This window comes from Lutra lutra, chromosome 3, assembly GCF_902655055.1.
Source record: "Lutra lutra chromosome 3, mLutLut1.2, whole genome shotgun sequence".
Lineage (NCBI taxonomy): Eukaryota > Metazoa > Chordata > Mammalia > Carnivora > Mustelidae > Lutra > Lutra lutra.
In genome coordinates, this window is record NC_062280.1 from 73,790,321 (window position 1) to 73,861,844 (window position 71,524).

At 41.6% G+C, this 71,524-nt stretch overlaps 2 protein-coding genes across 8 annotated transcripts; one reads left to right on the plus strand and one right to left on the minus strand.

Annotated features, from left to right (window-relative positions):
* The first annotated feature begins 5,217 nt into the window (after positions 1–5,217).
* On the plus strand, positions 5,218–15,175 carry HNRNPA3 (heterogeneous nuclear ribonucleoprotein A3). Of its 5 annotated transcripts, none has more exons than XM_047722272.1 (11): positions 5,218–5,316; positions 7,308–7,430; positions 7,518–7,664; positions 7,743–7,953; positions 8,216–8,305; positions 8,389–8,481; positions 8,569–8,649; positions 9,238–9,378; positions 10,507–10,629; positions 10,742–10,814; positions 10,907–12,865. In XM_047722272.1, the coding sequence occupies exons 1-10, from the start codon at positions 5,311–5,313 to the stop codon at positions 10,792–10,794; spliced, it is 1,068 nt and encodes a 355-aa protein (XP_047578228.1). In that variant the 5' UTR covers positions 5,218–5,310; the 3' UTR covers positions 10,795–10,814; positions 10,907–12,865. The 5 variants fall into 5 exon arrangements, with proteins under 5 accessions (XP_047578228.1, XP_047578225.1, XP_047578226.1 ...); XM_047722269.1 differs by having other exon boundaries at positions 5,227–5,382; XM_047722270.1 differs by lacking the exon at positions 10,907–12,865 and adding an exon at positions 13,597–15,175 and having other exon boundaries at positions 5,233–5,382.
* A 5,418-nt stretch (positions 15,176–20,593) lies between these two features.
* Positions 20,594–54,083, minus strand: NFE2L2 (NFE2 like bZIP transcription factor 2). Of its 3 annotated transcripts, XM_047722267.1 has the most exons (6): positions 53,984–54,083; positions 53,817–53,953; positions 24,421–24,687; positions 23,836–23,925; positions 22,989–23,180; positions 20,594–22,324 (listed from the first exon to the last, which is right to left on the minus strand). In XM_047722267.1, exons 2-6 carry the CDS (start codon positions 53,859–53,861, stop codon positions 21,098–21,100), a joined length of 1,821 nt encoding a protein of 606 aa, XP_047578223.1. In that variant the 5' UTR covers positions 53,862–53,953; positions 53,984–54,083; the 3' UTR covers positions 20,594–21,097. The 3 variants fall into 3 exon arrangements, with proteins under 3 accessions (XP_047578223.1, XP_047578222.1, XP_047578224.1); XM_047722266.1 differs by lacking the exon at positions 53,984–54,083 and having other exon boundaries at positions 53,817–53,974; XM_047722268.1 differs by lacking the exons at positions 53,817–53,953; positions 53,984–54,083 and adding an exon at positions 52,664–52,805.
* Between the last annotated feature and the right edge of the window lie 17,441 nt (positions 54,084–71,524).

The window sequence follows — 71,524 nt, forward strand, 5'->3', positions numbered from 1 at the left end:
TTTTTTTTTTATTCTCCCAGTCTGTGGTATTTTGTTAAAGCAGCCTAAACTAAGTAAAAAGGATTAACACCGAGACTAGAAAAATTAATTCAATGGTTAGATAATCATTTATGACTTTGAAGAAAGAATTTTCATAGCCTGAGGCACGAACTAGATTATGACCACTTAAGAACCGAGGGGCTGATGAGGAAGTGTAGATACATCACAAAATGAAAAGTGAACAAATTGCTTAAGAGACCAAGAAGCCTACTCTAGACAGAGCACTACACTAGGCACCAGGGACAGCCTCATGGGTGTATGACAAGACATTCTACACGGGGTGCACACGAGCAAGGGGAGTAGTAGAGGAAGAAGGAGAAACAGACTCCTGCTGAGCAGGGAGCCCCGAGTGGGGCCTTATCCCCCGGACCCCGGGACTATAACCTGAGTGAGCTGAAGGCAGGCATTTAACTGACTGAGCCACCTGGATGCCCCATACACATTCGTATATTTTTAATGCACTCATTAGGTCTAGAGAAATAAAAATGGAATTTTGTTTTATGTTTTACTTTATATACTCCTTATTTAAAAACCAAGATTTTAGGAAAATAAAGCTATTATTACATTTGGAATATAGTGGTGGATAACAAATCTTACAGTAGACCCACAATTCCTCCTAAGAATTACCTTCCTCCTTCCAAAATATTTTCAATTTCCTTCCTCCCCTCTCTCTGCCTGCCTCTCCGCCTGCTTGTGATCTCTCTCTCTCTGTCAAATAAATAAATAAAATCTTTAAAAAAAAAAAAGGGGGGGGCGCCTGGGTGGCTCAGTGGTTAAGCCGCTGCCTTCAGCTCAGGTCATGATCTCAAGGTCCTGGGATCGAGCCCCGCGTCGGGCTCTCTGCTCTGCGGGGAGCCTGCTTCCTCCCCTCTCTCTGCCTGCCTCTCTGCCTGCTTGTGATCTCTCTCTCTCTGTCAAATAAATAAATAAAATCTTAAAAAAAAAAACACAAAATATTTTCAATTTCCATTCTCTTTTAGTTCTGACTCTGGCATAATTTGCTATTAATCTCAGAAAAAATCAACTCCTTGGTCTGTGGAACAGCTTCCTCATTCATAAAACGAGGCACACAATCTAGGTAGTGCTTTACAACTACTGAAATTTGGCATGTTGGTGTCCTGAATGTGGATTAAGGAACTGACCTCTCCTGCAATGGGGCAGTTGAGAGGGGTCAGGGAGAGCCAGAGCTCCCTGGGTCCCTACCTCAGGCCATGAGCCACCTTGTTTAGGTCTCCTTAGAGCAGCCTATGCAGAGCAGTCTGGGACATATGCCAAACCAGCAGCAAGCACTGTGGACAACAACCAGCACTTATAGTCCTGCTGAATGTGCATGGCCAAGGAGATGTCTGTCACATGGGCATCCATATGCAAAGCACTTCACAGCCCATCATGGATCAGAGAGATGTTGGAGCCAATTCTTGAGTGTGTGATCCAGATATCCAAGGGGCAGAGCACACAGTCTCAAGGGCAGTCTGTTTGAGGGTAAAAGAGGACCCTGGGCAGAGTGGGGTTTCCAGTGGGCTCAACTCTAGGCAATGCCCTTAATATTTTTCTTAACATAGTGTGGCTATTTCTACCATTTGTAGCAATGCACTCTTTTTTTGGCTAACTGTTGACAATGCATGCATGTTCTGAAGGCTAGTTTCAATGTGGAAATCCAGATATAAAAAAATACTATTGGGTTCCAAATCTTTTTGCATTATCTTATGAAATTGCAATATTACATGTGTCAGTAAAAGAAAAGGAAGAGTTGTTATTCTTTAAATATAATTGTAAATTCTGAATGTTTATATAAAATAGTTTGAAATATTTTATCACCCACTTATGTGATCAGAGTCCCTCACTGATAATTACGATTTGGAATATGATAAATTTATCATTAAGAAGTTTAGATCAGGGGCACCTGGCTGGCTCAGTTGATTGAGTGTCTGCCTCTGGCTTGGGTCGTGATTCCAGGTCCCTGGGGTCCAGCTCCACATGGGGCTCCCTGCACAACCTGGCACCTGTTTCTCCCTCTGCCTGTTCCCCTCACTTGTGCTCTTTCTCTCTCTCTCTAATAGATAAATAAAATCTTAAAAAAAAAAAAAAGTTAGGGCACCTGGGTGGCTCAGTTGGTTAAGCAACTGTCTTCAGCTCAGGTCAGGATCCTGGAGTCCCAGGATTGAGTCCCACATCCGCCTCCCTGCACAGCAGGGAGTGTGCTTCTCCCTCTGACCCTCCCCCTCCCAACCAACCCCCACCCCTGCCCCGTCATACTCTCTCTTTCTCAAATAAATAAATAAAATCTTAAAAAAAAAAAGTTTAGATCAGAAACTGCGTAAAGTCACTTCAACCATAGAACCTAGTATGAAAATATATTCACAGAAACAAGTTCAAGTTGATCATTAAAAAATGTGGAAAAATTTGATTTATTCAAATGTAATTTTTAATATCTTCTCTAACACACTGTAATTTATTTTATAACTATGTAATTTAAAGATAATGCTATGAATTTTTTTTTAACCATTGTTTAGATGCTTCCAAATCTTGTTTATGTAACCTAGGGTGCTATGCAAAAATTATCATTTTCTGTATGTGTTGTGATATGGAAGAAGCTGAGAGGCTCTGATATAATTTATTTATGAAGAGTGTCTGCCACCTCATCTCACCCTAGGGCCCTTGTCCCCTGCCTTCCCCTCATATATTACAGGGATAGACAGCAGCCAAGGTTCAAGTCTGTATCCAACAAGGTCAAGAACTCCAGCATGGCTATTTGTATGAGATACCATGTGGCTGCAGGGTTGGAGGGCAAGTTTAGACAAAAGCATAAAAAATAGCTAATGTCTAAAAATCACAAAGTCTGGATGAACAACAAACCTGGACAAATCCAGAGAGGAATCTATATTTACTGAAGGACAAAAGAGGAGAATAAATGGACTGACATACCATGTTCCTGGATGAAGTACTTATTATCACATCTCCCATCATTTCTCATATGAATATAAGAATTTAATACAGTTCAGGGATGTCTCAGTGGCTCAGTCGGTAAAGCATCTGCCTTCTGCTCAGGTCATGATCCCAGGGTCCTGGGATGAAACCCCCCATCAGGCTCCCTGCTCAGCGGGGAGTCTGCTTCTCCCTCTCCTCCTTCTCTCTCTAATAAATAAAATCTTAAAAAAAAAAGAATTTAATACAATTCAAAAAAGAAAGAATTATAGCAAATTATGATTGTTATTATTGATTAGGAATAACTTGGTTAGGAAACATCTAGACAAACATTCCCTATAGTGAAGCCAAGTGATCAGACTGTTTGATCACCTCTGAAGCACCTCTTAGGTACCTTGGTGTGGATACCATCTTCCTAAGGTCTTTAACTTTGTGTTTTCTTTTTTTTTTTTTAAGATTTTATTTATTTATTTGACAGAGAGAGATCACAAGCAGGCAGAGAGGCAGGCAGAGAGACAGGAGGAAGCAGGCTCCCTGCTGAGCAGAGAGCCCGATGCGGGACTCGATCCCAGGACTCTGAGATCATGACCTGAGCCGAAGGCAGAGGCTTAACCCACTGAGCCACCCAGGCGCCCCTAACTTTGTGTTTTCCTAAGTACTCAGTATTGATTAAGTTATGCATGATTAAGTTATGATGACTATGCATCACAATAATCAAAGTCAAAAAGCCTTGATGTATAAACAAATCACTAAGGGTATACTTTTTTCTGAACGTCTTAACTACTGTTTGTGGCTATCAGGAGTACCAGATAAGAATACTTAATGGTTCGCTTTTGATTTGGAATCATAGTAACAAGTGGAGTCTGGTTTGGAGGGTTATTTCATTCAAGTTATATTAAGGCCTGGTGACTGGTTTCTGCCGCAGAACAGAGTACTTTTTGTTCATGTCTCCCAAAGAAAACACCTGTTCCGTTTGGCAGTGATAGATGAATATCAACAAATTCTTACTCTTTGTTTTCCCTTTTCCAAACTCCAAACCGATCGTTCCCCATTTGGTTTTTTGTTTGTTTTTTTTTTCCATTCTCCATTTAACACAAACTCTTTTTTCAAGCAATTTATAATATTTATGATTTTATTTCTAATCTTTCCAAGGGAGGGCTTGATCAAATCTAAAAAAGCTGCTCTTACAAACTGCTACATTAAAACACAGGGCATTTCTAAGCACGGCAGAGAAGACTTGCAAATTGTGGTCACTTTAATCAGTACCTTTGTTTAAACATGAATCCCTGGATTATTAATTTACAGTTCTCACAGGTGTCGGCGATCACCTAATTTCACTCCCATTTTCATTAAAAAAAAAACGCAAAGTAAAGCTCAGCAAGATCGAATAATTTAAAATTACTTGGTTAGATCAAGGATTATTATATCTCTGGTTTTTAACCCTATATCTCGTTCCTTATACTTCGAGACCGAGTTGGAAACATTAAAGTAAAAACCACTCGCGCATAGGGAGCCTATCTGTCCATCCTTTTAGAAATCTTGTGAATCATTCCTTATATTAAATCCGCGAGAACTGCTGCTTCAGCTCTTGCCACAGTAACCGTGAGTTTACAGTAAACAGCGGCGACAGATTTCTTGAGTTCGGTGAGTACTTGAACTGACCTCGACCAGTTCTGCCTCAGCTCATTAAGGGTGAAATTTCAGTCAGCCGCGTTTCTGAGGCCTTTCCAAGGTGCCCATTGATTCATTTAAGTCGGGGTCGCAAGAACGTTCAGTGCAGCCCTCACAGTGGGCGTCGCAAAGAAAATGGTCTCTGGCATCCGGAAACGTGTGAGATGCCGAGAAGCCTAGAGGGCTTTTCTGCACCTTTAAGTACAAGAGAGAAAAATGGGGTTTTATTCAGGCACGGGAAAGAAATGAATTCGTAAATGAATACCGAGAGGTCTACGTGGGGGAGGGGAAAAAAAACGCCAGAAGAAAGAGAAAGGCCTTTTTCTCCGGTGACGAGCGGTCACGAGGCGTTCTCCAGACGTGGGCGCTCACCATTCGCTGAGTCCGACCTGACGTCACCGCAGCCGCCCGGGCGCGAACGGCGGAAAGGGCGGCACCGCACTGGAAGTTGGCGAGGCGCGCGCGCTCCCGCGTTCCGGCCCGCCCCCGCTCCCTGCCGGCCAACCCGCTCGTCCATTCTCTTTTCGCGCCCAGTTGGCCACGCCCCCTTCCCAACTCGCCCCTCCCCCACCAGCACGGCGGCGCGCGGAAAGCGCGTCACGTGATGACTAGCCCCGCCTCTTCCTCTCGGTCCCATATTGAACTCGAGTTGGAAGAGGCGAGTCCGGTCTCAAAATGGAGGTAAAACCGCCGCCCGGTCGCCCCCAGCCCGACTCCGGCCGTCGCCGCCGCCGCCGGGGGGAGGAGGTATTAGGGGGAGAGTGGGGGGTTGATGGGTAGTGGCCGGCATGGGGGACCTAGCTCGGTGGGAGTGGGGAGGCCGGGTGGACCGGATCGGCCGTCCCGCGCTCTGCGTTGAGACAGGCGGTGGGGGGGGAGGGGAGCGGGCCTCAGAGGCCGCCTTGGGGCCCCTCGCCTTCCTCGCCTTCTCCTTCGGCTGCACAAGTGGCCCTTCGGAGGCGCTGCGTGGTTGGGGAGACCTGCGGAGGGTACTGGGCCCGCCGGCCGCGCGGCCTCGGATTCGAGGCCGAGGGCGGCATGGCGGGCCCCGGCGGGAGCGGTTGGGAGGAGGCGGTGGGGGAGGGGAGGGGACGAGCAGTCACATCCGGGCGAGCGAGCAGGCGGGCGGCGGCCACATTGACATTGATCCGCTGCCGCGTTACGAAATGGCGCATTGGGCCGCAATGGCCGCCGCCTCGCTCCGCCGCCCGGAAAGAGAGCGCGGGATTGGAAGGAAGCGGGAGGAGGCGGCCCGGCAGAAAATGCCACAAATGGCTTCGGATCTTGCGGCCTACTGCTTTCGCTGAAGTTAATGCCGGCGCGTTTCTAGTCCTTGTAGATCTCTAAGGCGACGAGAATTTTAATTATCCTGTTTTTTTCTTCTCAGTACCCAGTTGACAGTACGAGATTTTTTTAAAAGTTTGGTGCCTTAAAATACTTCTGATTTGCCATTCTTGCTAAACTATTTAGAATTACACGTATCTTCGCGTCGTGTGGGTCGGCTCTGGTTGTAGTTTTCTTGGATTTTTGTTTGAGAGGACTGCAACCACAGTTGAATTTTTCATGTTAGAGATAATTTTATGTGGGTTATAATTGTATTCTGTCATCTCTGTGTTCTATCGATTAATTACAACTAACCAAGATTTGAAAAGATGAGACCAAGTGAATTGATGCTTTAGGCTATTAATCATTTAACATTTTTTTCTAGCATGTGGGTGTTTTCATATTAAATGCCTTAACATCTCTACTTTGGAAGACACACGAAGACATTAGAATGTAAATGTGAGCCCCTTTATTTAAGGACTTTGGATGAACTATACTTAATGCATGCATTAAATGGCAGTTAATTTACTGAGGAGCTAATTCAGTTGCAAAACAATTCAGGCCATATCTTAATTTTTAAAAATCTGTTTCTCTTGTGCTCCATTATTGTCAAAAAACATATACTATATTTAATATAAGTGCAGCTTGCCCTTTTTGTGATCGTATATTTTTGAAATTTTTGCCGTGTGATACAAGTGCAAATAGGTAACTTTACAGTATATACCCTAAAACAGATTGGTTACAGAAAGCTATCAAGATACTGGTCGGTGTCTTTTTGTAATTTTGGGGGGTGGGGGAAGAGTGCTGGTTTAGCCTTGAATTGAGGAATACCTGTTTTAACCTTGATATGCTTGAAAGTGATGGATTTTTAAAAAATTGGCTGCTCAGAATCTTTAAGTTACATACTTCAGTTTTGTGGTTTAACATTAAATGTTTGAAGTGTAGACTGATGAGGGAAGACATGAAAAATGGTATGGATAGAACACTACTTTTACAGCAGCTTGTTTTCTTACTTAAAGAGTAGTTTGTCAGTAGCAACTTCTAAAATAATTTGCCCCCAGACACTTTAGTTGTAGTCCAAAGTTAAGGGACTTTTGATTGTGGAATTTTCTTGGACTTAAATGTAGTTGGAGTGATATTGGCATTTGTAAGGCTATGTAGATTTTTTTGGGTATTTGGGTACCTTTCATCAGTTGGTGTGTGGTCTTACTCCAGTTTTTAATTGGACAGTGTTAATGGTGCAGGAATCTGATACTGAGTTTATTAAATATTTGTAGCAGATTAAAGACTTGTGCATCTCTGCAATTCACCTGGTAAAAGAAATAATTAAAATGTATTTGTTTCCTCAGGGCCATGATCCAAAGGAACCAGAGCAGTTGAGAAAACTGTTTATTGGTGGTTTGAGCTTTGAAACTACAGATGATAGTTTAAGAGAACATTTTGAAAAATGGGGTACACTTACAGATTGTGTGGTGAGTTACTAAAGGAACAAAAAAGGTTGTTAAGGGGTGTAGGGCCTGTACAGATGTATTTCAGTACTTTAAAATTTTGTTTTATAGGTGATGAGAGACCCCCAAACAAAACGTTCCAGGGGTTTTGGTTTTGTGACTTACTCTTGTGTTGAAGAGGTGGATGCAGCAATGTGTGCCCGACCACACAAGGTTGATGGGCGTGTAGTGGAACCAAAGAGAGCTGTTTCTAGAGAGGTATTTTCATAATATTATGCTGTGTAATATGTGAGATAGTTGGAGAATTTGGTTTTTGACTAATTTTTTAATCTGTAGGATTCTGTAAAGCCTGGTGCCCATCTAACAGTGAAGAAAATTTTTGTTGGTGGTATTAAAGAAGATACAGAAGAGTATAATTTGAGAGACTACTTTGAAAAGTATGGCAAGATTGAAACCATAGAAGTTATGGAAGACAGGCAGAGTGGAAAAAAGAGAGGATTTGCTTTTGTAACTTTTGATGATCATGATACAGTTGATAAAATTGTTGGTAAGTAGAAACTTCCTGGAACTTGAATGAGAATACAGAAAGGTCCCTTTGTGCTATGTTAGATTTGCCAAATTGCGTTATCATTTTGTATTGCATTTAATAGCCTATAAAGCATATGGTTTAGTTTTCATAAATGACATTCTGGAACACTCCCTCATCCTTGAAGTGACTACTTTCTTGATATTTAATAAGTTATGTAATGATGTGTTTTTCCAAACATCAAATAACTTCTGTTTGTTTGTTTGATTAAAAAAATTTTTAGTTCAGAAATACCACACTATTAATGGGCATAATTGTGAAGTGAAAAAGGCCCTTTCTAAACAAGAAATGCAGTCTGCTGGATCACAAAGAGGTGAGTAGACAATATATACACATAGAATAGGTATGAGTGGCATTTGTGAGGTTTTTAAAGCTCTCCCTTTCCCTTGTTTAAAGGTCGTGGAGGTGGATCTGGCAACTTCATGGGTCGTGGAGGAAACTTTGGAGGTGGTGGTAACTTTGGCCGTGGTGGAAACTTTGGTGGAAGAGGTAAGAGGGTGATCTAAGCTTGTGTCTACCTGAAGTTTATTGGTAAGTTGTATGTTTGTTTTTAATTCATACCTTGTTTTTCCTCAGGAGGCTATGGTGGTGGTGGTGGTGGCAGCAGAGGTAGTTACGGAGGAGGTGATGGTGGATATAATGGATTTGGAGGTGATGGTAAGTTTTTAATGGGTATTTGATATTTTGATTTTGTTTCTATACTTCATGGAAAGTTACATACTTGTTTATATTTTTAACTTCAGTTATAATTTGCATGGCTTGACTACATTAAAGTAGACTTTTCCCCTTAAACTTGTAACATTAAATTTCAAAAAACTAGAACGATTTTTTTTTTTTTTTTTTTTTTTTTTTTTTGGATACTTAAGCATTCGTCTTAAACTCCGTCCTATCTAGGCCTTGCTGCTGCTGCTGTTGCTGCTGCTTGGGACTGCACAGGCAGGGGAGGTGGGGAAAGGGAGAGGGAGGAGGAGAAGCAGTTCCCCACTGAGCAGTGAGCCTGATGTAAGGCTCAGTCCCAGGACCCTGGGATCATGACCTGACTGGAAGGCAGCCACTTAACGGAGTTAGTCACCCAGGTGCCCCTAGCCCAGGTTTTTGATGCTCTGTTAATGAGGTGTTAACTAGTCTTGAGTGTTAAATTAAGTCATTGGTTTATTTCCAAGTTGATCAATTGTAATATAAATTAGAGTTCAGTAACTTGACTTCACACATTGATGTTTTTGTGTGACTTCCATTTTTCTTAAGGTGGCAACTATGGTGGTGGTCCTGGTTACAGTAGTAGAGGAGGCTATGGTGGTGGACCAGGATATGGAAACCAAGGAGGTGGATATGGAGGTGGTGGTGGAGGATACGATGGTTACAATGAAGGAGGAAATTTTGGAGGTGGTAAGCTTTCACTTGTTTTAAATGTTCAAGATGTTTATAGTTTATGACATATTTCAAAATGTGTTAAAATGCAACATTTGGTCAAATAGTAATACTAGAAAATACTAAAAAGATGAATGATAAAACTGAATTTTTTTGTTTTGCTGTCTGTTTAGCAAATTGGTAAAATATGAACGTACTTTTATGGTCATACATTTCTTATGTAATTTTTAAACATCTTTCTAATTTTTCAACATTTTTATGTAATTGAAATGGATGTTTTTCAGTAATGTATTTATTGCTAGAATTTTGATTCTGTGCACTTTTAAATTGGACAAATGGGAACATCAAATTGAATGTGCAGACACATTGAAATGAATAGAGTGTGGTCTGGAGTTCAGGGAACAGAAGTACTTGGAATTTTAATGTCCTAGGTACATTTTATTTAAAAAAATTTTTTTTAAAGTTTTTATTTATGTATTTGACAGACAGATCACAAGTAGGCAGAGAGGCAGGCAGAGAGAGGAAGGGAAGCAGGCTCCTTGCCGAGCAGAGAGCCCGATGTAGGGCTCGATCCCAGGACCCCGAGATCATGAGCTGAGCTGAAGGCAGAGGCTTTAACTCGCTGAGCCACCCAGGTGTCCCCCCCCCCCCCAGGTACATTTATCTTTAAGCTATATGCCCAACATGGGGATTGAACTCATGACCCCCAAATGAAGAGTTGCATGCTCTACCCACTGAGTCAGCCAGGCACCCCTAGAAAAATTTTTTTTAACAGCCAATTTAGAATACCTTCTTTGTCACTGACTGAAAAGTTGTGCTAGTACAAATTAGGGCAGGTCAAGTATAGTTGTTGATAGTGGTAGGAAGGCAAGGATGTGTGCTAGGGTGTCGGCATCTGATGTGGACGAAAGATGGCACCTATCTGTATATATGCTTTTCCTGGACCATCTTCACTTTCTATATCCTCTCTTCCTACTTAATGCCTGAGGTCTGCTAGTGGTCCTCTTGTGGAGTCAGTACCTCTGTATATGGTTTTCAAAGGGTCGACTTGTAATAGAGTGATGTCATGATTGTGGAAAGATAATCAGTATATTGAAAAGAAAATAATTGTGCAAGTTAACCACAATAAAACTTTTGTAATTTCAGGTAACTATGGTGGTGGTGGGAACTATAATGATTTTGGAAATTATAGTGGACAACAGCAATCAAATTATGGACCCATGAAGGGGGGCAGTTTTGGTGGAAGAAGCTCGGGCAGTCCCTATGGTGGTAAGTACTTTTCTTCCACTCCCCACCCCCTACCCCTTTTGGTTAAAAATTTTTATAGATTTCTTAATTAAAGACTTCAAATACATTTTTTTAAAAACCTGTGTATTTCTAGGTGGTTATGGCTCTGGTGGTGGAAGTGGTGGATATGGTAGCAGAAGGTTCTAAAAAATTTTCAGAAGAAAAGGGTAGGTATCTTTAAAATTTTATCATGATGATAAAGAATATGTGGAACTGTTCACTGAGTGTAATAATTTTTTTATCCTGTATTATTCAACAGGCTACAGTTCTTAGCAGGAGAGAGAGCGAGGATTTGTCAGGAAAGCTGCAGGTTACTTTGAGACAGTCGTCCCAAATGCATTAGAGGAACTGTAAAAATCTGCCACAGAAGGAACGATGATCCATAGTCAGAAAAGTTACTGCAGCTTAAACAGGAAACCCTTCTTGTTCAGGACTGTCATAGCCACAGTTTGCAAAAAGTGCAGCTATTGATTAATGCAATGTAGTGTCAATTAGATGTACATTCCTGAGGTCTTTTATCTGTTGTAGCTTTGTCTTTTTCTTTTTCTTTTCATTACATCAGGTATATTGCCCTGTAAATTGTGGTAGTGGTACCAGGAATAAAAAATTAAGGAATTTTTAACTTTTCAATATTTGTGTAGTTCAGTTTTTCTACATTTTAGTACAGAAACTTTAACAAAATGCAGTTTTGAAGGTGTTTCCTTGTGAGTTAACAAGTAAAGAAGATCATTGTTAATTACTATTTTGTATGAATTTTGCTAAAGTTAACTGTAAAGAAACACCTGCTGACTTGCAGTTTAAGGGGAATCTATTCTCCGCATTTCCAAACCATGAAATGAATGGGCTCTGACATGTGGAGAGAATAGATAATTTGTATGTTTGCAATGTGTGTTTTAGATAAATAGAATTGGGTATTTAAATTAGCATACTTGTGAATTTAATAGCATTAAGATTTACCTTCAAATGAAAAAAATCTCAAAATTCCTATTTGGTTTTTGTGCATTTTCTTTCAAAATGTAATTATATGATTTTAGTGTGTTAGTTTTGCTAAGAGTCCTAGCCATGTTTAGTACATCTCCATTCTACATTTCACCTTGGTCACATGTGAACTGCCATAGTTTTATTTGGATGTAAAGAATGTCTACTGCCCTTTGTTTAAATTCTGGAAAGGGGCAGTGGATGTTTTCCCTTTCACTTAAAAACCATTCTTAAAAATTTAAAAATACAGGACCACTAAGCGTGCTGTGTCTGAGCAAATTAGTGGCTACCATTTTTTTTTTTCTTCCCGTTTTCAAAGCACAAGAGGCCCATAAATCTTCAGTTATTTTCCTTGGTTTGATATATATATTTTTTTGATACAAGCTTTCAGAAGCAAGAGAATAAAAATCATGCATTGTTGAACCCTTAACTGGCTGGCATGCTTTCCTGTTTGTACCCTCTCTATTGGATAAAACCAAGGACAGTCTAGATAAAATCCTAAATGATTTCACTGCAGTAGAAGTGTAGCACAGTTGCTTAGTACAAGCTTCTCACTTTCCCACAGAACTGAATTCAAAGTTGAATAGTCTGAGTTCTTGCTCACTTAAAATCCAAAAGAACACACTGTTAATCCATGTGTATGCTTGAACCTGAATCGTGTTGGTATGAGTTAACAGTTTGGTTTGGAAGACCTTGGTTGAGAAGAGTTTCAGATAAGGTCATATATAAACACCAATGTCTACTGTTTTGCGCCAGCTAGTGCTTACAATTTCATTCGAGCCCTAAGTTATGTGCTCTGCTGTTCTCTTTCTTTGGCAGTTGAACGTTGAATTCAAGATTATTTTTGTTTTCAGAAGTACTAAGCAAAACAAGCAATAAAAAGGGGAATGGGGCGTGCTAGTGTTTGAATATGCTCTCTTGTTGCTCTAATTCTGTGCCTCTGTGCATTATTAATATTTGGATGCATGCAATGCCAGCATGGAAATCGGTCTTCACAGATACTGCAGTTTTCCAGAAAACACTCACAAACCAATAAATGTAACAGACAACATTCCATTTGTTAATGGACATATGTGAATAAGCAGCGTAGAAAATAGGCTAATATTAGAAAATGGTTAAGTCTTTAACAACTTCAAATGTGGTTATATAAATGGACACTGTCAATGTTCATAACTTAAACCTGGGTACCTGGTCAAAGTACTGCTTGGGAAACATTTTATTAAAATTGAGCTAAATTGTCTCAAGTTCTTTTATTCATATAATAAAGGTTGAAGGAATGGGGGAGATTAACATTTCCTGTTTTTATGTTTGTGAAATTGTTTGACACAACCTTGACAGTATCCTTTAATGGCATATGAGGTTAATTGTACTGTTTAACAACCTTTTTATGTTCTGGAACTAGTTTAATAGTGAAAATATTTTCAGTAAGTTGATGTTTGCAACCTATAAGCAGGTGAAATCTGTGTATGTGACCTGTTTATAAGTTGTATTAGCTTAGTTCTTGTGAACAGTGTGGAAAAGTAAGCCATGAGGAGAGCGATTTAACCAGCTTTAAAGGACCTAAGGTGTGCATTTTAAGCACAGTCTGGATCAAAGGAGACTCACTAAGACAGGACTTCAGCAGCCTTTTGAGTATGGACAAGTCAGCATAAATAAAGAATGACAAGGCAGCAGCAAGAGCTTCAACTACAGAGAAGTGAAGGCATAAGATACTATGGTGATAGTGAGCAACTTTCCAAAAGCTAGTTAAATCTGCTTATTACAACTGAAATATCGAAGAAAGTCTAGCAGGAAGGAGCTCTTCGCCTATTGGAACATCAATGAGAGATAGTTGCCACAGTCACTAGGTCTAGCATTTAGACCTGCAAGGAAGGGCAATAAGCATTAGGTAAGGCTTGAATTTGAATTTTTTCACTAATTAAAGAGTAATTTTTTGTAAAGCAAGGTAAGAGTAATCTTTTTGATTTGCAGGTTGAATGAGAACCCTTCTTGCCTAAATGAGGAATGTCTTTCCTACCATCTTAAATACGAAGGTTTCTGGCTGGGTAAGGTTTGTAGCTCACAGTAAAAGCTGATGACACCATTTGTTTCCCTACAAATACATATTACATATTTTCAAACCATTAGGTACACTGGCAAAATTATTCAGCTGATAACTTCGAGAACCACATCCAACACATTTTAAAACAATTTTAGGCCCTGGCAACAACCATGGGTATCTTGAGTCAGATACGGCTCCATGTATACGATTTATTCTTGGTGTCTTTAGGATAAAGTTAGTTTTTGATAAGAGGAGTAAGGTAATAAGCAGGACACTTGTAACAGAAGCATTAAGCTGCCGATCCTCATTCTTTGAAAAACACCTTAGAATGAACTTCCAAAACTGCCAGGTGATACAGATTGAAAAATGGTCTTCATTATAGTGGCTTCAAATTCTCTTGCATGTAAATTCAGGGAGTTACTTGAATAGGGTACATTTTTGGTTCTTTTTAACCAGTTAGCCAGAAGTAGTAGGGGCCTAATTACGCTATTCCCTTTTTAAAAGATTTCCCAAAGAACAGTTAAAATATTCCTGAGTTCGTATTCGTATCAGTTGGTGATTATTCATAAGGGCTATTGCTGCCCCAAAAGGGCTTATTAAAAGTTGAGATTTTAGGGGTACCTGGCTGGCTCAGTTGGTAGAGTTGAGCATGCAGCTCTTGCTTGGGTTTATGAGTTCAAGCCCTGTTTGGGGCAGGTTTAAAGCAGTTTCTAAATTATAAAGTTCATACGTAGTAGATTTAGTTCGTCAGTTTATTCTCGGAAAATGACTGGTTGGCTCTGTTTCTGTACCTAAATCAGGATTGAATTTCTACACAGAAGTGTTGAAGAAGGTAATAGCATTTTGATAATAAATTTTCTTTACTAAGTGGTTGTAGTGTTACATTAAGATAGGAAACATTTTTTTAAAAAGGCATTGTTCTTTCTTCACAGTCCATCTCATTTCTTACAAAATAAATTGATTTTATTTAAATGTAGTTCCATTGTCATTCCTGAAAATGTGCTCTTCAGTCATAGTACCAGTAAAAAAAAAAAAAAAAGTTCTAAGGAGGGGGAAATGGTTGAGAAAAACATTTCAATCGATCTTGTCAAGCCATCTCACATGTTAACTGCTTCCCACGCTACATTTAAAAAAAAAATAACCTGATACACAGTGAAATCTTGAAGAAAATTGGGTAATACAGATCATTTAAAGATCTGAACAACTGAAATAAGCTTGTTTAAGAGTTCCACTATGTAAGTTACAACTTGAAACATTTCTAGTTATGGACAGTCTCTCGAAGTTCCAGTAATTGATGTCTCAAGTAGTTGAATGATTCGCAAGTTAATGCAGGGGTGATGTAAGGATTGTTAGCCTATATAATATTCAAGATTACTTTTAAATTCAATGTTTTATCCTGATTTTTAAGACTTAAGAGGTGGTCTGTAATGGATTCAAATGTTTCATTTGTAGTATAATGAGATGTTTACAGAAAGATAACTTTTTCATTAAAATATTTTTAGAAATGTGTGTGTTGTTTTGTTGCTTCACAGTGTTGTGATTTAAACACTTAGGTGAATATTACATTAGTAAAATAACAGGAAACTTGGAATGATCCTTTATATAGTGGTTAAAGATAATGGATTCTATTCAGTGGAAAATAAATACATGACACTAGAAATACATGTTAGAAGAATAAACCAAAAGCCTATTACTTAAGGATGTAAGTCTTGAATACCAATAGGTGAGATGTTGGGGTGATGAGGAATCTGAGCTTTTGGGGAAAAAATACAAAGTTATGGATACTCAGGAAGAGAGATGGGGACAGGGTTTCAGATGTTGGATGAATTCCCCTCCCCACCCCTATCCAAGGCAGTGGATTGCTTGAGTCTACTGTGGTGTGATGGGCTGGGAGGAAAAAGCATGAGATTTTGTCAGACCTCAGTGGTGCATTGTTAAGAGCAAAGTAATCAATTGTAAGGTAGGGCTTTGAGAATTGTGACTTTTAGGAAAACTTCATAGCACAAGTATTTAGATTCTTAGTGTTAATAACAGCATAGTAAATGCAGTTGAAGCTGTGAGGAATTTGAGCTGTTAGGATAGCAACACATTTTGATTACAACGCAATATATGCAGTGGTTTCGAATCTTGCAGCTTTAAGTACCTTATAATCCTGTTTTAATATTTGACTTCCAAAGTAACTCAGCAAGGGTGAATTTAATTTCTACCAAAATAAGTAAATTTGTTTTTCAGAATGGAAATGATACTCAGGCAACAAAACACTGGAATCTTCCGTATCTTCATAGACTAAATCTTGGAGATGAGTGTTTTGCAAAAACTGGACCTATGTTATAGTTGATTTAAATTTAGGATTGTATAGAAGGTACCAAGGATTGGGAAGGGGTTAAGATTAATAGGTAAGATGTGCCATTTTTGCTTAGATTTTTTTCAAAGACCAGTAATGGCAGGTTGCATTGAACTGCCTTTCAAGCAATAAAGGTTAAGTGAACACCATACTGAAAGCTAGTTAGGAAATAGGAATTTGCCCAAGATACTCAACTTGAACAATTTATTGATAAATTTAGATAAAGTTAAGTACAAGGGTGTTGGCAGCCTTAAGATATGAAATGGTAAAGTGTCACCTAATCCATGTATATAGCCATTATAATTGTTACAAGGGCCTATAATCACAAGGGCGTTACACTTGACGGTAAAATACATCGTTAGTCTGTGCATTGTTGACAGAAATGTTGAATAAGTTTTTCTTCAAAATACCTAGGAAAAGAACTGATAGGTGCTCTATTTGGATTTAATCTCATTTGTCTCCTCTTACATTCTTAATAGGTTGGAAAATTCAGTTAGGTTTTAGTTTCTTAGAATCAAGTTTAACAGTAAAATACTTAAATACAGAAGTTGTGAGCTTTGGCAAGTTTACTTGGGGTTTCTTTTTTATGCATGCTACACTTAGGCAGTTAGGTGATGCCAACAGACCCCTAGGAATGGTGGTTTTATATACATTAAATATATAGAATTAAGCATTACATTGAAAATAGTAATCAAGGGACACCCGGGTAGCTCAGTTGGTTGGGCATCAAACTGATTGCAGCTCAGGTTGAGAGAAGCCCCATCATTGGGCTCTGTACTGGGCTCTGTGCTCGGCATGGAGCTTGTGTAAGATGCCTCCCCTCCTCCACAATAGTAATCAAAATATACTAAGTTTAATTTAGTAGCATATGCTTCAAGTATTAAATGAGGCTAGTGGGTCTGACTTTGGACTTTGAGGTTGTGATACATAAATGTTGTCTCTAATATTGAAGGAAATGTTAAATTTCATTAAATGTCAGTAACTCGGTTCAAAATTCTCTGACATCCTATCCAGATAGTAGCTGTTTTGACCTAATTTTTTTTTTTTCGTTTGTGAAATGGAGATTATACCTACCCTCGTTAAGCCTGAAGGTTAAATCTGATAATGGGTTTAAAGAACTTAATCTGTTACCTGGCCCATGGTCCCTAAAGATACTTTCGGTAATAATTACAGGTACTGTCTTAATATCTATAAGCATAGTTAAAATTCTAATGGACGACAAGGTTAACTATGCCATTCTTTTTTTTTTTTTTTTTAAAGATTTGAGAGCAACAGAAGTAGGGGGCACGAGTGGGGAGGAGAGAGAGAATCAGACTCCCCACTGAGCAAGGAGCAGAACTCCGCTCTGTCCCAGCACACTGGGATCATGACCCTAGTGGAAGACAAATGCTTGACCTTGACTGAGCCACCCAGGGGGGGTCCCTGTTATGCCAATGTCTTAAAGAGGTTTTTTCCCTCCACATACAGTGAAAGTTTTTGAGATCTTTGAATTTTTCTCCAGCTCTCAAAAAGTATAAAATGCACCTGAAAACTGAACCTGTCCTGGTAAGTATTTTTAAAATAGGAATGAGAATTATTTTGCGTATGTTTTGAGGCTGAAAAACAAGTATGGTATGAGAAGTACAAGTTGAGCCAGCCACCCCTTCCCTAAAAATCCTGGCCTTAAAGAAATCTCAGCAAGAAGATGTTTCTTGGCATAACAAATGCAGTATCTTTCAGCTAAGGTTTCTAAGAACGCTTGATGTATGTCAGTGTAAAAGGCATAGGTACAGATTTTAAAACGAGTCTAATATTTCAACAATTGGATTGCCAAACAATCTGCGGACACTAAAAAGTCCAGGTGGACTCAAGTCCAGGTGAGGAGATGAACACTTGGCTTCATTTTGTCATGAGGTTAGGATTTGGTGTATTTAAAATTGGGGTTTCGAACTCTGCATAGTAGTTTAGTAGTTCAAAGTCAGTTTTTCAGGTACCGTAAAGAACTATGGTTACAGAATGAACTGCTCTCCGGCTAGAAGTCTGTGGCAGTCTCCCTGGCAGTGCTTTTCACTCCTGTTAAGTGCCAGCCCGTTCCAGGTGTTCCAGGTGGGGCTGCTGGTTTTGGACTCCTGCCATGTCCCCAACATGCTCACACACCTATAATTTTGTCTGAGGGTGGGGCACTTTTGTCAAGATCCCAAGATTTATTTTTTTGAGTTTGGAAAAAAACGAGGTCTCCAGGATCTCAACACCACCACTTACAGGAGATACTTGACTGCAGGAGGAGGACCGGGGCAGAATCTGAATATTAAGATACACCCATTAGTTCTTAAATTCACTTTCAACCCTGAGCTTTGCCCTTTGAGTCAGATTCTCTAATTTGCTAATCTGACTTAAGTTTCTTTGACTAGCAGCTAAAAGGCATCCTAGTAAGGCTAATAAGGAAAATGAGAAAACACCCATTTGCAGAGTGCTTAATGAGCTGGGCACAGTACTTTCTGTGTAGTAACTCAATACTTGCCCTACAGATAAGGAAGTGAGCCTATGTGCTTTGAGTTACTGGAGGTCATTCCAGGAAGATGGTGGCAGCAAGCTCAGCCAATCTGGTTTTAGGGCCTGTGGACCTCTAAACTGTATCACTCCTAACGGATTAATAGGACTCAGTGAATAATCCACATGTACTTAATTCTAAATGTACATAACTCTCAAGATGAATCTTGAGATTGAATTTCCCCACTCTAAAAACATAAGACCAATTAGATGAAGAAACAGTGAATCAATGCTGAGTGGTCTACTGGACAGACTGCAGATAGTTTTGTGGGGCCTTAACTTTGTCTTATTTTTATGTTTAATCTCTCAGTATGTCCTCATGGTTTTTTTTTTTTTTAAGATTTTATTTATTTGACAGAGATCACAAGTAGGCAGAAAGGCAGGCAGAGAGGAAGGGAAGCAGGCTCCCTGCTGAGCAGAGAGCCCAATGTGGGGCTCGATCCCAGGACCCCAAGATCATGACCTGAGCTGAAGGCAGAGGCTTAACCCACTGAGCCACCCAGGCACCCCAATCTCTCAGTATGTCCTAAAGTGAATGGACTTTCCCACCTAGACTTCCCTTCTAACCAATCTTCATCTCAGGGCAACTCCGTTCTTAAAGATGTTCAGGTCCTTGGGTGCACCTTCACTCAACATCCATTCTGTCAGAAAATTCTTTACCTTTGAAACCTACCGAATCCAGTGCCTTCTCATTCCAGCTATCACCACCCTAGATCAAGACAAAACTATCCCTCCCATGTGAGTTATTTCAGAGCTTCCCCACATTCATCTAACTGCTCCCATCTTAACCCTCTAGACTATTTTAAACGCATTAAGGCTAAGGAAACTTACACATAACACCCATAGCTCCCCATTTTGTAAAAGCCAAAGCCTTCATGAAGGTGTTAGGGGTTCTGTGTCACATTACACTATACCTGCCGTCTTTTTCCCCCCCTCCACTTTCAGCCATGTAGTCCTTTTTCTGTCTCAAATAGGCTTCAGAGCCTTTGGACTTTGGTGTCTTGTTTGCAGTCCTCTTTTTAGCTAATAGAATGGGTCTCCCTCACCTTCAGATGTTGCCATCTCAGTAAGGCTTTTCTTTGCAACCCTATTTATTCTAGCATGGGGGCAGAGGGAGAGGGAGGGAGAATCATAGGCAGGCTCCATGCCCTAGTGCAGAGCGTGACACAGGGCTTGATCTCATGACCATGACCTGAGTTGAAATGCTATCAGACACCAATTGAGCCATCCTGATGCCCTTCCAACCCTATTTTAAATTGCAATGCTTCCTTTCTACTGGCCTTCCCAATCCTGGCATGTGTAAAGTTTGCTGTCTTCAAAAACAGATTTTGGGGCACCTGGGTGGTTCAGTCATTAAGTGTCTGCCTTCGGCTCAAGTCATGATCTCAGGGTCCTGGGATCGAGCCCCACATCAGGATTCTTGCTCAGCAGGGAGCCTGCTTCTCTCTCTCCCACTCCCTCAGCTTGTGTTCCCTCTCTTACTGTGTCTCTATCAAATAAATAAAAATAAAATCTTAACCCCCCCCCCAGGGATTTCCACTGTGTCCTCTGTATTTTAAAAAATATCTAGCACATGGGGGGGCGCCTGGGTGGCTCAGTGGGTTAAGGCCTCTGCCTTCGGCTCAGGTCATGATCTCGGGGTCCTGGGATCGAGCCCCGCATTGGGCTCTCTGCTCTAGTGGGCAGAGAGCCTGCTTCCCTCCCTCTCTCTCTCTCTGCCTGCCTCTCTGCCTACTTGTGATCTCTGTCAAATAAATAAATGGAATCTTTAAAAAAAAAAAAATAGCACATACATGGTAGGCAAACATGCACTAGTGTGAATAAACACAATGTTTTCATGTCAACATACAGTATTTTCCTTGCTTGAGAGGTACTTGCTATTGAAAGAAAATATCTTCTTGATATACTTTATAATCTCTGGAACCAGAAGTTTAGTATAAAATACTTGTCATATTTTCAGTGACTGGAAACATTTTGAAAATGCAAAATGCCTAAATATGTTAAGTGTGTTACTGTTATGGAAAATAAGTAAATGCAAATGAATTCCAAAGAACTTAACAGTAATACTCCTTTATTAGTACCAGCTTTTCAACTAAATTGGTTTTTGCCAGAGCTAAACAATTTAATATAAAAAAATGCTTTTGTTCATACAATATTTATAAAAAAAAAAGTACATAGTGGTTAGTTTTACAACAATTTGCTTTTAGCCAGATATCATATAAATCTATGAATGTAACAAATTAGGTAAGAACAGTATAAATAAGTTTTTGTAGTATTTACACTTATACAGAAACTAGCCCAAATGGTGTTCTAAGAAATTAAGTTTGCAGTTAAAGTGAAACTACTGATTCAGCATACTGATGAATTATTTTAATGCTTTTTAAAGTCTGAATTATTTTCTATACTAGTTTTGACTACAATTTTGCGTAGAATTACTTATAAAGTATATTTTGCATTTCACATCACAGTAGGAGCTTTTAGTATAACAGTACAAAAACAAAACCAAAAAAACCCCCAAAACAACCCACTAGCTCAGAAAAGGTCAGATCTTCCCAAATCTAGTTTTTCTTCATATCTGGCTTCTTACTTTTGGGCACAAGGAATACATTGCCGTCTCTTGTCTGCTGCAGGGAGTACTCACTAGGAGAGTAAGGTTTTCCATCTTCATCACGGAGCATGCTGAACACTTCGAGATACAAGGTGCTGAGTTGTTTTTTCAGTAGATGGAGGCTTTTGTCATTCTCCCCTTTTTCTTTGAGCAATTTTTCTTTTTCATCTTTTAAATGATCCAAATCTTGTTCCAGTTCCACTATATTTTCCAGTTTTCTTTTTCTGCAATTCTGAGCAGCCACTTTATTCTTACCCCTCCTGCGTATATCTCGAATTAATGCCAACTGAGCCTCATTGAACTGCTCCTTGGACATCATTTCATTGAAGTCATCAACAGGGAGGTTAATGATCTTTTCAACAGGGAATGGGATATGTAGAGCTTTTGCCCTTAGCTCATCTCTTGTGAGATGAGCCTCTAAGCGGCTCGAATGTTTGTCTTTTGTGAATGGGGTTTTCCGATGACCAGGGCTTACAGGCAATTCCTTCTTTGGTGTGTTTTCGCCCTGGGTATCACGTGCAGGAGCGCTGTGCCCTGGAGATGGCGACAGGGGTTGGGCTGTATCTCCAGCAGACTGTACTGGCTGTGTTTTAGGACCCTTCTGTTTAACACTTCCAGGAGCACTATCTATCTCTTCCATTTCCGAATCACTGAAGCCAAGTGGTGTGTCTCCATAGACTGAAGATTCCACCGAGTGTTCTGGTGATGCCATGCCAGGACTTGTGTTGAGTGAAATGCCAGAGTCAGAATCATTGAATTCTGTGCTTTCAGGCTGGTTCTGATTGAAGGCTTTACAGAGTGATAGATCAGAAACATCAATTGGCCCATTAAGAAGTTCAGAGAGTGACTGGCTTAACGTAGCAGAGGAAGGCACGCTGTTGCTACTACTGGGTTCTGCTATGAAAGCAGAATAAAATTCATCACCAAAATCTGTGTTTATTGTGGCATCTGAATTTAATGAGTTCACGGTCAACTGGCTGGAATCTTCTGTGGAGAGGATGCTGCTGAAAGAATCCTCGAAAGCATTGAGAAAATGCGGACTACAGTTACCTACTTCTTTTTCCAGCGAGGGCACTGATGAGTAGAAATGGTAACTGTTGTCGATTTCTGTCATTTTGGTTTCTGGACTTGGAACTGTGTTAGTCTCAACCAGTTTGTCATTTTGAATATTAAGACACTGTGTGGAAAAGAAATTTTTACTAAATGTAAATCAGGTTAAATATTTTAATAGAATAGCTGATAATCTATATCTCACGGCAAATATTATTATTTATTTATTTTTAAAGGATTTTATTCTTAAGTAATCTCTACCCCCAATATGGGGCTTGAATGCACAACCCCATGATCCAAGGTTCACACGTTCCGGTGATGAGCCATCTAGGTGCCCCTAATGGCAAATATTTTTAATAGCGGATAATCTGCATCTGATGGTATACTCTCCCCACCCCCATTCTTTCCAGGCTCTTCTGTAATTCAGATAATTCCCATTTCTGACAGATACTTATGTCTAAGCATTCGTATTATTTTCAAAGTTCCTAGATCAGACTTCTGGCCTACAAAGACCAGATCTTTCCTCAAGATATCCAGTCTATGGAAGTGAACACGGACAGCCCTCATGACTAAATTTATTTAAGTAACCTCTACACCCAGCATGGGGCTCAGACTCCCAACCCCGAAAGAGTCACATGCTCTACCAACTGGGAGGCCCTCTCACGACAGATTTAAAAGCCCCCTCCAATCCTTGCACTAAGTCAGTGACATGTAAATAACTGCAGTAATTAGTTTAAAGGCACTGAATATGACAGTGTCTTTGGCGTTTACTGATAGTAGATCTTAGTTACCTGCAATTCTGGAATGGATAATAGCTCCTCCCAAACTTGCTCAATGTCCTGCTGCATATTGTCTAGATCAGCAATGACTGACTGAACGAGGAGAGTCTGGGATGACTGAGCCTGATTAGGAGCAACGAAGACTGGAGTCTCCATTTGGCTGGGAATATCAGGAACAAGTGACTGAAACGCAGCTGAAGAAACCTAAAATTGACCAAGCATGTATCTACGTGAGTCTGTGGGCAACACTGAAGAAGAACACTCTCAGGCCCCATCACAACACCTTACACTGGACCTGGCTAACAGTTCTGTGCTTCTCTAGTTAGAACCACTTATGACCCCTATTTCTACATAACGAAAACACATCTTTTCTCCCCTGCCCAACTGACTCCAGATGGACTCATTTACTAGTTTAACTGTTTTATGCTATGCATTTGAAGGTAAATTTCAAAATAAGTAAAAATCTTGAAGTTTTAACTTGTATCTCTTGGTAAAAATAACCTAGTATAGGGCTTCAATCACACATACACTATTTAAACTGTTAACTGAGCAAGTCTTGGTTTATTACCCGGTTTGCTTTTTACTCACCAAAATTTATTTCTAAGTACCTATAACCAATGGATTATTTGTTTCCATGGTTATGCAGATCCACGCTTCTGGGTATGCAGGGGTAAGTGGTTTTGGTTTGGTATTGTGTAGGGTTTTGGTTTTTTTGCTTTTTTTTTTTAATTGTGAAGTTAACTGTACGCTAAGGTTTCTTCGACAAAATTTCCTCCTAAAATATTTTTTTTAATGGAGACACACTTATAGGACATATTAAATGTAGTTGGGGAGCTTCAGTGTTAGTCAAATGCTATACCTCATTGTCATCGACAAACGGGAATGTCTCTGCCAAAAGCTGCATGCAGTCATCAAAGTACAAAGCGTCTGGTTTGGGAATGTCGGCAACCTTGATAAAAGGGAAGGACATCAAAGAAGAAAAAGATTGCTCAGTGTCAGACAATGTTTATAATATAGTTAACCAAACACTTATCTTCTTTCAGAAATCAGTTTAGTATAGAGCACAGAATCAAACCAACAAGACCATCTGGGTTCCAATCTTGGCTTCCCCAATTTCTTGAGTGCTCTGAGCTTCAACTGCTCATCTATAAACAAAACACTAGCAATCTATACTACTAGTTATACTGCTGCTAGATCCTCACGTTCTGTTCCCACAGCTTACAAAGCGCAATGTAACATACACCCTTGCACTCCTTACAACTCTGTGAGGGCAGTCAGTCAGGTGTTGAACTTGTCAGGAGGCTGAGGTTGGGAAGCTGACTTGATTTGGTCATGAAGACAGTAAAAAAGGCAAAGCTGGAATGCAAATCCAGATGTTTTAACTCTTGGGCCAGTGTCTCTTCCTTAAACCGTGACACCTTCCCAAGAACTGAGTTTTTTGTACCTGGGAGTAGTTGGCAGAGCTGCTGGTTTCTGATGGGATGTGTTGGGCTGGCTGAATTGGGAGGAATTCACCTGTTTCTTCATCTAGTTGTAACTGAGCAAAAAAAGCTTTCTCTTGCTCCTTTTGGAGTTGTTCTTGTCTTTCCTTTTCAAGTTTCTTCTGTTTTTCCAGCTCATGCTCCTTCCGTCGTTGACTAAAGTCAAATACTTCTCGACTTACCCCAAGATCTATATCTTGCCTCCAAAGTATGTCAATCAAATCCATGTCCTGTGTTTAAAAAAAAAAAAAAAGAGAGAGAGACCACGGTTAAGATGGTTTTCAAAATGGCAGGTACCATATAATCTACATTATGCCACTGTTGATGGGGCTAGGGTAATGACCATCTGAATGGGAACACAGATCCAATGTTCTGGAAGGGCACAGTTAATTCCATTGAATGAATCTATTCATTAAAAGAAACAACAACCTACAAACACAGCCATCCATTCTAACCACTTATTACTTGATGATGGCAGAGTTCACCGAGGAGCATGCTGCACGTTAAAGTTCTTGAATTTAAAAAAAATCCCACACTTGTTTAATGGAATACAGAAATTACAGCCAGGACTCCAAGTCACTGGTTTCTTATGAGAAATGGAATTTGGCAAACATGCTCAAATATGTGGAGTTTTTTCTAAACCCATTTTACAGCTGGAGGGAAGGTGGGGAACGGCACCCTTGTTAAATGTCAATCTAACGGCTGTGAAATTTCACCTTCTTTTGGTATTTCCTACATGAAGTTATTTCCCCCCATCATTTCTTGCTATTCTTGTCCCTGTGACTCATTTATTAAAACAATTTCCTCTTGACTTGAGTTTTAGCTCCTGAGGCGTGAACAAATTAGTGAAGAAAAGTCCTAGCTAATGGTGATCTTGTGACCCATGGGTGAAGCAAGAGGCTGCCTTGAAAAAGAGGTAGTGCTCACTAGTTTCGCTTCTGAGAAATCACAAGCAGCCCTCTTAAAATAACACAAAATGAAAAACAAAAAAACATGGCTCCAGGGAAGGATGGAAGTTACCAAAAGTTTTAAGATACGGGGAGAATCTTACAATGAGGGATGGTTATTCTGATTTCTGTAACAAAGCTAGGCCTTGGTTCCACGTGCAGACTTTCCTAACCACGTGTTAAAAGCAGTTTTCTGATTTATACCTTTCATTTTGGGAAAGTCTACACAGGAAATTTATATCACTCTCCATTGAAGAAAGTAATCTATACTGAAAATAATATAATGAGATTAAGACCAGAAAAATCAAGACATGGGGGAAGGGAGTTGGGGCCCGAAGGCAGGGTAGACACAGTGTGCACAACCAGCATTTTTGGTCCTGGTGATGGTGGGCCGCATTAGGTTGCCCTGTGTGTCTAGACTCTACTGCTTTCCGCCTCCAAGAACAAAAATAACGTGGTGATTGCTTCACTGAGCAGTCAGGCTATTTTTACCTGACAAAGGAGGAGCAGGCCACCCAGCCTAAATGCAGCACAGCGACATGGATAGCAGAGGTCATCGCTACAGCCTTGGTGGGAGAATCCTAAACACCAGGAAATCCTGCTCCTGGGGTCTATCATCCTTCTAGTCTCAAGCAAGGTTAAAAAGTGTCCCCCACACATGGCAGGTACAGTTAGAACAGCTGTAGCTCTTCAGAACTACAGCCAACGTCTGTCAAAGGCTTTCTACATGTCAAGCATCATTTGAAGTACTCTACATACAAACAGATCCACAAGACAACCATATGCAGACAACATTCTTATTTTACAGATGAAAATACCGAGGTTTAGAACAAAGGGAGACTGCTAGAAAGTGTACAGGGATATGTCCTAGGCAGTCCCAAACTTGGACTTGTGCTGTCTTAAACCACAGGTTACACTAAAAAGTATAAAATCTGTTCATTGACCAGTGGGCAGGATATAAAATCCACTGTCATACACATACACATACATACACTTTAACATCTTGGTGGTGTGAAAAAGTGGCCAGTTTACAGAAGGCTGGATTGAGCACATCCCCTCAAGTCATCTTCCTGGCCATGACAAGAACACAGCAACCACAGAGCATTTATTCATACGTGGCTATCTCCTCAGGAAGCTCCCCATGAACAGTAAGCATGAAAATAATTTCCAGGTTAAAAATGATGGGCCTGGGGCGCTGGGTGGCTCAGTGGGTTAAAGCCTCTGCTTTCGGCTCAGGTCATGATCCCAGGGTCCTGGGATCGAGCCCTGCATCAGGCTCTCTGCTCAGCAGGGAGCCTGCTTCCTCCTCTCTCTCTGCCTGCCTCTCTGCCTACTTGTGATCTCTGTCTGTCAAATAAATAAATAAAATCTTAAAAAAAAAAAAATGATGGGCCTCCATTTTAATGGACATGTTTTATCCAAAGGCAGAGAGAAAGCTACTTTAAAATTCTGATCTCAAGGTGCCTAGGTGGCTCAGTGGGTTAAGCCGCTGCCTTTGGCTCTGGTCATGATCTCAGGGTCCTGGGATCGAGCCCTGCATTAGGCTCTCTGCTCAGCAGGGAGCCTGCTCCGCCACGCCCCCCCCCCCCCCCCGCTGCTCTGCCTACTTGCGCGTGCTCTCTCTCTCTGTCAAATAAATAAATAAAATCTTTAAAAAAAAAATCTTTAAAATTCTGATCTGGGAAAAAAAATTCTGATCTGGTTAGGTCGTAGCTTCTCAATAGGTTCAGACCCAGCCGAGTATCCCATCCAGCTCGGAGATCTGGACTAAGGCACCAAGCTACTGAGGTCTTCAGACTATTCACATCCACTAAAAGCCAGCGCTGAAAATTAAAAGAATGCACGATCACACAGTCTCAGCTGAACTCCGGTCCCTCTCAAAAATGGATGCGGACAGCGTGCTGAGCTCTTCTGAGCAACAGAAGAGAAACGCACACACGTGTCCCTGCAGCTGGGGTCACTCTGGCGCATCCCTCCCTCACTTCCCCAGAATGCCCAGGTGGGGGCTTCTTCTTGTCAAGCGACCCCAGGATCAAAAGGAACACTCAGTTTTGATTTGTTCCTGAAAGAACTGAAAGGACAGTGAAGCAGTTTATGCTGCAAATACCTGCTCACAAACCAGACTATTCCAGAGTATCCCCAAAACCCAGCTCTTATAGGCTGAAAAAAAATTTCTACTGTAATTGACTCGAAATTTATCAGTGGCGGTCACCCCAAGAGTTGATACAACTCTATTCCTTCCTTTCCTTCTCCAGATGAGCTGTTTTGAGTGGGTTCAGATGGTTTAGCTCCACGTTCACGACCTAATAGTTCTATCCCACCCCTATCTGCAGATGTTGGTGGATCAAGTGAGACGTGAAATAAACTGCTCTATACATGTGAAGTCTATGCGAATGTTGCTGCGCACGCTGGCGGAGATGGTTCTAGTACTCGCGGTCATAGGAACAAGATCGAACTCGGGGCAAATGGATGATCATGAAGCTGTGGGCCCAAGTATAGCAGGAGCCTGCGGCAACCTTCAGCAAGGAAGCTACTTGGTTCCTCCTCCTCCAGGGAGGGCCTGAAACGGACTCATGGGCTTGTGCAACATGCGTTGAAAACAAAAACACATTAACACACTTGTGTTTATTTTCATGTACACACCCACCCACACCCATTCAACTCGTTTGATTCCTGACAGGACTACCCTTCAATGCACAGCTCGACTGATTCAATTTTTTAAACATTTCCCTAACATGCTCAGAAAAGGACACCTTGACGGATCTTTATCAACACACAGGAAAAACAGATCACAAAGCATCACCCGGCCCAGCTCTTGAATATCCTGTTCTAGGCCCTGAAACAATGCAAGGCCCAGGGAGGCAGATCGGCCCCCACGGCCCGAGCGTACTGTCTCCACCAGGAATGCCACCAAAAGAGGTTTCAAGTGACAACATCTACTTGTTCTTAATGCAGACTGGGCAGCCTTCAGTGAGATCACAGTGGGCCCCAAACAGGTTTCAAAGTGTCCTCAGAGGGTTTTTCCTCTGTGTTTTAAAGTTTATTTTGATGTAGTGTTTATTGTTGCTATGAAAAGTCTCTAAAAGAAACATTCTACTTAAGAATAAAAGCAAGGGTAGTCTTAACCATCTCTAATTCCTTAAAGCAGATGTTCTGATCAAATTTATAATGAAGCAACAATGGGTTTCCTGTCCTGGCCTTCATGTATTATCCTCTGTGTTACTTACATTTCTACATCATTTTCAAAAGACCACGGCTTCGGGGATTTGATATTGTTTGAAATCCTCAAAGCTCTAACTGAAAATGAGAACTGTGTCCACCCAAGACTTGCCGCTGGGGAGCCCCTTGGCCTCAGGACTGTTCTGTGCTACCCTCACAGGCAGGGAGCACTTCCTGCAAGGAACCCCATGACTGGGCACATGACTTCTTCCACAAATGACCCATTCCAGGACACTAGTGCTGCATCTGAGAGGAAGGCGTCCGGGTGGAGCCCATCAACAAACAAGAACAGGACACCAGACAGTGGGGAAGGGAAATGCCTGAGGAAAAGCTAAAACTGCTCTAAGGCACATAAATTCCAGGCCCTGAGAAAGAAGAGCTTCTTATTCCCTCCCAAGCCCCTGAAGAGGAAGGCCAGCACGCTAAATGGCAGCTCAGTAGAGTCTGGGGAAGGAGCGGAAAGCAGGGGGACAGTTCCCGCAGCATTCCAACAGGTATTCCTTAGGACTAGGCAAAGAGCTGGCTGTGAGCCTTCACATGCCATATGGAGCCGCTCAGCATCTTGAATTTTTTTGTTGTTGTCCTTTAGTGATTCCTGAGTGTGTTGCAAATTATGCTGCAGCTTGGCTTACACAAAAGATGACAATTTAATAAGAAACATAAATGTTTGACAATTCGCATTAAATCACCATCTGGTCCAAAGGAATTCTTCATATTTAAAATGTATATATCATCATTTGCCATCTGTGTAATCTATTACACATTTTATGGGGAATCTGAAGTTGGATTATTAACTTATACCACTTCAAAACAAACATCTCTGTTCCAGGATAAAGAAAGGAGAAAGGCCTTGAACAAGTCAGCATTTTTCATACTCAGATGATCCAAAAAATTAGAAAAGATAAGGCAAGATAGCACCATCTCCTCTTAAGAAATTCTGTAATCTGAGGCTCTGGGAAAATATCTGAAATGAAAAATAAAATGGCTTCTATTAAAAAAAAAAAAAAAAGGCTTCTATAATATATTCACACATGTAAATGAGACTTGCACCTCCCAACCCACTGCCCTCCCCTCCCTCTCCCATCCTTTATTTTGTCTTGAGGATGGGAAGGCAGTGGGAAGTTTGCTTCTAAAAACAAATTTCACCAATCAACTTAAAAAATTAACTCCACAGAGTACGAAGCTTGTGAACAGAAAATGAAAACTCACTTTCTATTTTACTATGTAAGCATGAAACCATGTCTCCAGCTACTCCTAAAAATCATGTATTTCCATTAAGAAAGTAATAAATGAGGCTTTTAAAAGTTTATTCTCCTTGAGATCTCTCCTTCATCCAAATATTAATTACTAGCATTCAGAGTCCAAGATATTTTTCAGTAATTTTTTTTCCCCATCCATATCAGTCTTTAGATTATGCCCAGGGTGGTTATATTATTCACCTGAAAACGAAATCTGGGTTAATATGTTTTTGACAGAAGATGCTCAAATATTTTTTATCAAAACCAGATGGAACATGAGTCCTATGATGCTGTCCAACATGAAGAGCCAAGTGGGCTACGACACAACCAAGGGCCGGCTCGAATTCTGAAGAAATGATAAAACAACAAATCTCTCCTTGACTCACAAGTCCCAGTCCTTAATAAATCCAGTAAAACGATAGGGGCGCCTGGGTGGCTCAATCGTGGGGGATCTGCCTTTGGCTCAGGTCATGATCTCAGGTCCTGGGACTGAGCCCCACATCGGGCTCCCTGCTCAGCGGGAGCCTGCTGCTGTCTTTCCCACTCCCCCTGCTTGTGTTCTCTTTCTTCCTGTCTCTATCAAATAAATAAATAAAATCTTAAAATAAAATGACAACAAGCAGGTGTGGTTTTAAAATATTTTTCACTGATGACTATTATATTTCATAAATAATTATCTGCCCATTTACTTCTTAGCTTCTCTTCCACTACTTCATTACAAGAAGATACACAACAGGGACACTTGGGTGGCTCAGCTGGTTAAGCCTCTGCCTTCGGCTCAGATTGTGATCCCAGGGTTCTGGGATTGAGTCCTGTGCTGGGCTCCCTGCTCAGCGGGGAGCCTGCTTCTCCCTCTGCCTGCTGCTCCCCATGCTTGTGCTCGCTCTCACAAATAATTAAATTAATTTTAAAAAAAAGTAGAAGATACACAACACAATGCCAATTTTTTTTTCAGTGAGCATTCTAGAGAAGGCAGATGACAGGTTATCCTTGCACTGTTGGTTCTACTGGACTGATGGGCTAATGTTTAAATGTATTTGCTACAGTAACTGTGAAGTAGGTAAGAGTCACAAAGAGTGTGTGTGTGTGTGTGTGTGTGTGTACTCTTATGTAAAACCACAGAATGTTAGGTGTAGAAGGGGCCTTTCAGCCGACTAGGCCAAGTACAGATGTCACTGAGTTAACTTCTGTGTAACTACAGCTCCATTTTTAAAAATAACTGGCCTAACAGAAAGTTCTATGTCTGTAGAGGCTCCTAGTAAGTAGTAGGAGTTACCACTAGTCCAAGCTTTCCTTCTAGAGAAATCTTATGGAGGATTATTTCCCCAATCTTCAACAACCAGCGATTTCTAACAATAAATATTCTTGCACATATACCAAGAGATGCACATATACCAAGATCATGAGTTTGCTCTTCCCTGAGGACTAGAACCATCCTTCCCACCTTTCTGTCTCGCAACTAGAAAAAGGTCCAGTTTCCTGAGTCTGGCGTGTTACTACACACAGACATTTTCATGGGCTAATTCCTGTTCACAAACCAGTTTCTCAGCAATGACTCAGCCTAAGAAATATGATCCAGCAGGTTTACTGGAACTCTCACCCATTATGCTCGTCTGCAAGCTGCAAACACAATACAAAGATAAAGCAAAACCAGACAATGAACAGAATAGGAACTTGGACTGCTGGTTTGCTCAGGAGGCATGTACGTGTTTAGCCAAAAAGAAGTCAGAAAGGACACTGCATTTCCAAAAGGGTTGGTGAGCCCACCTGCTGCAAAAAGTGCACAGATCCAACTCTTCCAAGAGAAGTTTTACACCTGTGTCCCAACAGACTTCCTCCTGGGTATTTGGGTGGATGGGGCTGCCAGGCCTGGGAGGGCTTCTGGGACGACGGCTTACCCTGAGTTTGCCAGGAGAATGGCTTGGTTTGATAAGCAAACTTGATGATACATTTTTCTAAACTCTTTTGCATTTTTTTAAAAGATTTTATTTATTTATTTGACAGACAGAGTTCACACGTAGGCAGAGAGGCAGGCAGAGAGAGGGAGAAGCAGGCTCCACGAGCAGCGAGCCTGATGTGGGGCTCGATCCCAGGACCCTGGGACCATGACCTGTAACCCACTGAGCCACCCAGGCGCAACCTCTTTTGCATTTTTTTTTAACAAGCCACATATACACATTCAGTTCTGGACATTGTCCTCCATACATGAGAGGAAATCTGAGTAGGTCCTCCATCACTATTTGAATGATTCTACTGGGGGGAACACCTGGGTGGCTCAATTGGTTAAGCGGCTGGCTGTCTTCCACTCAGGTCATGGTCCCAGGGTCCCGGGACCAAGTCCTGTGTCTGCTTCTCCCTCTGCCTGCTGCTCTCCCTGCTTATGCTTTCTCTCTCCATCTCTCTAACCAATACAAAGAATCTTTAAAAACAACAACTACTACTACTACTGGGAAACACACACAGACACACAGACACACACACACACACAAAACATCCCAGAAGAACCTTCAGAAGCACTGGATCTAAACCCTCTACCTACCTTACTGAAATTCACCAAGTGTGAACACACCACATGGCTCACCCATCCACGCTGAGGTCCAACAGCGCTGCCTGCCCATCTTGGTGTGCCTTCTTTCTACAGGGTGGCCGCCAGGAGGGAGAGCAGTGCTCTAGCACAACTCAACGGCTGGGCTCTTTACAGCCACTTCTGCTACTTCTAAACACCCTGTGTGATCCTTCACCCTCTTTGGGTCCTGCTTTTTTTTTTTTTTTTTAAGATTTTACTTACTCATTTGTCAGATAGAGAGAGAACAAGCAGGGGAGTGGCAGGCGAAGGGAGAGGCGGGCTCCCTGCTGAGCAGGGAGCCTGATGCGGGGCTGGATCCCAGGACCCTGGATCAAGACCTAAGCCAAAGGCAGATGCTTAACTATCTGAGCCACCCAGGCGCCCCAGGGTCATGCATTTATAAAAAGAAATTATTTATTTCAAGCTTAAAGCTCCTTTTCAGATTTAACTGCCTACCATTAGCTTTAAGAAGTAAGAATCAGGGGTGCCCTGGTAGCTCAGTGGGTTAAAGCCTCTGCCTTCGGCTCAGGTCATGATCCCAGGGTCCTGGGATTGAGCCCTGCATTGGGCTCTCTGCTCAGCAGGGAGCCTGCTTCCTCCTCTCTTTCTCTGCCTGCCTCTCTGCCTACTTAAAATCTCTGTCAAATAAATAAACAAAATCTTAAAAAAAAAAAAAAAAAAGAAGAATCAGGGGAGTCACCCAGGCTTGGGGGCTGAGTAAGCACTATGTGGTAGGTGACGGCCACTAGCCAGAGACCTTGTTTGCCAGGGCGGGGGTGTGCGCTGAATATTAAATACAGACACAGGAAATGTGGTAATACATAGAAATACCTAAAACACTAAGTTTGTTTTTTTTTTTTTAAACTGTAGATTTGTTAAAATACATTCTAAGGGGTCTATTTTTTAGCTTTTTTTTAGCATGCTATCTTCTGAGTATGAAGTTATTTCCTGAAATAATGAGCTGCTGATCTCTAAAACCTCGTTTTACTGGGATGGTGGTAGTTATAATACGGGGGGTGGGTCAAGAGCAACAAGACTCGTGCCTTTAACTACACGGATCATCACTCCGCCTCCCCATCTAACACGTGTGTACAGAGCACCTATCAGACACCAGCAACTGTGCAAGGTGCCCGGGGGGACAGTAAATAAAGACAGTCTCTGATCTTAGTTCGGACACGCTGAGCCACACACAGAAGCCAAGGCAGCACGAAGGCAAGTATCACTAAACTGCACAGACAGACCTCACTCACCAAGGTCACAACCAACAGAGTCACAACTATGTGGACGTGAATGTCCCACTCGATAAACAAGGGTTACGCCTGGTCTGCAAAGGTCTACTCCAAGCGAACATCTGAGGTGGAGAGAATAGAGAAAGATGAACACGTCACCACTCCGCTCACTTTAGGCATTCCTGGTCTCCTCTCTTGGTGGTGGTAGTGTGTGCCCCCCCCGACTCTCCCCACAGGGGCGCAGCTTCTCCAGCACAAGGACAATTCTCTGATGCAGAGACTTCCTCCTCACATGCGGACTTCTCCGTCAGCGTGACCCGTGTCAGCTGAGCTGGGCATTACTGCTCATGCCACACGGTCACAGAATGCTGCAACTGGAAGGGACCACGGGGCTCACACAGACGCCCCGTTCATTTTTCGAACAGGGAAACAGGCCCGAGGATGAAATGACTTGCCCCAAGCTCAGAGGTCAAGGATTCCCAAACTATCAACCTCTCTACTCTGCAACTCTTCCAAGTTATTTGGCAGAGGGGAAGAGATACATTGATACATTTTTGCTCCATCTTAATTTTTAAATGAACCTCTCTTGTTCTAACTTGCCAGCCTGTGGGCTCGTATTACAGCTGGCCTTTGCCAAGCACTCATGGGCTATTCGCGGGCAAGATCTCATTCCGGCATCCCCGCGGTGCCCCAGGGAGCTGGTTTATCTTCATTTAGGGATGAACACACTTGCGCTTTGGGCACCAAGGAACCCTGCCCCAAATCACATGTTTGGCAAGCAGCAGAGCCAGGATTCCAACTCAGAACAGACTCTGGGCCTGCCCGGCTCTTCCCAAGCCGTGGGGCCGTTCCCTGGCATTCACGCCCCAACAGGACAAGGTCTGGAAACTGCTTTATCCCCAGTGCCCCCTCCCCAGGCAGGCCAGGGAGACTTGGAAGCTGTCCCTCTTTACACTCGGACCTGCTGCCCTGATGACTGCTGGCAAATCAGGTCGACTTAGCTGTACCAGGAGACATCCACATTTCAGTCTACCTTCCTATAAAGACAGTAGTTACCCCATACTTCCTTATGTCTTCTCTGGGCTCTCTTACAATGCTCTGATTCAACTGCGAACGACTTTAGGGCATGACAATGTCTTTTTAAAATAGATAACATGAAAAAAAATAAAATAAAATAGATAACACGTGTTTGTGGTACAGAATTTAAAAGATGCAAAAGTAATCACCTAGTTACTTTCCCCAAGGCAACTGCTGGCATCAATTTTTTGTGTTTTCTTAGAAAGATAGTCTATTAAATACACACAAATAGCGTATTATCATTGTGCTCCCCACTTTCTAATGTATTTTGGAGACAGTTCTAAATCAGGGCAGAGATGTTCTATTATTATTATTATTTTTTAAGATTTTATTTTTAAGTAATCTCTACACCCAACATGCAGCTTGAACTTATGACCCTGAGATCAAGTCACACACTTCACTGATGAAGCCAGCCAGACTCCTGGTTCCATTATTTTTAATGGCTGAGCAGTATTTCACCATAAAGATGCACTAGAATAATGTATTATTTCATAACATAACCATTTCATTAGTCCCTCATTGGGTTTTTAAGTGATTTTTGGATCTTTTACTATGACAAATAACACTATGATGAATATCCTTGTACAGAAATCATTCCATAAAAGTGTGTGAAGACATCCGTGGAATACAGAATTATCAGTGGAACTGCTGGGTCAAACAATACAGCTGACCCTTGAACGACGTGGAAGTCAGTGGCACCAACCTCCCCACAGTCAAAAACCCATGTGTAGGGACACCTGGGTGGCTCAGTCAGTTAAGTGACTGCCTTTGGCTCAGGTCATGATCCCAGAGTCCTAGGATCGAGTCCCGTATCAGGTTCCTTGCTCAGCAGAGAGCCTGCTTCTCTCTCTCCCTCTGCCTGCTACTCTGCCTACTTGTGTTCTCTCTGTGTCAAAAAAATAAATAAAATCTAAAACAAAACAAAACAACAAAAAAACCCATGTGTAACTTTTGACCAGAAGCCTCACCAGTAACAAACAGTAGATTAACACAGATTTTGTATGTTCTATGCATTATACATTATATTCTTACAATAAAGTAAGCTAGAGAAAAGAAAAACATTATTAAGAAAAATCAGAAGAAGGAGAAAATATATGTAGCCAAAAACATCTGTGTATAAGCGGACCTGGCCAGCACAGCTCAAACCTGTGTTGTTCAAGGGCTAACTACACGGGCACCTGTCATGAGGTTAGATACTGCCGGACTGCTCTGCGCAGCAGCTGTGCCTTTTAGACTCCCCCCAACACTGTGTGGGGTGCCCATCTCCCAGTCACGTGTCCCACATACCCTGTATCATATTGGCATGTGGTAACCACATGATAAATGTGTATTAACTGTACAAGGTCTCCTAGTTAACTTCAGAACCATTTCAAAACCAGCCCCTCCCTCTACCTTTTAATAATGAAATTAAGGCTAACAGTGAGATAAATATCACAGTCGGTTGGCCAGCAAGCAGATCTTCTCTAACTACCAGTCTAGGTCCAGCCTTGCTCCTGCCAACTTAACCTTGGTTGTTGCCTTTGGAGCTAGCGGAACATTTGTAGAAGCAAGAGACGGAGAGGCCAGCGGTACACACAGGTAAGGCAGAGGCTGGGCAAGGCCTCAACAGTGGAAATACCACAGCAGGTCAGGCAGAACCAGAAACTTCTGCCTTTCTCACGGACAAGGCAAATGTCAAAGAAAAAAACAAGTTCAGCCTAGTTGCCCCTCTCCCAAGTTCTTAAAGACCAGGAGAAAGCATTCTTCTCGGAATGAATCTCTCATGAACAGAGGTTTCTTGGTTATTAAATTACATTTAGAGTACGCACAGACTAAGGACAGCTGACCGTGATCTTGGGAGACCACAGTCCAAACCCCAGGTTTATAAATGAGGTTCCTGAGGCCACGAGAGGCTAAATGAGTAACTGTCCCTAGGTCTCATATGATGAAGCAGAACCAAGGAGGGGTCATATGGTCAACCTAACACAAATTAGATTTTAAGGGGGACTTTCTACTACAACATCTATTACTTAGGACACAAGAAATATTAGGAATTACTCTGAAAACAGACCTTCACAAAACTGTTGTGTGGCGCTGACCCCTGCAGCCAAATCAGTGGCCTATAAAACCCTGTTATTTGACCAATGTCTAACATGCCTTTTCTGTGCAGGACTTTCCTTCCGCCACTCCCAAGCTCTAAATAGCTTCCTGAAGACTGCCCCTGCTCCACACAACAGAGGTAAGCCGCTTCAGGCAGATCGTCTCTGCTACTACAACAAAAGCAACTCAGAATCAACGTGGACAGAGGGGACAGTGTCCCAAATCCCAGAGATAAGGCCATGGACCCACTAAATGCACATTCCAAACTTGACGGAATCATCAAGGGTTCACTGAGAACAAGTGTAGTCCAAGAGTTAGTTCTACACTGTGTATGAGAAAGAAAGCCATTGAAGACAGCAGCCCATAACACAGTGCTTTAAGATCAGAAAACTCTTTCACAAACATTCTTTTTTTTTTTTTTTAAGTCAAAGACAGAGAGAGCGAGCGAGCACATGTGCACACCAGCGAGGGGCAGAGGGGTAGGGAAAGGGAGACAGAGAATCTTAAGCAGACTCTATGCCCAGGGCGGAGCCTACCTCGGTGTTCTCGATCTCACAACCCTGAGATCATGACCAGAGCCGAAATCAAGAGTCAGAGAGACTCCCCAACTGAGTCTCCCAGGCACCCCTCACGTGCATTCTTATGTCATTTAATCCTCATGCTACTCCGTGTGAAGATCAGCGGGATGAAGAAACTGAGGTTGAGAAGGGCCACATGTGAAAGGTTGCATACTTGTCACCTGCGTTTTAGGCAGAAGCAGCCTTCTCTAATCTGATGGACATACTCATAAATCAAATCACCACCTGGTAAATCATAGCCTTCCTTTCTTATTCCACGCCTCAAAATACAAATAAAATTCAGGTTTGCTCTAAGGGTGTTCCTTGGAGTTTGTGGTGGCTTCTTCCTTTCAATCAGTTTTGCTACCCTTGTAAAACAATACCATAAAACAGGCCTAGACTTTTGCCAAATGACCTAAGGCAACCTACCTAAAGAATAAACACATGAAGTCAAGCTCTTAGCCTTTTTCTCAAGGACAAAAGCTGTGGTCTGGTTTAAAATCCTCTGGTGTTGGGAACAGGACTTCTTAAAGTATGAAAGCCAGATGTGTGGAGGTTCCCAAAGTAAATGTTCACACAAAACATGGGAATTATTTTTACCTTATTACTATTCCCCCATGACTGTCATTATACAGCCCAACAAAAACACATGTCAAACCCAGAATCGACCATCCTGTCCACTGGTAGGCAAAGCAAAAAAATTATTTTTCCTTACCATGGAAAATAATTTCTTCTGAAAGGCCTTTTCTTCAGTCTGGAGCTGGGGAAGTTTAAGTTCTTTGCCGCCCTTTCCAAGGCCAACCAAACCACAGACCCAAGGCAGTAGGCTACCAAGAACACTGGTTTCCAGTCCCCATCTAGTCCTGCCATTTAACCGTATGTTTTAGCCTCAGGTTCTTCCTCTGCCAAAGGACAAGTCTGGGTTAGGTAACTCCTAAGATCCCTTCCTCTAAATACCTCTGACTGTATGATGTCCAAAATGTAAGTCTGAAATCTAATTTTGAATTTTAAGACAAGCTAATTTTAGCTATCTGTAATAGATGCTCTAAAGCAGTACTGTCCAATAGAAAAATAATGCAAGCCACCTGTATCATTTAAAAATTGGGGGGGCGCCTGGGCAGCTCAGGGGGTTAAGCCTCTGCCTTCAGCTCAGGTCATGATCTCAGGGTCCTGGGATGGAGCCCCGCATTGGGCTCCCTACTGAGCAGGTAGCCTGCTTCTCCCTCTCTCTCTGCCTGCCTCTCTGCCTACTTGTGATCTGACAAATAAATAAATAAAAATCCTATTAAAAAAAAATAATTTTAGTAGCCTTAGTGAAAAGACAAAAAAAAAGTGAATTTAATTATAACAATATATTTAATCCAATAAATAAAAAAATCATTTTAACACATAACCAAAAATTTAAAATTATCAATGAGGTATCAGAAGTGGTGAACACACTCAATATCCACTACAACAAATCTCATGGTCATGATCACATCAAGTATACTCCCAGAATAAAATTAACAAAAAATCTTAACAGCGTTTCTGTTTTTAAAATTTTTTTTTAGTTAAGTTTAAATTAAAATTCACTGAAATTAAAAATTCAGTTTCTTAGTTGCATTAGTTCCATTTCAAGGGCTCAGAAGTGACAAGCTGGTTAATGATGGGGCACAGCTCGGAGGGAGCTTACAGTCAGCCCTCCACACTCCTCGGGAGAAATTCTACTAAGCCGAACTCTTCTGTTTTGCAAATTTCTTCCTGAGGATACCACGGGAGCATTAAGTCTTCCAAACTTCACTAGGTAGTTATTTATGCCGCTAGCAATTATTTGTAAAAAGCTACTACAGTGACCTGCAAGCACGAGTGTGACTCTGAATGCCTAACGGGCTCTTAATGACTGACAGGACCTTGACGATCCCTCAGCACTTGTCTAGTCCAGACGCCACACAATTACCAGACTTTTGCAAAGGTCATTGGAAGAATGCGGGAGAAAACGGGGCTTAGGTGATGGGGAAGCACTATCTGTTCCAACTAAGGATATGAATTAAGCTGAGCTGGGAAACTATCTCAGCTACTTTCAGATGCATACGTTTGAGGACTCACAATACCCGTTGTTGTTGCCAGCCGCCAGGCAGCAATCCGGACCTCTTAGAGAAAAACTGTAATTAGTGTACATATCCTACTTCACGCTCTTAAGATCTGTACAGAAATCTTTTATTTTCCTTAATGTAAATCTTTTCAATTAACTTGTTAAATGAATATGTAAGGACAAGGGTTACCTGGTGAGCCTTCACATTAAGATTTGAGAAGGAAAGATCACTGTGCCATAGGATTTCAAATCCAGATAAAGAGAGGGATGACGCAATTGAAGTAATACTAATGATGACGCCTACCATTTACTGTGCACTTTCCATGTACTCGACATTTCTGCAAGTACTTGTGTCTATTATCTCATTTACTCACACCAAGCTGCAAGGTTGGTAGTATAATAATCATCCCCTTTTGGAGCAAGGACACTGAAGCACAAAGACCCCCATCTCCTGGATGACCATGAGATCCAACCCAAGTGCATGTCACAGAAGCACTCAAGTAACACAGGCTTTACTTCAGAATAAGCTAGGCTTCTGCTCTTGACTAGCTGCAGAGAGTAGCTTGGACCTGGCCACCTAGCCTCACTGTGCCACCCCTATCAGGAATAACTGGGACACTAAGACTAGCCTCACAGAGTTGTTTTCTGTAGGAGAAAAAAAAGTATGTAATGCCCCTTAAAAATATAAAGGACAACCAGGGATGAGTTATTAAAACTGTTAATAAGTTCAACTCCTGTTGCGATGTCAAATGAACACTAGAAGCCTCTAATTTTTAGGCTTCTGGGTCTAACTACTACATAAAAAATAGAAGGCGAGGTCATAATTTATTTATGTACGGACATCTGCATGGCAACATCAAAGGGTAGTGAGTATAAGATGGTTTCAGCTGTGTCATCTCCCCTCAAGGGTTTTCTAGAAGGTCTTCCTTCCCTTTACCATTCTACTCCTTAAGGCCAGTTACTCAGGGGTAGCTATTACAAAAGCAACATTTCAGTCCTGAAAGACTAAAAGTAGGGGTAGGATTGGGAAGAGGACAGGCTGCAGGATCAGCTCAGTTCATGTTTGGATGTGGCCTTGTACTAATACACTTCTATTCCCCAAACTCTTTCTGTTTGTTCAACTTGCCTGTGGACGCTGCTTCTTTTCCAGACCCAGAACCCCAGAGTAAGCAATTCTGCCATGAGTGAAGGAGTCTATCTGGGAAGGAGTTCAATGAGATGGCTTATCTATCCGCATCACTACCGGGAATCTGGCAGAAAGGCTGCAGGGTCCCACGGGGGAGACCAGGGCAGCAGGAGGCCCTCTATGGTCCCAGGGCACTCATGAGGTCTTGCCATGGACTGGTTTTCTGTCCCTGGAGACTTCAGTGCCCAAGATGAGGGACATGCACAGGGAAGACCACAGGAGAATGTTTACAGCAAAGAGCAAACAGGGGCATGAATGTTCATGCCACTACACAGCTAGAATTCAAGGAGGGTTTCTTTTTTTTTCAGGTATGCCCAAGAAATCTGAGCCCCCCCCACATCAAACATCACAAACAGACACAATCGTGGTAACAATAAGCACAGCCACTGTTTATTGAACGTGTGCAGGTGGCTTGCTCTCGGGCTGGTTCTTTTCTGGTTTAACTGTAAGAGCGCCAGGGTCAGGGTCCACTCCGTCCTACTGATGAGGAAACTGAAGCACATGCCACTGGAATATCCCGCAGCTTTGACTCTCGAGGCCTCAGTTCTCTGCCTGCAAGACAGGGATCGTGTCCACCTCACAGGGCAGAATGAGGAGCGCACAGGAGGCGATCAGTGTGTTGAAGCACGAGCACCCTGGCCAGCACTGGGGAGAGCCCGAGAGATCGCAGCTGCCACCACTGGTATTGTTAGCTGCCCCCTCTGTTGGCTTGGGGCTCACAAGCAAAACACACGGGGGAGGACAAAAGGGAGGATATTGTCTGTTTTTCTTCTCTGGGGTGAATACTGCTCATCACTAGGCTTGGAAGCCAAGGATGAGACTGTAACAGCTGAATAAAGGCCGTAAGAGTGAATCAATCTTAGAGGAGGGCCCGAAGACACAAACTCCCTCTGTGCCACCTTGGAGAAGAAAACGAGCCATCCCTCCAGCAAAGCTGCAACTTCTGGCTCCTCCTCCCTCCCTTCCCATCAGGGGAACGAACAGTGGCAGATGCTTTCTCTTACAACACTGGAACAGCAGGATGTGCTGAGTTTGAGCACAAGGGCTATCGGGATGGGGCCAAGAGAAAGAGGACATCTCCCCTCCTTTGAAAAGGGGGCTGAAAGCATTCTTCTTAAATGGCTAACAAAGGTGGCACAGATTCGAGTTACCAATACAGATCCTCAGTACACGTGCTGATGCCTAGGTTAGCTAAGCCTCTCCCACACCTCTCTGCCCCCCATCCTTCTCTCTGCCTCCAGCCTGTCCCTCTTCTGATTCACGGGCCATAATAACTTCCTGTCCACATCCAGCTCACGTGTCTTGCCCTTTTCAAAGCCTTCTGTGATTTTGAGCTCTGTACATAAAACTTGAAACGGCACATGTGGGCACTGCAGGACTCTCTACAGTCAGCCCCAGATTAACCTTTTCACCCCTAGTGACCCAATCGGTTGCCGGAGCCTAGCTCCTGCCTGCACCCTTCCTCAGGCTTCCAACAGAAGCGTGAGCCAAAGAAATCTGACTGACTTAAAACAACAACAACAAAAACTAGTTAAAACGCTACCTCCTCCAGGATGTCCCCTCTGAGTACCCCAGTTGGAAATAATATTTTCTCCTCTGTACTGTCACAGAGCTGTCACACGTCACCACAAGCACGTATAAATACCAAGCTCCTGGGGGCAGGAATAGGCTCGCCCTCACTTTACTGAGCAACTACTACTACATGGACACTAGGCACGATGCCAGACACCAGAGTTATAAAAATGAACAAACACATTTTTTGTCCCTGCCCTAGAAAAAGTCATACCTTAAGCAGAGGGGACACAGATGTAAAGTAATTTATGCTCATGGATATGAAACATGTACAATCTAGGTTTACAAAGAGCAAAGGGATTGATTGGGAGGAGGGCTATTTGAAAAGCAAAAGTCCTTCAAGAAGAGACAACACATTTGCTGTATTATCTTGGTATTATCTTGCTGTATTATCCATTAATTTGATGCCCTGGAAGTTCCTAGGGTGTGTAAGTACCTAATAAATATTTGTGGAATGAGTAAGTATTCATTTAGGCTCAGGATTCAGTATTTTAACTGAATACCTAAGGCATCTGGGATCAAAGAATTCTAATTATTTAAATAATTAAATAACAAAGATACCATGTTTGATATCAGTTATGACCCAACTACTAACACAGAAAAATTATTTAATTATTAAAATCACTTCATAGTTACCAATACTTCAAATTATTCCTTGGGTGCTCTACTAAAAACAATGTATCACACCTTAAAAACTATAAACACCTCCCCCTTCAAGTTAACAATATAATTGATTTTTTGTGGGAATCAACAAGATAGTATCTTCAAATATCCACCAAAGAATCTTGCAACCTGAGTAACACATCAGTCAACATAAATGCTAAGTGTATGTTCTTACAGGACAACAGTTATGTCCCTCAGACTGACGGTCAAACACGGCAACTTCACTTGGCCCCCATATTCTGACTTTTTTCAAAGCATCTATCTATTACCATAAGGTCTTAACCTCTTCAACTATTCTATACGCAGTACTCAGACTTCTTCACGAAGTCCCAATAGAAATGGCAGTAAAGACCCAGAGAGATATGGTACATGACCTTTAACTTCATCTTAAAAATTTGAAATAATGTGTAGTTTATCTTGTGAGGACAGGTTCCTTGCAGCTGTAGGCCTGAGAAATGGTAACTATCAGCAGGGGGAGGATTAGGGCATCAAAAGACACTGAACTCTGTGTTAAGTGAACTGGACCCGACACTCTACCGGAATAAATGAAATGTACTTGGCCTTCTCGTTTCTGGAGCTTTCATCACTTTCTCTATCACTCTCTTCTAGTTCGGAATAAAATGTGTGAATACGCTGCCATCTGAGGAGACGGGGGCTTCCCTACAAAGAGCAAGGGAAGGACCCATGGAGAGCCCCCTGATCTGCGGTTTCATTTTCCACCACTTTCAGTGACCTGCAGTCAACCAAGGTCCAGAAGCAGACGATCCTCTCTTGATGTATTGTCACAGGGTCAAGAGCAGCCATAGAAAGACCTACGTCATTCATTTCATCTCATTACGCGAGCATTTTATCATCTGACGTCTTTGCAAGAAAAGTGAGTATAGAATAGTATTTTCAGAGACCATGTTCATAACTTTTATTACATTAGTTATAATTATTCTATTTTATCATGCTGTTGTTAATCTCTTACTGTGCCTAAATAATAAATTAAACTTTGTCCCAGGTATGTAGGTATAGGAAAATCGTAGTATATATACGGTTTAGCACTATCTGGGTTCAGGCATCCACTAGGGGTCCTGAACTTATCCCCACGGATAATAAGGGATTACTGTAAAATCCTTAGCTTTCCTGGGAACAGTAACATCCTAGCTTCAAACTAGCTCTAGAAGTTGGCGGATCACCGTGGTTCCAATGAGGGTGGGACTACCCCCGAGGAGCAACTGATCCTGGATGGGGATGAGGGACGGGTTTTCTAGTTGTCACAATGGTGCTGAATATCCTGGAATGTGGGACAGTCCTCCACCCCAAAGAGAAGTCCAGCCCCTGTACCAGCAGCACTCACTACTTCCGATAAACACTGAGCAAGATCCATGAAGTAGGATCACTGTCTTAATTCATCTTTGTAAAGGAGTCCCTCACTCTTGAGCACCTAACATAATACTCACAGTCATTAGACAAGAAAAGAAGAAATGGAAGGAAGGAGGAAAACAGGGAGGGGAGGACAGAGATTATGGGCATTCTAAATTCCTGTTCTGCCATCGTGAGGGACATGGCCCTGGACAAGTTACTTAATTAACCTCTTTGAATAGGTTTCCTTGTCTGTAAAATGGAGGTAATGGCTCTTATCACCATAGATTTATTGTCAAGATCAAATAAGAGAACATGCCCAAGACCTACTACAGTGCTAGCAGGTGTTCAGTGATCGTTAGCTTCTTTTCCTTTCCTTCCCTACGAAATCGCTAGCAGTCTCTATTCAGATGCCTTGTAATATCAAAAGGCTGACTCTTTTTCACAACACCAGAAGTGAGTTAGTGAGTTGGTAAAAGGTGAACTGCAAAGAATAATTGTCCTCCCCTCTCCCCCCGACCCATTACCACCCATTACCACCAATGCTGAAGAAAGGGAGAAGGATGAGCCATCTAGGGGAGTCATTTCTATTCCTATCTCTCTGCCCAAGAAAAGGCTTTATTTATCAGGATCAATGAGAAAAGATGTGAGGTTCCCCAGCTCTCAAGATACTTTCCCCCTCCTTTCTGAACTCCCCAAGTTCACGACCCAGAGGCCAAAGTCCTTCAGCAACACCAGGAGCAACCCTAAGCGTAATCTATCCTGCCCTTGCATCCCAGGGACACCTCAAAGGGGAAGGGAGCACATGACCTAGCAACAATGGGGGCACTCCCCCAATCTGGGAACTCCCTGAGTAGAGACTGTGTCTGTCCTCCACAGGAATTTCTAAGATTACATTATGACTGAATTGCCCAGTGGTCACATATGTGCACTCAGCTAACTAGAAGGGGTACAGGAGGGGTGCTGGGGGGTGGGAGGGAGAGCCCTTCTCTCAGGGCTGCCAGCTCCTGACGTGGTGCCAACTTCTGGAGGCCAGTGGCCTCCTGAGGCTGCTCATCTCTGGGTTGTCTGTCCATCACCTAAAGAATTAATTTCCTATATTAAATTCCCTGCTTGAAATATCATGTGGTTTCTGGTTTCCTAAACTGAACTCTGGACTCCTTAACCTCTCCAAAGAGTTTTCTCAAGAACGACCCAAACCTGTATTATCAGGGTCATTAAAAGAACTAAAGATTATGAGTGTAAACAGCACAAGTAAATACTCGAAAACACTCTCCCTATACTCACATGGAGAATCTAAGGGCAAGCTGCAAAGTAGTAAAGATTTAGGAGATCTTCAGTTAAAGATTCCAGGTCCATCTGAAGCTTTCCTCAGGAAAAATCCAAAAGGTCTATATTCTCCCTGGGTTCATTAAAAGAAATCCCTTAAGCTAGTTTGCTTTTTCCTCCCAATCTCTTTTCCTTTCATGATAGAACCTTTCCCCCACGTCAAATAGAACCTGGAATTTTCCTTCACAGAGTCATCATCCTACTCTCAATCCACTGCCCCAAGGATTCTCCCAAACATGCAGCCGGGTAAAGAATTTTCCAGCACAGGGGGCGCCTGGGTGGCTCAGTGGGTTAAAGCCTCTGCCTTCAGCTCAGGTCATGACCCCAGGGTCCTGGGATGGAGCCCCACATCTGGCTCTCTGCTCCTCGGAGAGCCTGCTTTCTCCTCTCTCTCTGCCTGCTTGTGATCTCTGTCTGTCGGATAAATAGGTAAAATCTTAAAAAAAAAAAAAAAAAAAAGAATTTTCCAGCACAGGGTGAGCCTCTGTCTCTGGAGGAGGGAAAAAAAAAAGCCTGAATTCACAGAATGGTTCTTATTCTTGGTCCTAATCTCAGCCTGGGAACCAGCAAAAAAAACACACAGGCCAGGGCCCACAGCTAGCACAAAGTAAACCAGCCCTGTTCCTGTCCTTTGGGGCTGTTCTCTCAATGTATATTTTAATTATGTTTCACTGAGACTTACCAAGAACAAAAAGAAATATTGGCCATTTTTTTTCCTACTTCAATTAAAAAATACAGTTTTTGTTTTGGGTGGTTTTCATTACCCAAACGTTAATACTTTTTATTTTCCCCTGTATCAAAAAATTCAAGACTCCTCAACACTCTGCAGACACAGCAGCAAGACTCGCCGGATCAATTCAATAATATAAAACAGAGCAGCAAAAAGGTCAAACCTCAAGCTCCTATAGAAGCAGCAGCATTCTACAGAACACAGCATTCTACGGTTCATTGTGTGTCATACCTGTGTTCCAATTCTGTTCACAGAAAGCAACAAAACACCATAATCCTTTCCCCCTGGATTCTAATCCCGCAGACTGGAATAGGCCGGCTTCTACATGCATGTGCATTATTATTTTGTGCTGAGGCTGGAGAGGGCTGCCTGGTCCCTTCCCCCCCCCCCCCCGGCCCCCGTCCGCCAGGCGGGGCTACGCCAGCTTCAGAAGGCCCCAAACCATACCTTCAGTTCTCCCCAGTGGTACTCCTGTGCCGTATAACACTCTCAAATGATACAGAAATTAGCCTCAGTTTCCAAAGACGTACAGCAGAAAGCCATTCAGCTAAGTACAACTGGCAGCCACTGAGGTCAGAATATAAAGTAGACTTCACCAGGCAGAACACAGGGAGTCAAAAAAATGAATTGGTAAAAGCTGCCTTGTAGATTTAAGGTTTTTGTTCTTTTTAAATAGGATAATGAGGCCAAGGAATGCAGAGCAAAGAACTTCCTGGAATAAAGCAAAGTCTGTCCTGGCCTCCAGGCTCCCCAGCATGTACCCAAGCACACAGCCCTCACTGCCTTTTCTGTCCCAATCACAGGTCACGTTCCCCACCAAACACAGGAAAATTCTGACCCACTTGAAGAAAACGTTTTGATAACAAAATTGCCACCCAAATCAACTTCAAGAGCTTAAAGAGCTCAAGTTATATGTACTGAATTTCAAACATTTTGCCAGGCATTTTAAAACAGTTCCAAGATTTAGGTGTAACCTTAGGTTGTGAAGGTCAGTGATCAAATATAAAACCACTTCTTTTCATGGATTTAAGACAGACATCCGAATACCCTATCTTCGACAGGTACCAAGACCTGAGCTCGGGGCTCTAGGGCACTGCTTCATAAACCTGACTGCATTATAAAGCTTTTCAGAAGCTTTAAAAACAAAAACGAAACAAAAACTTGCTGCCTGGGTCCTATCATCACAGACGTTCATTTAATGAGGGATATGGTCTGGATGTCAGTATTTTAAAATACTGATAGTGATTCTACTAGACAACAAAATTTAAGAACCACTGTTGCAGGGGAAAAAAAAAGCAATAAAGTAGAAACAACCCAAAAGCCCATCAACTGATGATTAGATAAATTAAATGGGGGGTATCCATACAGTAGAATAGTACTCTGCAACAGAAAGAAATGGAAGTCCTGTGCTACCCTATGGTCAGACTTTATAAACACCACATCAATTGAAAGAAGCCAATCACACAAAATGGTATGATTTCATTTATACGCTATATCCAGAATAGACGACTCCGCTGAGACTGGGATGGCTGCATGGTTATCCGGGACTAAGGGAGCTGAAGGGAAATGGGGAGTTACTGCTAGTAAGTACGGGCTTTCTTTTTGGGGTGATGAGAATGTTCTAAAATTGACTGTAATGATGGCTCCACAACTCTGAACACACTAAGTCACTGAATTTGTTATAATGGGTGAAATATATGGCATGGGAATTCTAGCTCAAAAAGCTGTTCTTAAAAAAAAAGGGACACAAATATAAATTCTATGCCCAGCTTTCAATGAATTTACAATCTAGGTGTACGGGGTAAAAAAAAGATACACAGTCAAGACAAGTATCAGAGATTTTTAAAAGCAATTTAATAAAATTGCTAACAGAAAATAAGAAGTCTAGGTTCAGGCTTCAAAGCCAAAATGATTTGATTTTTTCTTTTCTTACACAATCATTCTTCTCTTACTTTAAAAAAAAAAAAAAAAAGGCAATGGAGAGCTCAGATCTGGCCACTATACTGTTACTCGGGCCCCAAAGTCTCCATTTCCAGGCTTGTGAGAAAGGAGTGACTACTTAGCTTTGCCAAGGAACTTTTTTTAATCCTTCAGAACACAGGCTCTTTTTTTTTTTTTTTTTTAAAGATTTTGTTTATTTATTTGACAGAGAGAAATCACAAGTAAGCAGAGAGGCAGGCAGAGAGAGAGGAGGAAGCAGGCTCCCCGCTGAGCAGAAAGCCCGATGTGGGGCTCGAACCCAGGACCTGGGATCATGACCTGAGCCGAAGGCAGCGGCTTAACCCACTGAGCCACCCAGGCGCCCCTGAACACAGGCTCTTGATGGGATTATAATGAGTTTCAAGAGTCAATTATCAACAGGGCCATTGAAAGATGGACTTGGTGCTCTAAATCCTTCTCATGTCCTAGATTTCTCTTTACCACCAGAGTTTAGGCCAAATAAATTTACATGCTTACACATACAGCAACTCTCATGTATGAGGCTTTATGACACACATGTATTATACGCCACATGCAACAAAGATTATTGGTTAAAAGTGCCTTCTACACTAAGAGTTCCTAAAATCCTTTTTCTTCTTCTTCTTCTTCTTTTTTTTATAAAGTAATCTCTACACCCAACGTAGGGCTCAAACTCATGACCCTGAGATCCAGAGTTGTATGCTCTACCAACTGAACCAGCCAGGTGCCCTCTTCCTAAAATTCTTAATAGTTAAAAAGTTTATTGTAGCAGGCGCCGACACATAGAAAACTCCCAACTTTAGGCAGAATGGAATTCTGTTTAGCAGTCTTGATTTTTTGAGGGGGGTGTCCATGTGTATGGGAGATTAGTGTAAGAACACCATTTCCCCCCTCCAATACTGTTTGGGAATGTAAATATTATTAACTTGAATGTATTTTTGCTTTTGTTTCTAGAAAACACACCGTTATCAACTGAGCAATTGAAAAAGCCTTGGCCTGTATCTTAGAGCTGTTTAAATAAATGTTCGTTGGAGCATATTTAAAAGCAGGTGACAGGGGCGCCTGGGTGGCCCAGTGGGTTAAGCTCTGCCTTTGGCTCAGGTCGTGATCTCAGAGTCCTGGGATCCAGCCACATACTAGGCTCTCTGCTCAGCAGGGAGCCTGCTTCCCGCCCCCCTCTGCCTGCTGCTTTGCCTACTTGTGATCTCTCTCTGTCAAATAAATAAAATCTTAAAAAAATAAATAAAAAATAAAAAAAATAAAAGCAGATGGCAGTGAAATCTTAGTAACCCCTGGAAACAGCATTACCAAAATATAAATTCTTTTCTCCATATTACAGTAAATTTAAAACAAACATACAACCAAAGGTAAAGGAGGCAGGCCAAATACTGCATTTAGGAAACCTCTCTTCCTGTATCTTGGTGTGCAGCAGTTTTCAGCAAACCTTCAAAGTGGCTGGACCAGGATCCACTGGATGGCAGCATCCTTAATTAGACGAATAAGACAGTAATTCTGAAAGTGCCTTGTTTAACAATAAAGACTAAGAAATAATATATTTAATTTTGAAATGTACTAACTCAAAACCCTAATTTAAGCTTCAACAAGACAGACTGGAGCTCTTATGCTTGCTTCAATTCAGAAATGCCCCAAACAAGAGACCCGTGATTAATTTGAGCCAACAAGTTTCTCCTAGCCATTTTCCACTCAGATTCTCCCCATCCTACCCACTGACCTTCAACCTAGCTTAACCCAGTCTCTCCCACTCTTCGCCATACTATGTATCTTCACTATCAAATTTATTTTTGACTACTACTTGAAAACAAAAAAAGCCAATGGAACAGGAGAATATACCAACTAACTAGACAAATAAAGGTAAACAAGGAGTCTGGAGCTAACAGATTTAGTTAAGAAAAAGGAAAATGGTCCCTGAAAAATGTGATGTCCTAACCCCAATCCTATCCTTAATCTGGAACACTGGTGAGATCCCAGAATTTCTGGGTGGTCCTGGGGTGCCTGGCTGGTTCACTATAGCGTGAGACTCTTGAGCCCCGAGTTGTGAGTTTGCCCCAAACTGAGCACAGAGATTACTTAAAAATAAATCTACAAAAAAACAACAAGAACAACAAAAAAAAGGTCTTGCCTCTCCAAATTAAACCCCTCTAGGTCTGTACCTTCCTTAAAAGACCCCCATGCAGCAATTCCATTGACAGGCTATACCTACTCTCACTGTATTTAAGGTCCACCTCCCCCAATACATACACAGTTACTGAATTTCTTGTTAAGTGGAAAAGGTGCAGAGATCAATCTTTTAAATTCCTGCCTTTCCTTCCCCGGGTTTTTCTCAATTAATCCACTTTTTAAATAAAGTATGAGCTTTTCCTTCTGTTTAAAGTTTAAGGGGTCCTGGTCTACTTTGGAAGTGGTGAGTAAAAGCCACTGGAGTCAGACTATGTAGGTTTGATTCCCATCTTCACCACTCAATAATAGTTGGGGCACCTCTGGTGTCTGGCTGGCTCAGTCAGAGGAGCGTGTGACTCTTGATTTCGGGATCATGAGTATGAGCTCCACACTGGGAGCAGGGATTACGTAAATAAACAGATGAATTAATTAAAAAAAAAATAGTTGGGGCACTTTAAGCAGAACTCTTGGCCCCTTTACTCCCCCTGGAAACTTGAGATAATAGTATTTCCCATGGGGTTAGTGCGGAATTATGCATGTGAAGCAATTATTGCAGCGCCTGGCACGCAAGAAGTGCCCAATAATTCATCTAGTATCATCTTAATGCCAAATTCTTCCTGCACCCAGGAGTTTGCACTGAAAAATTAACCCCAGATCAAGGAAAAATTAAAGAGAAAATATTATTTATGCAAAACCCTCTTTAAATTATGCCCAGCCAGTAGGTAGGCAATTCCCAGAAAAATGTGCTTACTACAGTCCACAGAGGGGTTCTTTGCTATATAGCTCTGAAGGATATTTCATCCTGAATGAAAGTAAGCATTGAAAAAAAATAGTCTATTTGGCTTTCAACTCATCCCGGTAATCTTAAAGACAGGAGTTCTTTTTCCCAGCATTGTTTATAAAAACCCAAGTTAACGAGAAAGAAAGATGCCAAAAGGCCCAAGTTATTTTTAATGCAGAAAAACTATTGTGAATTGTGTATTTATTCTCCAACAATAATCTCTCAAAAGTCTAAAAAGTCGTATCTAAAAAAGTCAAGGTGTTCTTTGCTCAACATTCATTCAGATGAGAGGCCTGTCCTATTTTTCTTTTTAAAAATAATCTTATCAGTCTAGTCCAAGATCAACTTCATCTCTTCTTATATAAAAGTACTTTAACTCCCCAAGACACCCTTGGAAAATGGATGGCTCCTTCCACTTAACGGAAATACAAAAATCTAAGGTTCTCCTTATTACCCTGTTTATCAACATCTCCTCCACACACAGGATGAGAAATTGTATCCTAGTACCACCTCACACCTGCAATTTCTTTGACAGAGGTCAGAATCCATTTTGACTCTATTGAAATCTTTCCAGAATACCAAAAATTATTTAAGATCAAAGAGATTCTAAATTTTACTCCATTTTTTTCATAGCTTTCAGATATGAAAATTATGTCTGATTAAAGGTGGAAAAGTAGTTACCTTATCAAATAAAACTGTATATTCACTTTTGAAAGAGAAAGCAGTACACATGCTTTTTGAGCTTTTGTATGCATGGAATATTAAATTACACAGTTCTTTACCATTATTATTTAAAAATAACAGAGGACTCTAGGCTACAGTTTAGAAAAGCAAAAGTCCATTAGCCTCATATCCTTTGATCATGAAGATTACTATATAAATGGCTACACAGCTATATGAATTACTGTTGAATAACAGCTAAATTGAAAGGCACAATTTACTTCATACTAGTGGGAGCTGGGGGAATACAATCTTAATCAATACCGGGACAAAGTTCAAGGTAAACAGCTTCAAACAACAAAAAAGCACAATTAATAAATTATCAATAACTTAAAATCTTCCTTTAAATCTTCAAGATAAGTGTAAAGCTTCACATATAAGAATATAAACATACGCTCTTACTGTACTTTTTACGTTACACATTTCCTTGAACCAAGTATTTTTTTCTAAGGAACCAATTACCAAAAAAAGTTGTAAGTATAACTATCTACTCCTTTAAAAAGTCCCTACAAAGTATGAACAGAAACTTGTTTTCACTTTTACAACAATTTACAAAACTTGTTAGGAAAACACTATGAAACACAAGTGTCCCTTCCCTCTGCCTTAGCGAAAGAAGCAAATGCTAAGAAATCGAGGCAAATTCTAAAAAATCAGAAAAACTATATAAAGCATCCAAGGAAGAAATAGTTTATGATAGCAGAAATTTTACTAACAACCTAAAATCAAGAGAAATTCTAATCTACACTCGAAACTCTTACCCTTGACAGCACAGAACAGAATATCCTGCTTTACACATTTTGTAATTGCAATTCTGAAACGTTAAATCCAAAGACAAAGCCGCCCTGGGGAAAATAACAATTGCGCAACAGATCTACAGCTCCAACTTGTCCCTTGGCCCTGGCGCGGCAAGGTTTGCACGCTATAAAGCAGGAAAGGGCCAACCAAGGGCCGCCGTGACAGCCAACCGGCCACTCTCATGGAGGCCGAGTCCACGCACGCGGCGTGCGCCACTGGGAAGCACCGCGCGGGGATCGAGCTGGGGCGCGGCGGCATCCGACCTCAGTCCGCCGCCTAGCCCCCCATTTACCAGCCGGTTGCCAGGGGATGACCTCGGATGTGCGAGTACGAACTTTTCCCACTACGGGAGCAAGCGCGCAGGGCCGCTACCTTCGCCACACGTCGGGGCATCGGAGCGCGCCCGGCACTTGGTGACCTCTTCCCTCCCCCACCCTGGGGGCTGGGCTTTCTCGCTAGGCTGCCTACCAGCGACCCGACGGACAAACCCACGGATTAATCTGGAAAGGAGCGCTCTTAGACGGCTCAGCGGGTGGGCGCGCAGCGCCACAGTCCGCTCCCACGGAGGCCGTGGATGGGGATGGCGGCAGAGCAGGGGCTCCGGGTCCCAGTCTGGAGGAGACCTCAACTCCCCCGAGAGCGGCCCCGTGACTAGGCACATTTTTGCCGGCTCCGAGGCGGAGGAGCAGCGCAGCCCCGGAAGGGCCGGGCCGCGCCGGCTCAGACCGCCAACGTCCGCCCCCTCTTCCAGCCCGGCCACCTCTAACTCCGGGGGCCAGCTGGGGCTCCGGAGTCCCAGCTCCGGAAGCTGGGGACGCCGCTAGCGAGGTCCCTACGCCCGAGAACGAAGCCTCCAGACCTCCACCCAGCCACCCACGGGGGCCGCACTCCCCACTCCCTTCGCTGCCCCTTGGGTCCTCGTGGCCCTCGGTCTCGCTCCTCTCCCTACCCGGGCCCGGCGCAAACGCAGCGGCTCTACTGTGCGGCCGCGGCAGTCCGGACTCCGGCGGTAGACGGGAGACACTGGCCGCGGCTGTCCCCGCCAGGTCCGCGGCTCCCTCACTCCCCTGAGCCCGTCCGGGCACCACCGCGGGGCTCCCAGGGTCTGGGCAGCACCTGCTGGGACGGCAGTCCGGGCGGCGGCAGCTCCAAGTCCATCATGATGAGCTGGTGACCGTGCTCTGGCGCTCCCCGACGGCGGCTGTGTCCCAGCTGCCGAGGCGCGCTGCGGACCGGGCGGCGGCGGCGGCGGCGGCAGCGGCGGCGGTAGCAGCGGCGGTAGCAGCGGCGGTAGCTCCTCCAGGATCCCCAGCACTCGCTAGTCCGCGACACGGCCCGAGTGGCCAGCCGGGACGTTGCCCCGCTCCGCCTCCCGCCCCCGAGGGCGGGGCGAGAGCCCGGGTCCTTCCTTCCCGGGCTGGCGGCGTGGGCCGAGCTTCCGAAAATCCCCCACCCCCGCTCCAGCTGACGCAAGAAGCTCGCTGGCCGCGGGTGGCGAGGGGTGGGGGTGTTCCTGGGGTCGGCCGTGGGTGGCTGGGGGCAGCCATGGATGGCCACGGGCGGGCGGGGTGCCCGGAAGAGGGTTGTATTAGCTCCCCGCTCCCTGAGCTCAACCCCTCCTCCCCCCCGCAAATAAAACCTAGGCTCTCGGCCCGCGAGATTAAGAGTTGTTTGCCGAAGGTCGCTCGGATTCGGGCGCTTTGAAACAGTTTAAACAGTTGGAACAAACACGCCTGGAGACCCGGCAGAGGCACGGGTGTCCGAGTTGCGCCTCCCTGATTTGGAAATGCAGAACCTTGCCGGGCTTTATCTCACTCCACCGCTCGAGAGTGGCGCCAGCCCTGGGGGCGGGGGCTAGAGGTTTGGACCCAGGCCCTGCGCAACGCGGACTGCCCTCTCGCCCTCGGTCTCCTGCGGGGTGGGGGCCAGCGGGACTCGCCCAGGGCTGATACGGACCGCGCGGGGATCTCGTGCTCGCAGTCACCCTGAACGCCCTCTGCTTACTCCCCTGCCCTGGCACTCCCGCTAGGCCCAGATCGCCAAGGGCAAACGGGGAGATCTCTTTGGGTCGGGAGAGTGATCAGTATGGCCCAGCTAGAGTTTTCTCTTCCACCAGAGCGCACACACCACACTACAGATGGCGTCTTTGAACACTGCAGTACTACAACATGCCGTAATCTCTACAAGTTTCTTTTCACGTACCTAGGGTAAAATTTTTAAAATAAGAATAAGAAAGACCAAATTATAAAATAGTTTGGGTAGTATGGATCTGTCCTGTAAAAACATACGGTGTCTAGGAAAAAAATAGTTCAACAAAACAGTAGTAACATCACGAATGACTTTTACCTTTCTCGTTACTTTAAGTAAATTTTAAGTCTACAATGAATGCGTATTACCTTTTACATTAAAAGCGATTATTTAAAAAGTAATCATTGTCCACGAAAAAACTTGAATTATTTGAAAACAGGAATATTGTGAAATTTTAAGAGAGAAGAGATAAATGGTTTTGTTTTCTCTTATGCATCAACAATCTTTCTAACTCTTTAAGAACAATCTTTAAGTTTCTAGTTTCTTGGAATTATGCAAAGCTGGGTGAAGTAGACAGTGTTGTTAGAAGTTTTACTATTCCATTCAAGAACCTGGCAGGGAAAATAAAAAAGCCTGACTATTGCAGATCAACGCCCCCCCAAAACTGCAAAGAACTTACCTTCTCTTGTTTGCGTAATTTAACACTCCCAGGATTTATCTGTAAATTTATATGTTCAAATATTCATTGAGGTAAATGAAGCCTAAATTAATTGCTTGTAATTGAAGGAAGCTTCTTCAACTTGAATTAAACCTTTTCAGCTGCTATTTGAAAAGCCAGCAAAATGATCTGAACAATGAAAACAAGCTTAGGAGCAATTACTTAAAATGAACCTGACATGAAAGAGACATAATGAAAAGACATTTCTGCGTCAAAGAATGGCACAGAAGTATATTGTTTAACAATTCAAGTTACTTATTAAAACTACTCCATGGGAGAAAGTAGACAATGAACCCCGGAGGCAGGACATACCAGAGTCATATATGACACAGTTGCTGCCCTCAAGGAGTTTATAAAGTATTTGGTATTTCCTTGTTAAGCAACAAATTTCCATTGAGTTTAATGAATGAAATAACCTTTATTTTTCAAAACTGCAATTGCAGGGAGTGTATTATTTTAGGCACCTCCAGAGTACATATTTTCAAAGGGAGGAGAATGATATGATAGCAGTCTAAACATGTTAAAGAAAATAAACATTAATGAAAGCTGCTTGGTGTTAAATGGTGGTTCCACAGCAGAAAAGGGAACCCTAGTCTCAGACCATCCATGTCAAAGAAGTTCCCAGTCTTTGTAGACACTTAAATGACGTTGTCCTCATGTAAGAACCTGGGCTCTTCCTTGTTCTGTAAACTTTCCCATTGTGCTGTGGGGGCACAGATACTATGCACTGAGAAGCTCTGGAGGAACAGGAAAGAAAATGCTGGTTTTCTTCTGTCCTGGTGCCATGGGAATCTTTACTGCCTGCTCCTCTAGCTAATAGTTAAAATTTCCCCCAATTTGTTTCACATGCTACTAAATCTTGCACATTTCCATTGATGTCTGAATTCTCTGCTGTCTATGGAAAAACAACCCTCCATATATGCTTCAAATGTTTCAGAATTATAATACTTTGTTCTAGAGTTATTATAAAAAAATAAGTATTATTAAGTCTTCTGAGTACACAAAGTTTGGATAGTGGTGATGCAGTGACCCATTTATTTCACCTTCTTCTATGGGATCTAATCTGCCAAGTTTGACAAGGCTATGAAAGCACCTACTGCTTCAAAATCCTTCATCACCTTGAGGCACCTTCCCTTTTTTTCCCACTTTCTTTCTATTTTATTTTTATTTTATTTTTTTTAAAGATTTTATTTATTTATTTGACAGAGGGAAAGAGATCACAAGTAGACAGAAAGGCAGTCAGAGAGAGAGGAGGAATCAGCTCCCCGCTGAGCAGAGAGCCCAATGTGGGGCTCGATCTCAAGACCCTGGGATCATGACCTGAGCTGAAGGCAGAGGCTTAACCCACTGAGCCACCCAGGCGCCCTATTTTTTTTTTTAAGATTTTATTTATTTATTTGTCAGAGATCACAAGTAGGCGGAGAGGCAGGCAGAGAGAGAGAGGGAAGCAGCCTCCCTGCTAAGCAGAGAGCCCAATGAGGGGCTTGATCCCAGGACCCTGAGATCTTGACCTGAGCTGAAAGCAGAGGCTTAACCCACTGAGCCACCCAGGCGCCCTATTTTTTTTTTTTTAAGATTTTATTTATTTATTTGTCAGAGATCACAAGTAGGCGGAGAGGCAGGCAGAGAGAGAGAGGGAAGCAGCCTCCCTGCTAAGCAGAAAGCCCAATGAGGGGCTCGATCCCAGGACCCTGAGATCTTGACCTGAGCTGAAAGCAGAGGCTTAACCCACTGAGCCACCCAAGCGCCCCTTCACTTTCTTTTTAATTGTACTCCGTGTTTGAGCTAGAAAATATCTTTTGGAATTACAGTCAAAATTCTAAATTTGTCCAGCATACAGTTGGAGGATATTGGGTAACTAGGTTCCAAAAATGGCACCTGGTGAACCACCCCTCCTCATATTGATATGCTTGTATAGTCCCCCTACATTGAATCAAGACTGGCCCTGAGTTGCTTTAACTTATGGAAAGAGGGTGAAACTGATACTATGACAGATCTCTGTCCAAACCAAAAAGTCCTGAAAGTTTTAAATTTTCTATAAGAAGTCAGCCATCATGGAAGAAGTCTATCAGAAACCCTGGAGGAAAAGACTCCAGGTAGAGAGGAAGGCTATGTGAACCAAAGCACCAGACATGGAGTGAAAAAACCATCTTGGAACCTTCCAGCCCACTTAGTCAGCCTCCAGTGAACTCCAGCCCCCAACTGCTATCTGACATCATCAATGAGAGACTCCAAGCAAGACCTGTAGAAGACTGCCTGGTTGTGCCTAATCAGCCCAGAGAATTGCAAGAGATTATAATCAGTTGTTTTCAGCCACTAAATTTTGGGGGTGGCTTCTTTCTCAGCAATAGATAACAAAACAGCATATATTAAATATCAAAGGCAAGGTTTCTCCTGGCTGCTTTTTGTTTGTTCACCATCATTGGGAGCACATATAGGGATGGTATTTTGCAATTTAATAGAGTCTCAAACCCTTTGAAGCAAATTGACTTCCCTGTGAGTGAGGAAGATATCTTTCCTATAATGTAGACTTGTTGCTACATAAAAAGTAAGTCACTTTCTCACAGCATACGTCAGTATCATGCCATTAGATAGATGATGGTGGATGATGAGATATTCTTATCACAATACCCCTAAGGAACATAGACATTTCATCAATAATAGGTGGAGATATAAATACATATAGAAATTCCGGCCCTCATAATGAGCTCATTTATACCAGTTATGTAAGATTCTTGCTGAATATCTGCTGAGGGAATTTGAACTTCAGGAGCAGCGTGGCCAGCGGATAAACTGAACTCCTGTACGGCAGTATTCAAAGTAATTGGTGTATTAATTTCAAAACACACCCATAACCTTGGTTCCTTGGTGTGCATACCTCACTATGCAACCTACTGATACAAAGAGCTGTATATCTCCAAAGCCAGTTTTAACTTGTACAGTTTCCTGCTGATAATAAAAACAATGCTCTGCAGAAACTGCAATGCAGTGAGTGAAGAGAAAAACCCAGTTTAAAGAGTGCTTTTGAATTCTGTGTTGATACTTATATAAGTATATATGCATAGGAAAAAAAAGACTGAACATATATGCTCCAAAATCTTAGTCATAATTATTCTTTCTTTAAAAAATATTTTATTTATTTATTTGAGAGAGAGTATGGGGGGAGAGAGGAGGGAGTGGGAGAAGCAGGCTCCCGGCTGAGGAGGGAGCCCGATGTTGGGCTCTGTCCCAGGACCCTTGGATCAGGTCGAGCCCCTGGGATCATGACCTGAGTCGAAGGCAGATGCTTACCCAACTGAGCTGCCCAGGCGCCGCAGTCACAAATATTCTGATTAGATTACTTATTTTTTTTTCCTCATTTTTGTCTGTCTGTATTTTCCTAAATAGATGCCTATTACTTTTATAATAATAAGCAAAAAAAGTGGGGGTGGGGTATGGGGTAAAGGAGGAACACTTGCTTTTCTCCCGAGCCACTGGGTCTATTTCATTTTCAGATTGAATTTTAACCACAAGCTTTGCAAATCTTTTCATTCTGTATCTACAGAGCGGAGCCTAGAGAATTTGACCACATCTTTAAGTGCGGTTGTGGTAAGGGTCTAAAGATCCTTTACTCTTTCAATCTACTGTTATCTTTGCAAAGTTTCACTCAGAATAGGAGTCCCCACACGAAGATGGAGTTCTGTGAGTACACTGAGGAGAGACTAAGAACCATAGCTTCAGAATGATACATAACATTGCCATATTAAAAAAAAAAATAGAGTACAGAAAAACTCTTATACATAGAGCTATGTCTGGAAGATCAGTTACCAAATAGTAATAAGCGGTGTTGGGTATCAGATAATTTTCACTTTTATTTTGTACTTTTCTGCACTGTTCAAATTTTTACAGTAAGCATTTTTAGAATTAGAGAAAAAAAATGAAACTGTGTTCATTCTGGACAAACAAAAAGCTGAATGCAATCATGGAAGAGCAAAGTATCCTCATGGACAGGACTTTCAGGCAAAGTCTTTAACACTCTCAGAGATTGGAATGTGAAAAAGAGAAGTAAGATTTGCCATGGAATTTGTCTTTTGGCGTTTGCTATTTCATAGATTCTCATTTTGGCCTTTGAGTAATATCAGAATCAGAAGAAGCTTTAAAGCTGGCCCAAAGGTGGCAAGTACGTTTTACTTTGATTACCAACTCTACAATGTTTTGTTGAGAATTCAGAAGCAGCTTCCCAGTTTGGTAGAAAAATTTCAGTGGTTGATTAATAATGTCTGCCCTGGGGCGCCTGGGTGGCTCAGTGGGTTAAAGCCTCTGCCTTTGGCTCAGGTCATGATCCCAGGGTCCTAGAATTGAGCCCGGCATTGGGCTCTCCACTCAGCGGGGAGCCTGCTTCCTCCTCTCTGTCTGCCTGCCTCTCTGCCTACTTGTGATCTCTGTCAAATAAATAAATAAAAAATCTTCAAAAAAAAAAATAATGTCTGCCCTGGACAGACTTATGCTCTGGACAGACCATAATTATTATTATATATTAATAATAATATGTTATTATGTATCAATAATAATATATTATTATATATTAATAATAATATATTATTATATATCAATAATAATATATTATTATATATCCCTGATCTAGCCCAGCTCTCTACTTTTACATTTGAGAAAACTGAAGGGTGAAGTGGTTACCAATGATCACAGAGCTAGCTATTGGCAGAGGCAGGAATGGAATAACACATTTCCTGATCTTGGTAGTACATTCTTCTCATGCAACAAATTGACCAGGACTTTCTTTCTTCCTTCCTTTCTTTCTTTCTGAGATTTTATTTATTTCTTTTTCTTTTTTTTTTTTTTTAATTTTTAAAAAAGATTTATTTGTTTGCTATATACAGAGAGAAAGCACAAGCAGGGGAACAGGAGAGGGAGAAGCAGGCTTCCCACTGAGCAGGGAGCCTGATTTGGTACTTGATCTCAGGACACTGGATTCATGACCTGAGCTGAAGGCAGATGCTTAACTGACTGAGCCATCCAGGTGTCCTTGACTAGGACTTTTGAAGGCAAATTTAACATTTGACCAACCCTAAAGGGTTAGTTGTAAATTTTATTTATATCCTAGCACCTTATTTTTAAAGAAGATTAGTAACCTAGTTTCTTAAAGATGATAATTATTTCATATATTTAAAAAATATTTTCTACAAATCATGGTGACATGATTAGATCCAGTATTATAAGTCAGAGGGCTACAAAACAATGATGTGAGTTGCTCAAAACTCAAGAAAATTATTATATGAAGCTGGCCAATTCTAAAGCCAGTCCCGGTCCACTCTAGGTCAGGTCTCTGTAGAGTCCCTTGGCTGTGCTCTATTTACTGAGAGTACTGATAGCAAGACTCCTTGGAGATGACATTTTTCCATGTTCTGTTTAATTAATTCCCCATAGACAGAATGATAAAATATTTTTCACTAGAGAGAAAACTTGCAAACAAATATGAGAACAGGATTTCTACATGTAAGATCCTCAAAGTGAAGGGTAGGAAAAAACTAAATGAACTGTTTGCAACTTCAGCCTCTCTACCTAATGGCAGGGTTTTTGTTTTTCTGTTTTAATGAAAAGGTCTAAGAGCATTGGTATAAAATGTACTGACAAGAATATATACTATTATAATCCTTGCACTTCTTCCAATAAATTAAATTCCTCTCGTTGTGTGCTTCTAAAAAACCTAACATGCAGTAACTTTGCTGCCAGTTTAAAGCTATCTTTCCTGGTAAGGTTTAGGTAACCGTCCATCACATTTTTTTCTTTTTTCTGCCTTTCTTTCTTTCTTTCTTCTTCTTCTTCTTTTTTTTTTTTTTTTGGTTGTTGTTTGTCTTTTAAATATTTTGTTTGTTTATTTATTTATTTGAGAGAGGGAGAGAGAGAATCTTAAGCAGACTCCATGCTCAGCATGGAGCCTGATGCAGTTGAATTCACAACCCTCAGATCATGACCTGACAAAAATCAAGAGTCAGATGCTTAATCTGGGCCATTCAAGTGCCCCCATCACATTTCTTTCTCCTCATGAAAGATAAAATATTTCAGTCTTCGAGGTTCATAGACTTCAAAAAGTTTGTGATGGTAAGTGTATGAGTTCACTTGCCTTTTAAAAATTGAGTTTTGAGGGGTGCCTGGGTGGCTCAGTGGGTTAAAGCCTCTGCCTTCGGCTTGGGTTGTGATCCCAGGGTCCTAGGATTGAGCCCCGCATCAGGATCCCTGCTTGGTGGGGAGCCTGCTTCCTCCTCTCTCTCTCTCTGTCTGCCTCTCTGCCTACTTGTGATCTCTGTCTGTTAAATAAATAAATAAAATCTTTTAAAAAAAAATTGAGTTTTGAGGGGCATCTCGGCTCAGTTGGTTAAGTGTCTGACTTCAGCTCAGGTCAAGATCATGGCGTCCTGGGATCAAGTTTCACATCAGGCTTCCCACTCAGCAGAGGGTCTGCTTGTCCCTCTCCTTCTGTCCCTTCCCCTGCTTGTGCTCTCTCTCAAATAAATATATAAAATCTCAAAATAAAGTAAAATAAGATTAAGTTTTGACTATGGGCTATGCACTTTACAGGGATCATTTTATTTAATCCTCTCAGAAAACTAATGACATAGGTATATTATTTTTTTTTTATTTTATTTTTTTATCTGACAGAGAGAGAGAGAGAGAAAGAGCAAGCACAAGTAGGCAGAATGGCAGGCAAAGGGAGAGAGAGAAGAAGGCTCCTTGCAAGGAGCCTAATATGGGGCCTTATCCCAGGACCCTGGGATCATGACCTGAGCCAAAGGCAGATACTTAAATGACTGAGCCATCCAGGCACCCTGACAGAGGTATATTATTACCTCCTCTAAAAATGAGGAAACAGAGGCCTGGAGTGGCTAGCTATTTTTTAATCTATGACCAAGTAGTAAGTAGCTGAGCAGGTCACTTTGGCACTAAAGTCCTTAAGCATGAAGATTTGCTGCTTCCCTTGGATGTCAAAAAGAAAAAAAAATTGTTAACCAGGGAATTTGAGTAGAACTGTTTTCTGAAATGTTTTGTCAAAAAGTATCTAGGCAATTTAATCATTTAAAAAATAACAGTTGAGGGGCACCTGGGTGGCTCAGTGGGTTAAGCCTCTGCCTCCAGCTCGGGTCATGATCTCAGGGTTCTGGGATCGAGTCCCGCAAAGGGCTCTCTGCTCGGCAGGGAGCCTGCTTCCTCCCCCCCTCTCTCTGCTTGCCTCTCTGCCTACTGGTAATCTCTCTCTGTCAAATAAATAAAATCTTAAAAAAATAAAAATAAAAAATAAAAAATAACAGTTGATGGGACTTTCTGTGCTGGGGGGTTGAGGGAAGACCCAGATGAATAAAATATGAATTCTATCCTTAAGGCTCTTAAGGTCCAGTAATGAAACATCAGCATTGCCTACAGCCAGGAAGTGATGGATGCCACAGAAAGGGGCAGTGGATCTACCCAAACTAATGGCACAAGGTCAGGTTTGTCTCTTCGTTTTTTTTTTTTTTTTTTTTTTAAGATTTTATTTATTTATTTGACAGACAGAGATCACAGGTAGGCAGAGAGGCAGGCAGAGAGAGGAAGGGAAGCAGGCTCCCTGCTGAGCAGAGAGCCGGATGTGGGGCTCGATCCCAGGACCCTGGGATCATGACCTGAGCCGAAGGCAGCGGCTTTAACCCGCTGAGCCACCCAGGCGCCCTGTCTCTTCGTTTTTATGAAAAATTAACACAATGCTTTCCCCCCAAAAAACAGTTTTAGGGAGTGCCCGGATGATTAGTCAGTTGATTAACTGACTCTTGGTTTTGGTTCAGGTCATGGTCTCAGTGTTGTGAGATTGAGTCCCATGTGTGGATGGAACTCTATATGGGGCATGGAGCCTGCTTAAGACTCTCTTGCTCCCTCCTCCTCTCTTTTTGCCTCTCCCCGGCCCTTTAGGGAAAAGAACAAAGAAATTTTGCTGTTAGATAATCAAAGAGGAATTATGGGAAAAAATAACATTAACTATTGATTTAAATGACATAAAAATTCCAGAAAATAGAAAATAGGCATCTTAACGCAAATTTGAGTTTATAAAAAAAGAAACTACAAAATACTAACCTTCTACCGGTATCTCAGAATTTCTTCCATGCACCATGCATTGGTGGACCTACTTACTCATACTTTCTGAACTGTGTTGAGAAGCAACAAATATTACCTGTTTCTTTTACCTCCTTGAGTCCTCTCTCTTTGAAACCCTAGTTACCATAGACAGTTTAAACTGAATTAGTTAAAATCATCTATTAACTACCCTGACAAAGTCACTGAAGATTTATTAACAATGATAACAACAAAGACCTAAACACTGAAAAAATAGATATTTTGTGACAATACTTATTCATAAGATAGATTTGTGACAATACTTATTCATAAGTTTTTGTATATACTATAGACTTTGCCATAGAGGAACATTATGGAGACATTTCTTACTAAGGTTGGTCTGTTTTAGTCTTCTAGGGAAGTAAGTACTGTATTGTCAGCAGGAAATATGTCCTTTCAATTTCAATTGTCGATTCCAGGAGGAAGGTCATATAACACCAGCACTTAATTTCCTCTTTATCAATTCAATTTGATACAAAATCATCGTACTTACTTTGTGAAGTGTCCCATGTGAGACTTGACTTTATTGGGCACCTACTGTATAAGAGCCTTTACTTCTAAACCTTTGTCAGTCATTACTAGTCCTCACAACAACCATTTTACAAGTGATAAAGCTTAGTTCAATCTGATATAGTAACTTGGCTAAGGTCATACAACTCCATTCAATAACTTGGCCAAGCTTCCACAGCAGAGTTCATGGGAAATCCCAGGTTTAGCTCATTCCAAAATCTTTGCTTTTTCACTAGGCCAACCTAGGTCCCAAGATAACACCCAATTCTTATTTACAGTAATTTATTCACAATAAATCAAGTATTTGTGAATAATTTAACAACATATGGACTATAATCTATACCATTTTTTTTGCCATGGACATCATTTAAGTGTATGATATATTTTGAAGGGTATAGCATAATTTCATGCTGTTGGGATATAATAAAGCTATTATATGCTGTAGTATAATTTTTATGTTGAAATTACATTTAAGATTTCCACATTTTTGTCTTTCTTGTTTGATTGCTGCTTACCAACCCTCTCCTAATGATCCAAATGTGTAGATACATTAAAAAAAAGAAAAAGGAAGAAAGAAATTACAAGAGCCCCTAGAAACCTGTATGTGATTGCTAGTGGCTCACAGGTGAATTTGAAGAATATCACTTTAAGGAACACAGTTCAGATTTTATGGTCTGATTCCAAGGTCCAAGGTCTTTAAAACTAGCCTACAATCAGTGGTAAATTCAATCACAAGACTCTACCCAAATTATCTTTTACTATAGATCACCTTCATGATCTATGCAAAATCCAATGATCTTTGCAAAAATCCAAACCCTACTCTGAGTAAGCTGTGCATCAATAAATCACTGTAAAGTGTTTGTCTTGCTCCTTGGAAGGCTTAAAAGCAGAGGAGCATGTGTGTTAGGAGAAGAGTCACACCAATGTGGCTAAAAAAAGAAAAATCAGGTACCTTTTTAAAAACATAATAATAGGGGCACCTGGGTGGCTCAGTGGGTTAAGCCACTGCCTTCGGCTCAGGTCATGATCTCAGGGTTCTAGGATCGAGTCCCACATCAGGCTCTCTGCTCAGCAGGGAGTCTGCTTCCCACTCTCTCTCTCTCTCTCCGCCTGCATCTCTGCCTACTTGTGATCTCTGTCAAATAAATAAATAAAATCTTAAAAAAAGTAATAATAATATAACGTAAAAATATTATATAACTTAAAAAATATAATAAGACTTGATATAGCTATTCAAAAGGCAGAGCAACACAGTTCGATTGAACAAAAGATAAGGTCATAAGAAGGTTTGAGGATAAGGGTGCCTGGGTGGCTCACTTGGTTAAGCAGCTGCCTTCAGCTCGGGTCATGATTCCAGAGTCCTGGGATTGAGCCCCGCATCGCACTCCCTGCTCAGCAGAGAGCCTGCTTCTCTCTCCCTCTCCCTGCCGCTATGCTTACTTGTGCTCTCTCTCTCTCTGTCAAATAAATAAATAAATAAATAAATATAAATAAATATATATATAAATATAAATAAATATATAAATAAATAAATATCTCTGTCAAATAAATAAATAAAATATTTGAGGATAAAAAGGTAAAGGACTATAATGTTGGAAAAAAACCACTAACTTCATTTATACATTGGTCATTTTAATGCAGAGTATTGTAATGACCAAAACGCATAGTTATCCAGTGTCATTTCATGGTCTTCTTGAACTGATCATTAAGCTGCTCAGAAATACATTGTTTACAGTTACAGTGTGCTTTTCTCTTAGAAATTCTCTGTGAAGCAGCGGAATATTTAACAATCAAAATGACAATGACAATCATGTACTCTTAAATATTTATACTAGTTACAATTTGTAAAGCTTACATTTTGATGCATCCTGCTGGGTGGTAGAAAGAATACAAGCACTATTGACAGATCTGGGTTCATTTACTTACTAGCTGTGTGATGCAGGGAAAACTGATTAATCTCACCAACATCAGTTTCCTCATTTGTGAAACGAAAATTTTGTGAAGCTGTTATAATGTATATAAAGTTATTTGCGAAGATGAAGAGCAATTAGATCCTCTGAAATGATAATCCAAAACCAAAAACTTACTATGTGAAAACCTTGGAGTAACACTAGGCAATTCCCATTCCTTTAGATTTAGTTATTTTCATAAATGCTCGATGTTTGGCATAATCAAAAGAAGTACTGGTTTGAACTCGAGACCTAGAGATACCTCAAAATAAGAGTAAAGGAGTTAGTTCAGGCAAGATTCGCAAGGGCCAGAAACTGTGTTACACATCATCTGATCCTATTGCTTTTTACTTTGTCTGATAACATGGGCGCACTAGATAAGTATTTGTTAGAAGAATGAATGATTGTGTGAGTAGACTTGATTTCTAAAGTTTCTTCCAACAGCAACACACCACTTTTATAAGAAGAGAGGAAAGAGAGTGTACTGTATAAACACTGGTTTGTTGTGTTGTAATAAGGCACATGCATTAAAAATACCAACTGCTGGTTTGGCTAGACACTCCGATATTTACTTTGAAATGGGGAGTCTCTATATGTTTTTTTCATAGCTACTTATAACATTCATTTACTACTCACCAAGGAATTTTCTGAGTCGAAGAACATGATCTTGAGGGGATCTTGGTAACGTGATATTTGCTTCATTGCACCAGTGGAATGTCAGATTCCAGTGAGAAAAGATTTTTAATAATTTTTAATAACAGCAGTGGAAAATCAGGAATAATTTTTAGTGTTCTTTGCAACTCTTTTATGTTTGTAATTTAGAAGCCTTTGCTGGCTGAATTCTGTGCTTTCATTGCCAAGACTTTTCAGACCACATAAACATTTTCATTTGCTGAAATGTTAATGTCTTGATTACACATCCACATAATACTTAGCCCATTAGAGCTAATGGCCTCTACCATTCACTTTTACATGATTACCTAATTCAGAATTATTCCAGTTCTAATTTTACATATGCCCGAACTTACATAGGATTGAATGTGCTATGTAAGCCCTGCGGCTCATGGTAAGTGTGCAGAAGGAGGCCAATATTTATTTCCACTTCTCATCTTTGGTCTAAGGGGATTTGGCAGTGCCATGACAACATTTCAGAGACTCAGAAAATAGTGTTTTCCTTGCCTAATACATGATTTTTTAAAAAGTATCCTATCTCCTTCTCAGTGACTCAGTCTCTTAAGGTCAATAGCCATCTGTTGACATTGGCCTTCTCTGAGTGGTAGGTTTAGGGGTAGGGGAACATTCAAGTCCTACTTTATGCATTTCTATATTGATTTTTTTCAGAAGCACCTTTACAGTATTTAATATTTGCATAAGTAATATATACCCATGGCCCAAATATTTAAAAAATATGAAAGGTGAAAGTTTCTCTCCCATTCCTGTCTCCCATTCACTAGATCTCTTCCCAATCTACTGTTAACAGGTTTCTCGGACTGTTGTTTCAGAGTAGTTTAGGCATACACAAACACATACTTATATGTATATATATATATTTTTTTTTTCACACAAAAGGCAGTAGATAGTATATACTGCATTTTGGAGATTTTTACATATCAGTATAGCATTTTTTTTTATTTTTTGGAAGATTTTATTTATTTATTTATTTGACAGAGAGAGAAATCACAAGTAGGCAGAAATAGGCAGAGAGGCAGGCAGAGAGAGAGGAAGAAGCAGATTCCCTGCTGAGCTGAGAGCCTGATGTGGGGCTCCATCCCAGGACCGTGGGATCATGACCTGAGCCAAAGGCAGAGGCTTAACCCACTGAGCCACCCAGGCACCCCAGTACAGCATATTTTTTATGTACATACATATATTTATGTATTTCTGTCTTTTTATGGCTGAATAATATTATAATATATAGAAGGCATTATGATTTACTTAACCAGTTTCATACTGATGGACACTGGCTTGTTTCCAGTTTTGCTATTACAAGTATTGCTACCATGACTAACCTTGTACCTAGGCCATTTTATGTGTCAAATATATTCATTTGATATATTTGACTACAAGGAATTATTGGGTTAAAGGATATGTACATTTGTAAGATTGATGGATTTTGCCAAATTCCCCTCCATGGAATTGTATCAATTTACAATCCCACAAAAATAATGCAACTTTTAGGTGTTTGAAAATCTGATATGTAAAAAATGATATATCAACAGAGCTTTAATTGGCATTTCTCTTATGAGTGAAGTTGAATATCTCTTCACGTATTTATGAATTTTTCTGTGAGGTGTGACTTTGTTATTTATAATAAGAAATATGTATTTGGTCTCCGTAAGTTTCTGGCAGAGCTCCTAAAACTCTTAGAATTTCCTAAGTGATGAGCCACAATAAAGATATCTTTTGATATGTTAATGAGGTGATGTTTGGATAAATAAATAAATTAATTAAATAAAATAAATAAAATAAATAAATAAAATTCTTAAAAAACAAACAAACTTTAAAGGCTCAGAGAGATTCTGGGTTGGTGAACATGTGGAGATTCTGGGAGAGTGGAGCTCTCAGAGAGTATGGAAACTCTGAGGCTTTCTTCTTCTTTATTTATTTAATTGACAGAGATCACAAGTAGGCAGAGAGGCAGGCAGAGAGAGAGGAGGGGAAGCAGGCTCCCTGCTGAGCAGAGAGCCAGATGTGGGGCTCGATCCCAGGACCCTGGGATCATGACCTGAGCCCAAGGCAGAGGCTTTAACCCTTTGAGCCACCCAGGCGCCCCTGAGGCTTTCTTCTTACTTGCTCTGTGCATCTCTTCAGCTGGCTATTCCTGAGTTACATCCTTTCATAATAAACTGGTAACCTAGAAAGTAGAATGTTTCTGTGAGTTCTGTGGGCTGCTCTAGCAAATTAATCAAACCAAGAAGGGGGTTGTTGGATTCTCTAATCTACAACCCAACTTTGGAAGCACAGGTGACAACCTGGACTTGCTTTTGGCATCCGAAGTGGATGGTTGGCAGTCTTGCAGGACTGAAACCTTAACCTATGGGATCTGAGGCTATCTCCGGGTAAACAGTGTCAGAATGGAGTTAAATTGCAGGACACCCAACTGGTGTCTGAGAATTGCTTGTTGGAACTGGTACTAGTACCCTTTGGTTGTTTATTCATTCCATTGCCCATTTTTCTTTTGGGTTATCAACTTATTGTCTTACTTATTTCTAGTAGTGCTTTTATATAAGGGATATTAGTGCTTTGTTATCTGAGTTGAAAATACTTTTTTCCCATTTGTCATTTAACATTAATGATGGTGATTTTTCTTATTCCCAAAAGAAACTATTTTAATGTAATCGATTTTATCAATTTTTAAATGGCTTCTGGATTTTTCAGTCACATTTACAAAGACATTCCAAGGTTATAAAGAAATTCTCTTAGTTTCTTCTAGTGATTTTATTGTTATTACTTTTTAAATAACATAATTTTTTTTAAGATTTTATTTATTTATTTGACAGACAGAGATCACAAGTAGGCAGAGAGGCAGGCAGAGAGAGAGGAGGAAGCAGGCTCCCTGCTGAGCAGAGAGCCTGATGTGGGGCTCGATCCCAGGACCCCGAGATCATGACCTGAGCCGAAGGCAGCGGCTTAACCCACTGAGCCACCCAGGCGCCAACATAATTTTTTTTAAGTTTGTTTATTTTTAGCAACCTCTACACCCCACGTGGGGCTCAAACTCACAACCCTGTGATCAAGAGTCACATGCTCTTCCAACTGAGCCAGCCAGGTGCCCCTCTTCTAGTGATTTTATTTTATTTATTTGAGAGAGACAACAGTGGGGGTGGGGGAATCTTACGCAGGCTCCATGCCTGGAGTGGAGCCCTACCCAGACCTACCTAAGGCTTGATCTCAAAACCCCCAGATCAGGACCTGAACCAAAATCAAGAGTTGGACGATTAACCAACTGAGCCACCGAGGCGTACCTCTTCTAGTGATTTTACTTGTAATTTTCTATATTTAAATACTTATCTGAGGGGTGCCTGGGTGGCTCAGTCAGTTAAGCGTTTGCTTTCGGCTCAGGTCATGATCCCAGGGTCCTGGTATCTAGCTCAGCATTGGGCTCCCTGCTCAGCAGGAAGCCTGCATCCCCCTCTCCCACTCTCTCTGCTTGTATCCCCTCTCTTTCTACGTCTCTCTCTCTGTCAAATAAATAAATACAATCTTAAAAAACCCCCCACCTTATCTGGTATTTGTAATGTACTTTAATGTATAGTGTGTAATATGGGTCTAGTTTTATTCCAGATGGCCATTCAGTTATACCAGTGCTATTTACTGAATGGTCTTTCCCTTAGCAATTAGCAGTGTCACCTTTATCTCATACTAATTCCTGCATCTCTTTGGGTTTATATTAGAACATTCTCATCTGTTCCATTCATCTATATGTTCATTTATGGACTAGGCCCACATTGTTTTAATTACTGAGGCTTTATAATGTGTTTTAATATCTAGTAGGGCCAGCCATTCCACCTTCTACCACACACAGAAGTACGTATTTCTTCTCTTTTCAGAACTTCCCTGGCTATTCTCCTTCTCTTCCCAATACAAATTTGAGGATTATTTTGTCAGGTTCAAAGAGAATAAAAGTTGATATTTTTATTGGGACTGTGCTAAAATTCTTTTAAAAGATTTATGTATTTGAGAGAGAGAGAGATTGTGAGGGAGAATCCTCTCCTTCTGCCCCTCCCCCCACTTGCCTAACGCCTAAACGACTGAGCCACCCAAGCACCCCAGATCTATTCTTCTGCCTTATCTGTCCTCCCAACCTCCAGTCTCTTGCTGATGTCTCCTTTTGGCTGGTCCTAACCAGAAGACAGAGGAGAAGGGAGTCCTTAAGGGTTGGCTTCCCAGGACACACAGCAGGTTGGAGAAGAAGGATTGAAAGTAGAGTCAATGCAGAGGCCAAAACCATGTAACAAAACAGCCTCTCTCATCATTCATTAGGGAAAAAAAAAAAAAAAGATTATTACAGGTGGTAAAAGCAATTTTCTTGAAGTCAGTAGCATCACTTTTGTTTATAAGAAAAGTGTGGGGTCTTAGTCTTAGGCATTTTTATGTGGAAAGCTGCTGGTACCCATCTTTTTTTAGGTCTCATGCTAGCAGGCCCATGGCCTTCATTTCCTGGTCAGGACTGAGCTTCTTGAATGTAGTTCTCCCTACATCTAGTACCTTATTTTTAAAACCTTGCCAGTCCTTCCTCAGATCTAAAAATAATGTTTTAGTGCAATGGATATCAGATAGGTTAGTTGTCAGCACCGGAACCAGACACTGTATCTTCTGGGAAGGATCCAGCAGAACACGCCCTTTTCACTGGCACCTTGGCAGTTCTCCAGGGGTTTTCGGTTCAGGCCTACTTCAGATGCCCCCACGCATCAGCAGGCCTGGCTTTGAGAACAGAGACTGTACCACGTGTTGCTCTCTTGGGTGGACTGGTTCCCTTCTGT

Bases quoted from the DNA above. Each gene is read 5' to 3' on its own strand.
- NFE2L2 (XM_047722267.1), bottom strand. From the start codon at position 53,861: ATGATGGACTTGGAGCTGCCGCCGCCCGGACTGCCGTCCCAGCAG. The intron at 24,688-53,816 runs GTGCTGCCCAGA...TTTTAAACACAG, and splicing joins CCGGACTGCCGTCCCAGCAG to GACATGGATTTGATTGACAT. The intron at 23,926-24,420 runs GTACAAAAAACT...CCTTTTATCAAG, and splicing joins GCTCTGCCAACTACTCCCAG to GTTGCCGACATTCCCAAACC.
- HNRNPA3 (XM_047722269.1), top strand. From the start codon at position 5,311: ATGGAGGTAAAACCGCCGCCCGGTCGCCCCCAGCCCGACTCCGGCCGT. The intron at 7,665-7,742 runs GTATTTTCATAA...TTTAATCTGTAG, and splicing joins AGAGAGCTGTTTCTAGAGAG to GATTCTGTAAAGCCTGGTGC. The intron at 7,954-8,215 runs GTAAGTAGAAAC...AAAAATTTTTAG, and splicing joins TACAGTTGATAAAATTGTTG to TTCAGAAATACCACACTATT.